Source organism: Eschscholzia californica, unplaced genomic scaffold, assembly GCF_041429995.1.
Source record: "Eschscholzia californica isolate CP2 unplaced genomic scaffold, dmEscCali1.0.p SCAF_3, whole genome shotgun sequence".
In the NCBI taxonomy this organism is placed as follows: domain Eukaryota; kingdom Viridiplantae; phylum Streptophyta; class Magnoliopsida; order Ranunculales; family Papaveraceae; genus Eschscholzia; species Eschscholzia californica.
The window spans coordinates 18,408,458-18,480,546 of record NW_028238420.1 but is presented as its reverse complement, the minus strand read 5'-3'; the positions used below and the strand labels follow the sequence as shown (position 1 = coordinate 18,480,546).

At 36.0% G+C, this 72,089-nt stretch overlaps 5 protein-coding genes and 1 long non-coding RNA gene across 7 annotated transcripts; 3 read left to right on the top strand and 3 right to left on the bottom strand.

Moving 5' to 3' along the window:
- Window positions 1-25: 25 nt before the first annotated feature.
- On the top strand, window positions 26-1,354 carry LOC147548826 (cyclin-D3-1-like). Its single transcript, XM_086668127.1, has 4 exons — window positions 26-283; window positions 389-590; window positions 683-813; window positions 1,343-1,354. The coding sequence occupies exons 1-4, from the start codon at window positions 86-88 to the stop codon at window positions 1,352-1,354; spliced, it is 543 nt and encodes a 180-aa protein (XP_086524253.1). The 5' UTR covers window positions 26-85.
- A 4,175-nt stretch (window positions 1,355-5,529) lies between these two features.
- LOC147548825 (glycosyltransferase BC10-like) lies at window positions 5,530-8,705 on the bottom strand. The gene is made up of 2 exons (XM_086670652.1): window positions 8,028-8,705; window positions 5,530-6,387 (listed from the first exon to the last, which is right to left on the bottom strand). Exons 1-2 carry the CDS (start codon window positions 8,664-8,666, stop codon window positions 5,737-5,739), a joined length of 1,290 nt encoding a protein of 429 aa, XP_086526778.1. The 5' UTR covers window positions 8,667-8,705; the 3' UTR covers window positions 5,530-5,736.
- Window positions 8,706-29,118: 20,413 nt separating this feature from the next.
- Window positions 29,119-36,425, bottom strand: LOC147548824 (uncharacterized). The gene is made up of 8 exons (XM_086672577.1): window positions 36,302-36,425; window positions 35,594-35,660; window positions 31,359-31,815; window positions 31,168-31,259; window positions 30,984-31,106; window positions 30,604-30,903; window positions 30,443-30,523; window positions 29,119-29,332 (listed from the first exon to the last, which is right to left on the bottom strand). The coding sequence occupies exons 4-7, from the start codon at window positions 31,210-31,212 to the stop codon at window positions 30,449-30,451; spliced, it is 543 nt and encodes a 180-aa protein (XP_086528703.1). The 5' UTR covers window positions 31,213-31,259; window positions 31,359-31,815; window positions 35,594-35,660; window positions 36,302-36,425; the 3' UTR covers window positions 29,119-29,332; window positions 30,443-30,448.
- A 4,413-nt stretch (window positions 36,426-40,838) lies between these two features.
- On the top strand, window positions 40,839-41,358 carry LOC147548823 (uncharacterized). The gene is made up of 2 exons (XM_086668126.1): window positions 40,839-40,919; window positions 41,026-41,358. Exons 1-2 carry the CDS (start codon window positions 40,839-40,841, stop codon window positions 41,356-41,358), a joined length of 414 nt encoding a protein of 137 aa, XP_086524252.1.
- Window positions 41,359-45,239: 3,881 nt separating this feature from the next.
- On the bottom strand, window positions 45,240-49,844 carry LOC147548822 (uncharacterized). Of its 2 annotated transcripts, XR_015237904.1 has the most exons (5): window positions 49,539-49,823; window positions 47,155-47,206; window positions 46,940-47,057; window positions 46,779-46,859; window positions 45,240-45,507 (listed from the first exon to the last, which is right to left on the bottom strand). It is a non-coding gene; the product is annotated as an uncharacterized LOC147548822 (long non-coding RNA). The 2 variants fall into 2 exon arrangements; XR_015237903.1 differs by having other exon boundaries at window positions 46,940-47,206; window positions 49,539-49,844.
- Window positions 49,845-66,221: 16,377 nt separating this feature from the next.
- On the top strand, window positions 66,222-71,837 carry TTA1 (class I heat shock protein, putative (DUF1423)). The gene is made up of 2 exons (XM_086666692.1): window positions 66,222-68,477; window positions 71,069-71,837. The coding sequence occupies exons 1-2, from the start codon at window positions 66,593-66,595 to the stop codon at window positions 71,647-71,649; spliced, it is 2,466 nt and encodes an 821-aa protein (XP_086522818.1). The 5' UTR covers window positions 66,222-66,592; the 3' UTR covers window positions 71,650-71,837.
- Window positions 71,838-72,089: the final 252 nt, after the last annotated feature.

Sequence of the window (72,089 nt, the reverse complement as noted above, 5' to 3'; positions counted from 1 at the left end):
TTTATAACCATATCAATCCCTTATTAAAAAACTTAAATCTGATGATCCAAATCTTTTAATAGCTCGTCGTGATTCTATTGAATGGATGTTAAGGGTTAATACCCATTATGGGTTTTCTTCTCTTACTTCTGTTCTTTCTGTTAATTTCTTTGATAGATTCATATCAAATGTTCATCATTTTCATAAAGATAAACCATGGATGACCCAACTTGTTTCTGTTGCTTGTGTTTCTTTAGCTGCTAAAGTTGAAGAAACCCAAGTTCCACTTCTCTTAGATTTACAAGTAGGTTATCATTTTTCTCATGATTTAATCAATAATCTGATTTTTTTGAAACATGGGTTTTTTAGTTTATCTTACTAACCGATCTGGGTTTGTTTGATTTTGTAGAATGAAGAGACAAAATATGTTTTTGAAGCAAAAACAATACAAAAGATGGAACTTTTGATTCTTTCTAGTCTTGATTGGAAAATGAATCCTGTAACTCCACTTTCATTTCTTGATCATATCATAAGAAGGCTAGGTTTAAAGAATCATCTTCATTGGGTGTTTATGCAGAGATGTGAACATCTACTTCTCTCTCTAATTGCAGGTAAGTACACCATTAATGTCTTCATAAAGTTTCAGATTTAGAAACAGAACAAGTTATTAGATTCTAAAAACTCTACCTTTTTTCAATTTCAGATTTCAGATTCCTCTGTTATCTTCCATCTATACTAGCTTCTGCAACAATGCTGTATATTATCAATCAATTTGAGCTATCTAATCCAATGAAATACCAAAATCAACTCATGGGTATTCTCAAAATCAACAAGGTTTGTTTGGATTTAATCTTTTTCTCAAAATCAATAGATCTGTTCGTGAACAGATCCTCCGGCGAAGGGAAACCCCCTTTGCCGGAGTTTTAGAGAGAGAGAGTGGAGAGATTAAAAAAAAAAAAAAATTAGAGAGAGAGAGGAGAGAGAAATTTTTTTTTTTTTTTAGGTTTGAAGGTGGCCGGCCGGAAAAATTTCCGACCGACCACCTTGCCGGAGAAGAAAGGGGTGAGTTGGAGAGAGAGAGGTGAGTTGGAGAGAGAGAGAGAGGTGAATTAGAGAGAGAGAAAGAGGGGTGAGGTGTAGGGAGAGATGAGGTGGAGAGAGAGAGGTGAGGTGGAAATAAATTTTTTTTTTAATGTTTTAAATTTAGAATTAAGAAGGGCAGTAATGACATTTACCTGAAAATAGGGGGCTATATTTGAATTTACGAAAAAAAAGGGGCCATAAAGGAAGTTGGTCACAAAGTAGGGGGCCATATAGGAATTAACTCTATTTAAAATGATTGATTCTCCTTTTTATAACTCAGAATTTCGGATAATGAACTAACCTAATTCCAGAAGATGTTATCGTTAAAATCGATAAATCATAACAATGTAATTAAATTTATTTTTCAAAATAAACGTAGTTTTCAGGAGCAATCGAGAGAATCAATCGATCAAAAATATGTTTCTAGAAGGTCAAATATGGTTTTATCGTAAAACCCTAGATGGAGAGAGTTAGCTATTCATGAAATTAAACTAATAAATATGAAGAATTAAGAGAAAAGAATTGAACTTTTCTTGCTGATTTTCTCTTGCTGATTTTCTCTGTTGCAGCCAAACGCGCCCCTAAAGAAAATAATTTTCTCGTCTTCTCAAAAGTATTTTCTCTCTGGGGAAACTATTTTCCAGCAGATTTTCCAAGCAAACAGAGTCTTCTTCTCCAATATAAAATCACTCTTTCTCACTGTTCTCTCTCTTACTCTTTCTTCCTGTTTTTCAACTCAAGAGAACTAATACAAAAATAAATGGAGAAGAAAATTATATTCGAATAAAGCATATAAACCAATCATCATTCTCTCTACTGTTTTTGTTACTCTCACTCTCTGAATTTCTGAATACAATAATCTCTCTTTCTCACTCTCTGTTTTGTTAATTTCTTATTCTCACTAAAAGAAATACAGAAGAAGGAGAAGCTAGATGATGATCTCTCTCTAATCTCTCTCTCTCTCTAATATTTCTGGTTTTTGTTGAGCTGAGAGATGGATTGATCCCCCAAACCGAGATGATCCTCAACCTCCATGTTTGCTCTTCTTTTATAAGAGAAGAAAATAAATCAATCCCTTTCTTCTCTGCTATCCTCTTCAAATCCGAATCCATCATATCCTCTAATAAAATCATTTCCATAAATCATTAATATCTCTAACTCTTTCTACTGTTAGCTTGAGAGAAGATGTCTTCACGATTCTCTCTCTCTCTAGAAATATTTCTCTGGTTTATAATATTCTACAGATAAGATATCATCTCTCTCTCTAAAAATAATAAAATCTCTCTCACCAATCAAAAATCTCTTTCTATATAATGAGGATATCTTCAATCTTCTTCCTGACTTCTAAATATCTATTACCTTCTTCAGCCGAACCCCTCCCTTCTCTGTAATATCAGTCGAAATCCCTTCTATCTTTTATCAAAAATCTTTCTCTCTTCCTCTGTTTTCTTTTAAAGAAAGAAATTCTCAAAGAAGAAGACAAGAGGGAGAAAGAATATGAAATATCCTATTTTCAAATCTGGGCGCCAGTCAAGGCAGTTAACGACCCTTACCTGAATCGCTATGGTGCATCTCGGAGTACGTTAAAATGCTGCAATGCGCTTCAGATTGGTCTACACCTGTGGAGAGCTTCAGCAGCCGTCTGATTATCTAAAGTACGGATCTGGATGTCATACGGACTCGGGAGTAAACGAGAAAGTTACGTTGCGATGCACCGAATCTTAAGCCAAAGTGCATCCCGATTTCTTTACCGCGCGGCCCCGATAAGATCCCGCGTGATTCTCTTCTGCATCACGGCTATCGGCCACGTGTCTTTGATGCTCCTGGTTGACTTCTAGTCAACTTGTTTTGACCATGACTTGACCTGCCCTAGTTTGCTCACCCGGACTCCGATTTGACTTTCGTTTTCGCCTCCAGTTTCTTCTTGAACTCTACTTTCCAATCGAGTACTAAAATTTCCGGAATACGCTTATCTATGAATGACCAAAATGCCCTCAAGTGTGTCTTTCTCCCGATTTTATCCGTTTTCCGCGCTCAATCTTGTAAAAGACATGGACAAGAGAAACAAGCAAATCATGAGAGTAACTATTTGAAATGGACTAACTAACCCAAGTTAAGTAATTAAGATGGGACATTTTCATGTCTCATCTAGCTAGGGCAAGAGCCCTGATTTGATGTCGAAACAATAGAGGGAAGTTTGGAAAGTCACCTCGACACCTTGAGCCTAGCTTTGCCTCGAGGGAAGAGGAAGGTGGATTTGAGTCAACTTTGTAGACCTGAGCCCTACCCTGGTTGGAGGCAGAAACTAGAGAGATCAGCCAGAGTAAACTCAATCTCTTCGATTACATGTCTGCCTAAAGAGAACAACAATGACTTGCATGGATATGTAGAGCCAAAGATCCACTTTACATACACCAACTGTTATGTGCAGAGGATCAATTAGTGTCAAAAGATAAGTACTCATTAGATATTATCCTCCAAACGGTCATAGACACGTGGTTACCATTAGGACATGTGCCTAACCACCGCCGACGATGCATTGCCACATCTCACCAAAACCTAAATAAGCATATCCTGTTTTCCCAAAATGGGATTGAAGGTCATCTTCTTTACCCAGATTTAAAATTAATATGCAAAAAACACTCCACTGACTTGAGCGACAGAGTGTCTTCTTTGGTTTATGCAGGTTTTATCCACCAAGATTCAATTAGACATTAGAAGGAGAATTCATTACCTAATCAGAGATCTTGATCATCAACAAGATAATCGGGAAAACCACTTCCCGACATCATCACTTTGTCCCTAGAGGACGGGGGACACTTCAGCAAGCCCCTAACATCCATTGAGCACGAATTCAACAATATTTGAAGCACTTCGTTTCCACAAACCAATTACGTTAAATCCCTTGAATTAACCATGTCTTCTAATGAAGATCTAGCAAAAGAAGTCGCACGGCTGAAAGAAGAAAAAAGGTGTGATGGCAATGTCATGCTCCCGATGCAATTCTCTCTCTTGGAACTGCAAGAAGAGATGGATCAGGTGAAAAAAAAAACCGAGGAAAGAAGGGAACATTTCCAACCTCTTGAACAAGTTTATTCGCAACAACGTTTGTTTCTTCCTCCCCATTTATCGACAGTGACAAAGAAGTGGAAGCCATAAAAAAGCTCTGACAAAAAGAGGAGGACGTAGCTAAGAAGATAAAATAAGCGGAGAAGTACAGAGATGGAATGGTTACAAAAAGAGCACAAGGAAGCTCCTTCTGCTGCAGAAAGAGACAGCAAAAGCGCTCCTTTGATCCATGACCTAGAGATCGAGCATGACGAAGATGAGCCCCCGTTCAAATCTCTGGTTATCAAACAGATCGCCGAGATGAAACCGAGGATGGTAAAGAAATAAATGCCAATGTTAGTTAAGATCACCCCACCTCCCATTAGCATGGAAATCTTGAATGCCTAGAGGCCCAAAAACTTCTAATGCCCAACTCTGAAAACGTATGATGGGTCTGCAAATCCACAAATGTTTCTGCCCAACCATATATGCAACTTGGCAACTATTGTATCATAATGTGTCAAGTCTTCCCCACAATCCTTAGGGGATAACCCAGGTCTTGGTATTCCACTATGTTGTTAGAGACCGTAAGGTCCTTTGAAGAGCTTTCGGGAACCTTTTTCACAACCTTCTATTATAGCAAAATGCTAGAACGGAGCACGGAAGACCTGTTAGGTTTAGCTCAGAATGAAGAAGAATCACAAAAGATCTAGAGATTAGATGGTGTAGATCCTCCACCAAAATGCTAACTTGGGCAAAACAACTCTGGAAAGAGGAATTTAAAACAACTTCCTGATTCATGGCATCACAAACATTGAGCCTGCTACTCTTGCAGAGATGATTAGCAGAGTATAAGTTGTAACAACATAATAAGAGAGGTTTCAAAAATTAACGAAAGACACAAACCTCAGCCAGAACAAGATCGCTCTAGAAGGGAAGAAATAGAAAAAGATCGACCCATAGTAAAAAAGATCAGTTCAAGAGAACGAGACCAGAGTACTAGTACACCTTGCTGACCAAAAGGAATAAGTGATTTTGGAAGGTTAGATAAATAACAACGTAGTACGGCTCCATTGGCAGAACCCAGACAAATGGCCGAGAGATCCTACAGTTTGGTAATAGTGGTGACGATCACAGTGTTGGCTATTTGCGGTTTGGTGGTTTTTGAACAAAAGAAGATCCATTTTATCGTAACCCTGCTTTTTTAACACAATACTTAGAGCCCACAAATACGCCTTTTGCTATTCAGAGAAGAATGACAGTCTATTGTGTTGTAGCTTTATTGTTTACGAAAGAATAGTCCGCTTGGATTTCTAATACATATCTAAAATCATTGGAGAACAATAAAAATAAGACAAATTATGGAGCTCATGTCCTAATTAAGAAATCGATGAAAAGTAGAAAAGAACCAAAATTGTAAAACGAAACAATACAATAAAATTTATAAATATAATCTGTCGATTTGAAGGGCATCGATATTCAATGATCGTGGCAACCCCAATGATCGTGGCAACCCCAATAACTTCCTCCCACTTCTCACAACAAGTAAACGATCTTCTAGTAGGGTAAAGAATAAATGTTTCGCTCAATATTGCATTTGTTATTCACAAAACAAAAACTAATCAATTAATTGAAGCCCATTAGCTTTGGAGCAATGCTTAAAAGCTTACTCAATGCACTAGAATGGAATTTTCTTGCAAACAAGAAGCAAATACCATCTATTGTCTCGTTATTGTAGAGGCAATCTCTTCCACTGCTGCTCCTCAATCTGTCTAAAAGCTCACTGGTAACATCTGTTTCCATAAAACTAGTTGGATGTGGTCCACTCTTTGACCAGTCAACCCAAGTCAAGCTTCTGTTCCAATTCATACTCCCAAACTTTATATTAACAATTGTTGGCAAGTAATGTTCATCACCATAACACCAATCTCTGCAGTATACTCCAAAGATTGGGAAATACTTACGATCTGAAATTATTTCGACAGCGAGATCTCTATTCATTTCAAACCATTGAGATCCTTTTCGCCATTGTTCAAGTTCAATATATGGCTTCATTTGATAGTTATATCGACCACGACCAACAGCAGTAGTGTCATCATACATATCTACGAATGATTTGGTTGAATTTATTAAGTATGTATATATTGTAGAGAAATTGTATAGAGGAATGCAAGCCTCGGATAAAAGAACAAAACGTTGGTTTGATATGTCAAGGAGAGCATTGGCTAAGAGGCGACGTTCAGCTTCAATCATGTTAAAATCTCCCCATTCCACCTTCTGCATCAATCACATTAAGTGGGCAACATAAGATAATGTTAAACCCAAATGCCAATTTAAACTAAAATTTACTCCGATAATAAGGCGACTATGAAAAACAATGTGGAACCCAAAATCATTCATATAGAACAAAGACTTGAGGGCAAAAAGAAGTATTTTATGAGACTAATATACGTTTTATGTAACAAATTTTATTTTATTCTAGACATTAAACGTTATAGCTCTCTCCATCACATGTCGTGTGTTGATTGATAATAATTTCTCATGATCTTATAGAAATATTTCATTTCAATATATTTTTCTTGGAGATTTGGATATCAAATTTTTTTTTTCTATTTCAGCCAATTATTTGTAAAGCTAGTAGCAACAAAAATCAGAAGATAGTCATCCAGGTAATTGTGTTGGAATCTGAGCCGATTTTGAATCGGTTCAATACGTCAAACTTAGAAAAGGGATATACCACTGTGTTCGCCTTGTCGAGCTCTTGAATTTAGAGCGAAATGTTACTCAAATTCGATTCCTGATAAATGAGATATTCAAGTTTGAAATTTAGACGAAAATCGGTTAAAATTAACCAGGTTCAACTTTAAGCGAAAGGGAGATTTTATAGGCAATGCCTAAAGTTGTTAGAGGTAATCTTGCTAAAGGCAATTCCTAATTTGGTTAAAAGCAATGTGTGTTTAGGAGGCAATGCGCCGACAACCTCAGGCCGGCGACCTAACCTGAAAAGAAAAACGCTTTCTTATAACTAATTAATTGCATCGACATTTTTAATTAACCAGTGAAGCTTAAGTTCACTTAAAAATAAGTACTAACTGGCAATCCACAAGTTTCAACAAAATGGGTTCTTCCTCGTGATAGTTCTCTCTCTAATTCCAATAGCTCTTAATCCTTTATCAAAATCTACCACTTTCTACAATCTTAATTGGGTTGTGTTCTACCACTTGCAAAACACATTGCCTTTAACAACAAAAGACATTGCCTTTAAAATTTCCCTAAGCGAAAACAGTTAGTTTTAGGGGAAAATTGTCCATAAAAAAATACAGGTGCTTTATTATGCACATGTTATTTTGTACAATTAAAATTGAGTATAGATGTGTCAATGTCTAGGTTAACATATATTTAGTTTGTGTTTCCTAGTAGCTCAAGATCAGTGAATAGTTTACTAGTAAAGATCAAGTCAACTGACTTAATGTATGAGCTTCATTTCTCTGCAAATGAATAACATTGTAAAAATCGTATTTTTGCAATTCTGTCCTCATTCTTGTGCGTTATTCTTGTTTTGCTCGTGCTAGATTGTCGGCCTATTCTAAATTCTTAGGCCGCAAACCACAAGAAAAATATTACACAAACGTGTAAATGCGTAAGAAAATGTTATTTAGTCTGACAAAAAGAAGTCCAAATAGCAAGAACAATGCAAATTGATGGTGTCTTGCTGACGTCATGTATAAAGTTTGGCCATTCAGACCACTTTTTATGGGGGCAAACTAGCATGGTTGAAATGTTTAACTTATGACACACAAATAGTTGGATTGCCAAGTCCAAACAGCATTTAGCACGCCCTCACTACTTTTTCTTCAAACCCATTGTACTTGACTAGAGTTACTCAAAAATTCAAGAGAATTTAGAAATACACTAACCTTGCTTGGGATGCTTCTATGGTAGAATATCGAGTCCTTTCGCGCCCATGAACCATAATGAAGGGACGGATTAGAGTGAACGTAAATGGAGTAGAGACGGTTATCTTGTCCATTGAAGAACTTCTCCCAGAAAGGAGCTAAACTAACTTCTCCTCTTGTTAAGAACATGAAAGCAATTTTTGGTACACGTTTATAAGGGTATTCTTTAATCGTAGGAACCACCGATGCCCTCCACAACAACTCTTCATCATTCATTTCATGCATCTCATGACTATTATCATCAACATCATCATATTGGTGGAGAGACAGAGGAGGTGGTGGGGGCGGTCGTAATGGTGGTGGTGGTGGTGAAACAGTTGGTAAAGGACGAGTAGCCGCTGAGGAGGGTGGTGGTGGTGGTGATGTGCTTGCCGAACGATGAGTAGCCAGCAAGGGTGGTGGTGTAGAGACAAGTTTAACATGTGTAAGTTGAAGATTAAAGGAGAAGTCTTTTAAATACAAGCAAAAAATGATTCCAATAGAAAAACCAGAAGCAAATATGAGAATATATGAGAGAAACTTGAAAAGATGGAATTGAGGATTATTGGAATACATAAGTAGTTTTTGTCTTTTATGAATTTGATCCTCATTTGACTTCATCTTGTTTAATGAGAGAAAACAAAGAAGTGAAATACAATAGAGGATTGATCATGAAATTTATAACATGTGTTCAATTGAAAGTAAATAGGAAAGGAATTTTCCAAGAGTCATAAGACTTGCAAGAAACATGATTCCCATATTAGAGATCCATGCTTAGAGCATTGAACATAGAAAAGTCATTGAAGATGACAGATTGGAAAAGATTTGTCTACATGGGAATTACCTAATGAAGAATCCACAAAGAATCCCATAAAAATATAGACTTTTATGATAATAGTCAACTTGGAAATTTTTCCTGATTTTTGCAAATATCTCTCCCTCCATGTGTCGTGATTTAGCAATATATCATTCAAGATTCAACAAATTTGTAATGTTTTTTGGTATATGTTTGGAATACACACCCTTCTGTCTGTCGGGTCCTACGTAAATATAAGGGCCAATATTGTGTTTGGATACCGGGAAGGGTGTGAAAAGACAAAATTGCCTCTTATACTATTTATGGCGGTAGAGTTGGTGTTAACTGTTACACGGGACTGCGCCCTAAATTTTGAATTTTTAAATTATCGTCCCAGAAAGGAAATACTACAATTCATTACACATTTTGTTGTGTAAAAAACTTGGACCCCGTACGAGTGCAGTCCTGTGTAACAGTAAACACCAACCCTATTGCCATAAATGGTAGTCTTGGCAATTATGTCTTTTCACACCCTTTCGGGATGTTAAAACACAATATTAGCCCTTGTTGGACTAATTAGTTTAATTGTCCTTCTCGAATACACAATTCGATAATGATTCCGTTCGACAAGTTATGTTACGAAATTAATAACAATATAAAATATAAGTTTTATGACCGAGTCGAGTATTGGATACTCTCTCCTTAAGACGTTATTCGTCCCGCAATGGTGCTAAGCCGGGTTGTATATACGAATCGTCTCCCAGGATAAAACAGTCTTACCTTCTTGAAGCGCAGCACTTCGTTCTTCAAGAAACTTCGAACCAAATACGTAGAGAACTCTTTTAACTTCTTAGACTTCTAATGCAAACTCTAAACTCAGAAAACTAATTGATTTTTCTATATCTAAAATGAAATCTGGATTATGTATATATAGATGATGGTGACTACATGGAGAGACATAATCCTAGAGATGTGTCTCTCCTAATTTTAATTCAACCAAGGCAATTGTTCAACCAAGACAATGGTTCAACCAAGGTAATGGTTCAAATTGCCAACAATCCCCCACATGAATTAAAATTTATTCTATATGAAGACTATGCAAACTGACAATTACAGACTAAGAGAGTTCATATGGAAGTTGTTGCATCAGGAGAGGTGGCTTTTGGCTTTGAACCTTCCTTAGTGTATGACTATCGGACTTACTAATTGATTAGTGAACATGATGTCTTGAACTATTCAATTTTCGCAGTAAGTCGATACAATAGCCAACACACAACTTCTTCCGTACATATTTGATTCTTTGGTTGTGTCCTTTTCGGCCCTGGACAACTCCTGGATTCATGAGTGCTTTAGAGAATTCCGCCTTAAGACATTCTCATAGAACCGGCATCAGTTCTACACTCACATAGGTGATGTCCTATGAAGAGTACCCTGACGTACCCCACTTGTTTACACAAGAATATAGGCATCATTAAAAGCATCGCTTATCCTATCACCTGACAGGCAACACTGATAATTAGGAATGGGTAAGAGAATGACTCTTTCAGTGTTACTGGCGAGTATTTCACATTTATGTTGTCCCTTTTGAACCTAGATCTTGGGATCTCCAATCAACTAGGTTGGGTTTCTATTGCGATCTACTCATTTACTTTAGGCTTTAAGCCCATTCCCCTTGATAACTTGTACATTTGCTCTTTCGATAACCCCTTTGTAAACGGATCCGCTAGGTTATCCTTTGATTTTATATAATCAATTGTTATAATTCCACTTGAGAGCAAATGTTTAACGGTATTATGTCTTCGACGTATGTGTCGAGATTTTCCGTTATACATTTTATTATGTGCCTTGCCAATTGCCCATTTACTATCGCAATGTATTTTAATAGCAGACACCGGTTTTGGCCAAATTGGAATATCCTCTAGAAAATTACGAAGCCATTCAGCTTCTTCTCCAGCTTTGTCTAAAGCAATAAACTCTGACTCCATGGTTGATCTTGCTATGCAAGTTTGTTTTGAGGACTTCCATGAAACTGATGCACCACCTATGGTAAAAACATAACCGCTTGTGGATTTAGAATCGTTTGTATCTGAAATCCAATTTGCATCAGTATACCCTTCAAGAACTGCAGGGTATTTGGTAAAATGTAACCCATACTCCTTAGTATATCTTAAATATCTAAGAACTCTTATCAGAGCACTCCAATGACTTGTATTTGGATTGCTCGTAAACCTACTCAATTTACTTACTGAGTATGCAATATCAGGTCGTGTACAATTCATTAGATACATCAAACTGCCAATTATCCGAGAGTATTCTAATTGGTTAGTACTATGACCCGTATTCTTAGTTAGATGTAGACTAAGGTCTACTGGAGTTTTTACAACTTGATTATCTTTTTTGTTGAATTTCTCTAAAATTGTCTCAATATAATGTGATTGAGATAAAACTATTCCATTAGAATTTCGACATATCTTGATTCCAAGAATTAAGTCTGCTTGACCTAAATCTTTCATATCAAATACTTTTGATAGCATTTTCTTCGTACATTTGATCATATCTAAATTGCTACCCATTATTAACATGTCGTCTACATACAAACATAGAATTATAACTCCGTTGGTAGTAGATTTAGTGTAGACACATTTATCACACTCGTTAATGCTAAAACCATTTGACAGCATGGCTTTGTCGAATTTTTCGTGCCACTGTTTTGGTGCTTGTTTCAGCCCATACAGTGACCTCTTTAATTTACAAACTTTCTTTTCTTGACCGGGTACTATAAACCCTTCCGGTTGTTCCATATAGATCTCTTCTTCTAATTCACCATTCAAGAAAGCAGTTTTAACATCCATTTGATGTATCTCTAAATTATATAGAGATGCTATAGCAATTAATACCCGAATTGATGTTATTCTCGTAACTGGAGAATACGTATCAAAATAGTCTAATCCTTCTTTTTGTTTAAATCCTTTTGCGACAAGTCTTGCTTTGTACTTGTCTATAGAACCATCCGTTTTTAATTTCCTCTTAAAAATCCATTTATAACCCAACGATTTACATCCTGGTGGAAGATCTACTAACTCCCATGTATGGTTCTGAAGGATAGACTCAATTTCGTTATTTACGGCCTCTTTCCAAAATTGAGATTCAGGAGAAGACATTGCTTCTTTGTATGTTTGCGGTTCTTGTTCTAACAAATATGTGAGGAAATCAGGACCGTATGTTTTGACAATTTTTTGTCTCTTGCCTCTTCGGAGTTCCTCTTTATTTTCTCCTGCTTGTGGTTCTTGAACCACATTCTCTTTATCATTTTGGTTTGTATTTTCATTGTTACTAATATTCTCAAATTTCCTCTTTTGAGAACTTTTCTCATCGTCTAATTTACATGGAAATATGTCCTCAAAAAATGTAGCATTTCTTGATTCGATTACCGTATTAACATGTAAGTCTTGAATTTCAGATTTATGTATGAGAAATCTGTATGCACTACTATTATGTGCATATCCTATGAAAATACAATCGATAGTTTTTGGTCCAATTTTGACCTTCTTTGGTGTAGGAATCGCCACTTTTGCTAAACACCCCCACACTTTGAGGTATTTATAAGAAGGTTGTTTTCCTTTCCATAACTCATAAGGAGTTTTATCCTTTTTCTTATGAGGCAATTTGTTCAAAATATAGTTTGCTGAAAGCAAAGCTTCCCCCCACAAATTTTGAGGTAATCCGGAACTTATAAGTAATGCATTCATCATTTCTTTTAAAGTTCGGTTTTTCCTTTCAGCGACTCCATTTTGCTGAGGCGAATAAGGAGCCGTTGTTTGATGGATAATACCACTTTCAGCACAAATATCAGCAAATGGCGATTCATATTCACCACCTCTATCACTTCGTAAAGTTTTGATCTTTTTATTGAGTTGATTCTCAACTTCACTCTTATATATTTTAAATTTTTCTACGGCTTCATCTTTACTTCTTAATAAGTAAACATGACAATATCTGGTACTATCATCTATAAACGTGATGAAGTATTTTTTCCCACCTCTTGTCTGAACCGTTTTTAAGTCACATATATCACTATGTATTAGTTCTAACGGTTCTGTGTCTCTTTCAACTGAACGGAAAGACGACTTAGTCATTTTTGATTCGACACAAACTTCACATTTATGATTGGGATTTAAATCAAATTTAGGTATAAGGTCCATGTTAATTAATCTTCTTAAAGAATCATTATTAACATGTCCTAACCTCTCATGCCACTTCATACACGAATCAACAATATAAGCAGAATCATTAATTTTATTAATCTTAGGAATAATGGTCATTACATTCATCTTGAACAGTCCTTCACTTAAATACCCCTTTCCCACGTACATCCCATTCTTAGTAAGAATAAAATTATCAGATTCAAATACAAGTTTAAAACCATTCTTACTTAATAAAGAACCAGAAACTAAATTCTTTCGGATGTCGGGTACATGAAGCACATTTTTCAGAGTTACTTCCTTTCCAGATGTGAATTTAAGTATGACTGTCCCGGTGCCTTCAACTTTGGATGTTGCCGAATTTCCCATAAATAAAGGTTCAGCGTTTTCTACCTTTTTATAAGATGAGAATACTCCTTTCTCTGAACAAATATGACGAGTAGCACCAGTGTCTACCCACCATTCTCTTGGATTATTTACCAAGTTGACTTCAGAAATAACGGCACATAAATTAATCTCTTTGACACCATCAGACAAGTTATCTATCACTTTGTCTTCCATCTTTCTTTTCTTGAAATTTTTCTTCCAAGTTTTGGAGCGACAATCTTTGGCAAGATGTCCTTTCTTGTTGCAATTGTAACAAGTACCCTTGAACTTCTTAGAGTTCCCATGATATTTTTCTTTACCGGAAAATTTCCTTTTCTTTTTCAGCCCCCCTTCAACCACATTCACTTTTGAGATTTCAGAAGGCTTCTCATTCTTTTTCTCCGCAAGACGACTATCTTCTTCAACTCTCAATTTTAAAATCAAGTCCTCCAAGTTCATTTCCTTGCGTTTATGCTTAAGGTAATTTTTAAAATCTTTCCAAGATGGTGGCAATTTTTCAATGATTGCTCCCACTTGAAATGATTCACTAATCACCAATTTTTCTGCCTTTAATTCTTGTAAAATTAATTGGAATTCTTGAACTTGGCTAATGACAGTTTTAAGGTCTGTCATCTTGAAATCCAAGAACCTTCCTATGATGAATTTTTTCACTCCGGCAGTTTCAGACTTATACTTATTCTCTAATGATTCCCATAATTCTTTTGCCGTTTTAATCGGACTATAAACGTTGTATAAGGAATTATCGAGACCATTGAGAATGTAATTTTTGCAAAGGAAATCGGAATGTTTCCAAGCGTCTTCTGCAGCCACATTCTCAAAATCAGACCCATCTTCTTTGAGTGAGGGTGCTTCTTCGTACAAGAGCCTAGCAAGGTTGAGAGTGGTCAAATAGAATAACATCTTTTGTTGCCATCTCTTAAAATCAACTCCAGTAAACTTCTCAGGTTTTTCTCCGTGAGAAACATGAGTTGGAGGGACAGGAACATTGTTTCCAGTATTGCTTGCCATTTGTCTGTTGAATACACAATTCATAGACTAATAAGCATATGGTAATAAATTGTATACCTTTCTTGATTGTATATCGTTTCGATGATAAATAATAGATTCAAAACAGAAGGCAGTCACAAACATTAGCAGAAACCAAATCAATGTAATACGTATACCAAGGACAATACTTAGATGATTCGAAAAACAACAAGATGTTTTATGTTCCAGGATAGATTATGAGTTTAACATAAGCAAGATAATGTTTCTATTCAATCTATCCTATATAATTTAATATAGGAATATAACTTAATCTAACAATTCACAATAGATTATAGCCACAAGATTAAGAAGATTTAAAACCTTTATTCAAGTTTCCAGAAGGTCAGTTAGTCATGCTTTCTGTTATCCCAGTCTTATAAGAGTCAAACATATATTAGTTCCAACAAAGACAAATAGAATAAGAGAATCAAATTAACCAGACCGTCACAACTCAGAGATATCTATATTAAAACTGGCCACTCTATTCTCTAAAGTATCATAAATCTTCCAATGGCCAACAAATTTCTACTGACTGATAAATAAATAAACTAACCCAGACACATTAATTCTCATGCAAAGAAGGTGCATAATTAATTCCAATGCAAAGGCAAAAATGGACAGAGTGTTTATAAAGGTTTGCTCTCGTTTTAACAGAGACCCATAAAGAGAGATAATTGATAAGGTCTGACTCTGTTATTGAACACTAACTAAAAGAAAACAAGAACTTGGATTAAATAAACTACTTGACGAGCGAAATCCGACACACAGAATAACGTCTTAAGATTGTTGGACTAATTAGTTTAATTGTCCTTCTCGAATACACAATTCGATAATGATTCCGTTCGACAAGTTATGTTACGAAATTAATAACAATATAAAATATAAGTTTTATGACCGAGTCGAGTATTGGATACTCTCTCCTTAAGACGTTATTCGTCCCGCAATGGTGCTAAGCCGGGTTGTATATACGAATCGTCTCCCAGGATAAAACAGTCTTACCTTCTTGAAGCGCAGCACTTCGTTCTTCAAGAAACTTCGAACCAAATACGTAGAGAACTCTTTTAACTTCTTAGACTTCTAATGCAAACTCTAAACTCAGAAAACTAATTGATTTTTCTATATCTAAAATGAAATCTGGATTATGTATATATAGATGATGGTGACTACATGGAGAGACATAATCCTAGAGATGTGTCTCTCCTAATTTTAATTCAACCAAGGCAATTGTTCAACCAAGACAATGGTTCAACCAAGGTAATGGTTCAAATTGCCAACAGCCCTTATATTTATTTATGTAGGGCGAAACCAACATTGACTAATTTTATCATCTAAAAAGTAACGACGTCAAATAACAATTAAAGTTAGTTAATTATATCGCAAGTTAAAAAAAGTGAGTTGTCCCAAACACTAGTTTTATTGAACTTTTTATGTCCCAAACATTAATTTTTCAAGTTCAAGGGTCATTAACACTATTGTTGCAATTTTTTTTGAGAATTGTTCAAAATAAAAATCTAATAAGATCTATAAAATATATTCAAATAGACCTACATATTTGGTCATTTCTCTCTGCTGCTGACTGCCACCTCTCTCACTCACTATTTCAGCGAAGAGAGAATTTTCTTTGTCGGAACCCTCATTCGTTTAGTGAAGAGAAAATTTTCTTGGTCGGAACCCTCCTTCGTCTTAGACGAAGGGAAAGGGTGTCATGTGAAACCCTAAAACTCTCAATGTTACTCCGTAATACTCTCAGTTTCTTTCTTCTAATTGTTGCGACAGAGGAGAAGAGGTTCATTTGAAATCTTAAAATTCTCCATGTGGTTTACCAATAAGGGCACCATTCCTTATTTTGTTGGAACAATGGAAAGATGGAGTGAGACAGTGGTAGGGTTTATCTAAGTTTTTCCTCTCAAAACTTGGATTATCCTGATACAGAATGTTATTCTCCAAGTCATTTTCGTAAATTTAACGTTCTTTTTTAGCAATACTAAGCTACTTAGAATATTGATAGAGATTATTTTTTAACATTAAGATATTTTGATATTTATGAACACATGAATATTTATTGATTTATTAATTTTTGTGTTAATGAGTGGATGAATGCATGTACAATTAAATTTTGTGGTCACACTTTTTGTGATATATTGGTTCGTACACGAGGTTTATGAATTTATTTGAGTGTGGAGGTTTATGTGAATTTGGTCAATGGATCTAAATAGGTTATTTTGTTTTTAATTTGATTTTTTTCTCAAAAATTACAAAACTTGTGCTAGAAACATTTGAACTTACAAAATTAAAATCCACGTTTTTAACTAACGCAAGAACCAACTAACTTTAAGGTTATTAGATGGTGTTACTTTTTGGATGATAAAGTTAGTCCTTGCTCCAAACTCAAAAAACAACATACTCGTGCCCTAAACTCATCACACGGTACTTATGTTTACCCCTTTCACAAAATAACCCTTTTAAATTATCCTCCTAAAGGAGAGATACTACAATTCTTTACGCATTTTGTAGTGTAAAAAATTTCGACCCCATACTGCTGATGTCAAAAAGTGGCTATCTCGGTTATCAATTAGGAAAAAAAACTTCGATGTTGGATCGTCTGTTTGATTGAATGATATTCCGTCTAGATGAACGATACTGCTTCTTTAACTGCCATTCCTCCTTTGAGACTCTTGATGCCCAAGTTATTTAAACACTTAGGATCATGGCCGACTGAGATCTTTAAGAAGATTCAGGATTAAGTTGGTAAGCGTGTGGCGTGCTTCTGCCTCCCCATGTTCAGGGCGTAAGGCATCGATCTTGCTTACGTGGAACCCCTGTACTTCTTGAGAATACCAGGTAAGACCTGGTTGTGTTTTAGGCGAAACAGCGCTGGAGCTCCTTAGATAATCTTGCCGACCTCCCGTTCTATGCTTAGGTGGCAGACCTCTTCGGGTCTAGCTGTCTTGTTGCCTCTAGACGGATTGACCTGTTAGACTTCTAGTCTTTTCTTGACTTCTTGATGAAGGAGATGTCATTCGATCAAAGATGCAATGCGAGCAATTTGTCGCATAGGACAATTGATGAAGAAGATCATCAAGTCCGGATGATGTAGGGATCGTAGTGTTTAGCTAGAAACCAACACCGATCGTCGAATCATGAGGCAATTTGCGACTAACTTCGTCCAGATCCTACCTCAAGTTACACCGATCGACGAATCATGAGACATATAAACATGGGTTAGACCCATAAATATGTCCCAAATAGCCTAAAGAAAGCTTATGCAAAGATAGTTAAAAGGGCCAAAACAAAAGGGTTTTGGGTCAGACACTTAAAGAGGGTTTAAGGCCCATTAGTTGGGTCGACCACACTAATAGGTTCGGCCAGATCTTCCCTTTTAGGGCTTAGTCTGATCGGGTAGAGTAGAGAAAGAAATGAAATAAAAACTAGTTTCTATTTCTGACAAAATCCTTATTCTACTTATATTTTGGCTTTTCGGAAAGGGTTATTTCCCTAATAGCCCCTAACTTTGTGACCAGCTTCTTGCCTAGCCCCTAACTTTAGCAATAATTCCCCTATGGCCACCTTTTTCTGTTATCTTTAACTTTCCGTTACTCTCTCTCCTCCATCTCATTTTCTCTCTCTGCCACATCATCGTCTTCACCAGTCGGCCAAAATTTCCAGCCGGCGACCTTCAAAATTTTTTTTCTCTCTCTAAAAAATTTTTTTTTTTTTTAGAGAGAGAGAAAAAAAAAAGTTTGAAGGTCGCCGGCTAGAAATTTGGCCGGCCGGCGACCCTTGCCGGTGAAGACGGTGATGTGGCAGAGAGAGAAAATGAAATGGAGGAGAGAGAGTAACGAAAAGTTAAAGATAACGGAAAAAGGTGGTCATACGGGAATTATTGCTAAAGTTAGGGGCTAGGCAGGAAGTTGGTCACAAAGTTAGGGGCTATTAGGGAAATAACCCTTTAAGAAACTTGATTAGGGTTGGACTCTAACTTAGCGATTCTATATAAGGCCCTAAGGTCTGAAGAATTCTCAAAGAGATCTCTAACTCTACAACATCAAGTAGAGAAAGAAAGAGAGAATTAGTCCCAATTATCTATTTAGTCTAAAGAAGAAGGTGTTATTCGTCTAACCACTATTGGAGTTCTAGCTGTAGGGTTTTGTATGTATCTAATACACATAATCATCTAACTAATGTTGTAAGCGTAATCTCAATCATCATATGATTAACACTAGTTATTCAGGATCGCATGCAAGAACTAATAATGAACTAGAAACATAAAGAGGATACCTGGATTCGCTTTCCTTGAATTAGATTCCAACTCCTTTATCCCGAAGATGAGAGCTTCATATGTAGCTCCTCTACTTGAGACACCCGAGTAAGCGACTTGATCTCCCTTCTTTGTAGTCCTCTAGTACTCCATTGAAGGTTGAGAAGAAGAACCATTCTTCCTTTGACTCCATAGATAAATTGGGAGTTTTTTCTCTAAAACCTTTCTCTCTCCACTTGGATGTATATTGTGAGAGAGAAGTTGTTTCTCTTGAAAAAAATTCAACCCTTTTTATGTTCTCTAATGACCCTTATATAGAGAAACCCTAATAGGAGTCTCACTCAAATTAGGTTTCAATAAGAGTCTCAGAAAAAGTAAACATCCGAATTTCCCTTAAAACCCTTTTAAGGGAAATTAGGGTTTCCCCTTTAATTTGTGGTGTAGCCGGCCACTTAAGCCCATTAATGGGCTTGGCCTGGCCGGCCCACTCCCACACTATGGCCGGTTTAGATCAACCCATTAATGGGCTATAACTGGACACCCCATAATTGGGGTTTCCATTTTTTCGGGCTTCTCTTTCGAGCCCGATTCTTTCAATCTTTTGGCACTATCAGACTGGATCATATCCATCTATAGGGAAGCTCCCATGAGTCAACTCTCTCCGATCAAGCTACCACTCTTTGGTGTAACCCGTAGTAGGATCCGGTCTATGTTAGCCGCGGATTACCGAAGTAACCCGAAGATCGTAAGCTGCTTCTAGCTAAGCATTGCGGCTCCTAATTGGACCGGACTGGATGATCTTTCGGATAAAGTCATCGTTATCCTAACTGAAAAATTGTACGCATTGCCATCTTGGTAGAAGGGCACTCCTTCGGAAGGACATCTCCTTCAGACCGAAGGACTATATCCTTCACTAGCTAACTTAAAGGCGAGAGATCAAGTTGATTAGAGTGTGTGTCTCAAGTAGAGGAGCAACAATTGGAGCTCTTGGTCTTCTTATTCAACCGGAATAGTTCGTTGTATATTTAGCAATTAAGGTAATCTCTAAACTAACTTGTTTCATTATTAGCTTTTGCATGCGATCCTGAGAATACTAGTGTTAGACATTAGATGTCTGAGATTCTGCTTAGAACACTAGGAGACACCCAAATCTTTTACATTCATCGTTAAAATCTTAAGTCCATAAAATCAAACTAACATGTGAAAGTCAAAAACCATCTTCCCCAATAAACTTATAGAAGAAGGTTGTACAGAGCACATTCTAAAAGGTTATCTACTTTAAAAGTTAGTAAAATAGTTATGCTTCGGAAATCCATCGGTGGATTGGAGCAGGCAAGTAAGATTTGGAATCTTCAATTCAACGAGGTAACCAAAAGATGTTTGATTCTTAAAGAACTAAGAAAATTTTGAACCTCGGGAATTTCAAGAAGGTAAGTGGGAGTGACACGTTTTCTAGGGTCGGCATGCAGAAGACATACTAAGATTGAGAACAACATTGGGATGTTGAAAACAGTTAAGAACTAACTCAATAAGGACCACAGACAAAATGATAAAATGCTTTGGCCATCAAAGGTCTTTGGGATAGATCGAAAGGATGATAGGACTAAGTCAAGAAACTTATTATGATAAGATCTTTTAAAAGTCCAATGCGAAAGACTCTAGAAGAGAAATTCGACCCAAGTCTCATGGCATAGATCTCAGCAAGACTCATAGTCAGTAGGCCCTGATGAGCAAGGACACATGAGAAAGATGTTTATGCTTTGAGCATAAGATTGGTCATGTGGGACATGATTAGCATTCTCCTAAGACATCTCAAATATTTGAACTATAAAGAGATGTTACCATTCAAATCCGGATAAGGAATTCTGGACCACAACTAAAGAACATCCAGAAGAACTATTGGGAAGTATTTAGGATGAATTCTTGTTAAAAAAGTGGAAAAGAAAAGTTGAAAATTTCATACATTGCAAACTTCTAGACATGGAAGGAAAGTAGGTTAGAAAGTGTTCCGAGCTGGGAAATGTTGAAAACTCTACAAATGAAAGAATAAAATTAAAGCTTTAGAAGCCTTAAAAACTAGTAAAGGAATACTAGAAATTATCAAAGAAAATTGAAGCAACTTTCGATTAATTGATAATAAACAAAGGTCGACTCGGATAAGATCCGTTTTTAACTATACTGTCACCTAAGACAAAGTATGAATGGAATCATACAAGGTCTAAGGCATAAGGTGCACTATGGGAATAACCTTGACTAATAAATTGAGTAAGTAAAGGAGTTTACGGAGGAGACTCAAATTTACAAACTCTTGTTATCAGAAATAAATAGTTATTTATTTCGTCGTCTAAATTTGGTTTAGTATTTAAACAATTAACCCGTCGATAATAAAACATTCCAAATAGGTTTGTCAGATACGCAATCTGATGAATGAAACCCTATTAAGTAAACTTGGAATTATTTCATTATCATCTCCCTAGTCCAAAGTCATTGCATAGACGACAATGACTTACGAAGACTAGCACGTGAGGTCGACATAATACCGTTGTTTTATGGGCTATGTGAATAGGGTATTCACGTCGACTACGTGGGTGTATTATTGGGAATATACACTGGATAATCCACAATGAGAGTACATCAAGAGTTGATGAACGTCAAATACCTCTCAATGAAAAGATTAGAGAGATTCCTCAAAATATGAGTGCTTCACTATCTTATGTAAGGAATGTCTGACTTTCGTTTCGTTAAATGTCGCGCCGATAAAAGGAGGTTATAAAGGTGGACACTAGGTCAGGCATGATAGACATGAAGCTGAGTGGGAGTACAAGAATGGAGTGTCCTATTAAATTAGGAAAAATATCTCAGGGCCACTTGATGAGTACCAAGTGAAAATGTGTGGCCATGCTCAAATAGATTAAGTTATTAATCATTTGGGTTGACAGTTGTGCTTGCGATCAAGAAAGACTGGAGGATGTGACGTATCAGATGGGATTCAAATTGACATGGGAATCGAGCATTGCACTTGTTCTAAGTACAAGAGGGGGACTGAAGGAGATGTCCTTCGACCAAAGATGTAATGCGAGCAATTTGTCGGATAGGATAACTTGTTAAGAAGATCATCAAGTCCGAATGATTTATCGATCATAGTGTTTAGCTAAAAACCTACTACAATCGTCGAATCACGAAGCGATTCGCGGTTAACTTTGTCCGAATCCTACATCGGGTTACACCAACGAGTGTCGATTTGATCAAAAGATATGACTAGAGGCATTATACATATAAACATGGTTAGACCCATAAATATGCCCCAAAAGGACTAAAAAAAAGCTTCGGCAAAGATAGTTAAAAGGGCTCAAACAATGGGTTTTTGGCCAGGCACTTAAAGAGGGTTTAAGGCCCATTGGTGGGGCCGGCCAGACATGTCCCTTTAGAGCTTAGTCTAGTCGGTCAGAGTAGAGAAAGAAAAGAAATATAAACTAGTTTCTATTTCTGACAAAATTCTTATTCTACTTCTATTTTGGCTTTTAAGAAACCTGATTAAAGTTTGACAATATACTTAGGAATTCTGTATAAGGCCCTCATTAGAGTTGAATAAGGTGTGGAAAAATCTCAAAGAGGTTTCTAACTCTATAACATCAAGTAGAGAATTAGTCCCAACTATCTATCTAGTCTAAGAAGAAGGTGTTTTTTGTCTAACCACCATTGGAGTTCCAGCTAACTTAAAGGTGGGAGAGCAAGTTGATTACTCGGGTGTCTCAAGTAGAGGAGCAACAGTTGGAGCTCTTGAGATTCTTATTCAACCGGAATAGTTCGTGGGATATTTAGCGATTAAGGTAATCTCTTAACTAACTTATTTCATTATTAGCTTATGCATGAGATCCTGGGAATACTAGTGTTAGATATTAGATGTCTGAGATTCCATTTAGAACACTAGGAGACACCATAACCCTACACTTGACGCTAGTCAACGGTGGACCATGTTATGTGTCAACACGTACAAGCGCAGTCCCGTGTAACATTGAACACCAACCCTACCGCCATAAATGGTATAAGAGGCAATTTTGTCTTTTCTCACCCTTCCCGGGTGTTAAAACACAATATTGGCCTTATATTTATGTAAGGAGGATACTTTAAAAACCAAAAATTTGGGGATAATAGTAAACCAGGTCGGATTTAAAATATTATTTGAAAAAAAACTCATTTTGTAAAACTACAACTTTACCCACGAAATCAACGTGCAAAACATCTTTTAAAATTTCTGAAAAAAATTAGTTTGCTCTCAACAATTTTGTAAATTTCTGAACAAATTCGTTTTTACTCAAAAATTATTTTGCAAAAATACTTTGTATTTTGTCTTTATTTGCATTTGACAAATCCAAACTGACACTAACATTTTGGCTAAAGCATTTTTCGATTTGTCTTGTGAAGAATGAAGTGGTTTCCGCGTTTGTTTTGTTTTGTTTTGTTTTCGACAGCATTTAGACTAATGCATTTTTTAGTTTGTCTTTTGTACAAATTAAAATGTTATGCATATTATCCTTTATATTTGACAATTGCATTAACCGACAAATAATATTTTGGCTAATACATTATATATGTTTTTAACAACATAATTATATATGTTGTCAACATTGTATAACAAGTCAGGGCAATTATGTATGTTATCGACATTTTATAACAAGTCAAGACGTTATTACCTATGTTGTCAACACTTCGTAACAACACATTTATATATGTTGTCCACAGTTTATAACATTATATATATGTTGTCAACATCGAAGAGTAAAAAAGACATTATGATAAAAATATGACTGTCTTGTTAACAACACTATTATATATGTTGTCGACCGTTTTAAAAGTGTTAAAAAATAGGTTTTTTTATTTTATTTTTTCGAGTAAGTTTTTTTTTTCTCTATTTGGGACCAAATTTCGGTCTTTTCATGCATTCTTTCATCCCTAAAATGCCACTCTAAGGCTGTGTTTGTTTTTGGGTACGTCTGAATCTGAAATTGGTTGAATCTGAATTGACTAAACTGAAATGGCTTGATCTAAATTGACTGAATTTTATTACAACTTAGATGTTTGTTTTTTAAATCTGAAGTATTAGGTCTGAATTTGAATTTTGATATTTATGCCCCTATTTTGGTATTTTTGACAAACAAACCCTATTTTGGTATTTTAGACAAACAATCCCTAATCCCAATTTCTATCACTCCTTCTCCCATATCTAAATGAAAACAAACCCTAATCTACCTCTTCTATCTCTCCCCATATCTCTCACAGTCTCTTTAACAAGATCCGGCGAGGTTCAATCTCTCTCTCTGCGTCATTCTCTTTTTCTCTCTCTAACTGATCGGCTAAAACCCTCACCAGATCTCTCTCTCACAGTCGCTCTCTTTGTCCCTCTTTTAGTTCCTCTTTCTCTCTATAACGGATCGTCAAAAATCATCGCCAGATCGTTGTCTCTCAGTCTCTCTCTCTCTAATATATCGACATAAATCCTTGCAAAATCTCTCCCTCTCTAACATATTAGCAGAAACCCACACCAGATCTCTATTTTTCTCAGTTCCTTTCTCTCTTCTAACAGATCCATAAAACCCTCGCCGGATCCAGCGAGGGTACCGCCTTTCTTTCTTTGTTGTTTTAGAGGTGGAAACAGCCAGTTTCTGGTAGTGGTGGCCGCCTGGTTCGTGGTGGTGGTAAAATATTTGGATGTAAAAATAGTTCTAATTCTTAATTCAACAAACAATTCAGATTTTTCTGAATAAGGAAAACAAACATCTGAAAAAAGTTAAAAAACAAACAGCACCTAAGAACATCTCCAATGCAAAACTTAAAAAAAATCTCCATTCATCATATGTGTCAAGTTCCAATTGAGATTCTCACTCCTACGTGGCGTTAATAGAGATCTTCAAATTTTTTTTGTCTCCAATGCGAAACTCTAAAGTTATCTTATTTACTTATGTGACAAAGTTATTTTTGTAAATAAATAATTAGTTATTTAGAAAATATAGGAGACTTGATTTCTATTGGTTGGAAATCAAATATTGATGAGTTGGACAATTAGAGATATCTCAAAGGGACACTCTAGAAATAGATTGTCCTCTTGAGATATCTCTATTCCACTCTCGACACGTCATTTTAGAGATCCAAATAGAATGTTGCATTGGAGATGATTTTTAAGAAAAAACTCTAAAAATTCTACGTGGCACTCGGAATTTCTAAGATTGAGTGTTGCATTGGAGATGCTTTAAGTGCATCCTGCAACACTCAATCTTAGAAACTCTAAGTGCTACATAGGCTTAAAAAAAAATTTTCCTTAAAAACTCTCTCCAATGCAAAACTTAATTTTGATCTCTAAAATGATGTGGCAGTAGTTAAACAAAAATTTCTCAAGAGACACTCTAATTTTCGATTATCCTCTTGAGATATATCTAATTGTCAAACTAATCAATATTTGAATTTAAATCAATAGAAATTCATGCCACATAAATAAAATAAAACAATTTAAGCAATTTGCACGGGAGACACAAAAGTTAAAAAATCTTTATTTTGCCACCTAGAGAATTTTTTGGTTTTGCATTGGAGTTGTTTTAAGAGTTAAAAGGAAAAGGGTTTTATTTCCCAATAACCCCTAACTTTATGACCAGCTTCATGCCTAGCCCCCTATTTTATCGAAAATACCCAGATGGGTCCCTTTTTCAGTTACCGTTATAAGTTTGTTAACTAGTCATCACCTCTCTCTCCTCCATGTCATCGCCTCTCTCTGCCACCTCATCGTCTTCACCGACGAAGGTTGCCGGCAACCAATTTTCCGGTCGACGACCTTAAAAAAATCTCTCTAATGTTCTCTCTCTCTTCCTCCCTGACCACCACCACCAGTCTCCGATGATAACAACTTTCTTTTTCCCCTCATTATTATAACCTCTCCTTTTCATAATTAGGACTTAAACAACTTTTGGTTTTTAGGCACACTCATAAACTCCATAAAACCCTAGACTCAATATGAGACAACTCCATACAACCCTAGACTTAATATGAGACAACTCTATAAAACCCTAGACTCAAACCATGGATACATAACTCCATAAAACCCTAGACTCAAACCAATACAAACTTAATTAGAAAACTATACTGTAACAGAAGTTCAAAGAACAAAAATTTCTCTTCAAATATATACGATCAAACATAATATAACTTGTAATCCACCCATCCAACTTCCTCATTTCCTTTCTTCATCTTCTTTGCTATTAAGAAATCAAAACTCATAGTATTTCAAGGTTGAATTGCAGAAACAACAGGAAGATTGACCTTCTCTTCATCATAAGGCAAGCTCACATAATCTCTATAAATATCCTCTCCAATTTCTTCTCCATGAAAAGCTTTGCAGTGTATGTATAAAACAGCAATTGCGGCTAAATTTTGAAGCATTGAAGCCATTAAAGTAATGGAAACCCCAAAAATTGCAAAAAATGCCAAATCCGAATGAATAGAGAGTCTTCCAACTTCTCAATTACTTTCTCTCTCTACTGACTCATCAAAATCCTTCTCAATTTCCTCTTCCCCGTATGTTATTTAATGTTCCAAAATTAGGGTTTCTACAAACAGATTCATTTACCCTTTTCTCGGACTAACTGGTATTTCATAACTTAGATACTCTTTTTGTAATAATTATTGTAGTTACCCAATTTCGTTATCTTTTGGATTTGGTTGAATTTTTTCCATTTTATTCGGACTTTAAATCATTCCGTATCCTTCGTGATATCTTTCTAGTGAGTTAAGGAGTGGTAATTGGTTGTTGGGTGCTTCTAAAGGCACCGAGCCAAAAAGCTGTTAGCATCCAACTCTATTAGCACCAGGCCCAACTGCTCGTTTCTCTGTTAGCACCGTCCAACTATGTAGGCACCGGTCAAAGTGGAGTTAACCCTAACCCCTCCATCCATTATTTCTCACAAAATCTGAAAATTGGAAATTCCAAACTTTCTCTCTCTAAGCTTTCTCACAAAATCTCACTGTCCATTTTTAATGTTTTTCTTATTTTCTTCTTCCCTTCCCCATCTTTCCTTTCCACCACCGTCAACTTCATTGACACCTCCCACACGAATTCCGGCTGTCATTTGTCTCTCTTCTTTCCCTCTCTTTTTACTCTCTTCTATGTTCCTCCCTTTAATTAGAAGATTGTTTTGTTTGACTCATCTTTAGTGATCCATTCGGGCTGATTTTTAGTCCCTTGAGTCAGAAATAATATAGGTTTGGTTGATTTTATAGTTAGTGAGTTGTGGGATGTAATTGCTGCAGAAAAATGCAAAAGTTGTTACGATTGATGGGTATGAAGATCCTCCAGTCATTGATGAGAATGCTTTGAAAAAAGCAGTTCCTAATCATTAATCAACCAATTGTTGTTGCTATTGAAGGTGGTGGTTGAGCTTTCCAACTATACCAATCTATTCGGCTCTCTCTCTAGCTAAACATATACCAACACACAAGCAATATTGGTAATTTAAACCTAAATCTGTAAGTGTATGTTATCTTAGTACTGATTACCTACGGAGAAGAAAGGCTACGAATTTCTTTAGTAAACACTTTTCCAGGGTATATTCACAGGAAAATGTATTTGGGAACTAAACATAAAAGATTGGCTAAACCTAAAAGTGATAGGTATGCTTTCAGATTAGGAGATAAGTTGATGGAATCTGTACAAAAGAATGGTCGCCGGTAGGTATCGGTGCCGTTGCTGGAGAATGTTTACTCTTTTCTAGGGTTTTGTTTTGGAAGAAAAATTAATTGGGATTCCTTTTGTTTTGGAAGAAGAAGCAAACGAAGGTGAACGTCACCCGCATTAAAAACTGGTGCTTATAGAGAACTCGGGTCAATGACCATTAACCCGAGTCAATAACAATTCCGGATGCTAACAACCGTTTAGCCTGGTGCCTTTAGAAGCACCCTTGGTTGTTTGGTGTGCTCACACTATTTTGTTGTGGATGGATTTTGTGATGGTGGGTTACTTTTTTTTTTTTGTTGAAAGTGATGGTGGGTTACTTTAAAAGCTAGGGTTTTGTGCGATGATGATACTGTAAGCTTGTTTGCTCTGATACCAACTGATGCAGCACGTAGTAGGCAAGAGACAAAAAAGTATAGAGATCGCTCTTGTATGATTGATTAAATTAAACAAAACTTTATTTAATAAACTAAGCTCCCTTAACAATGAACATAAAAGACCTATTTATGGGCTTCAAACCCTAAAATAATAGAAGTCTAAAGTTACTAAAACTCTAAAATACCTAGAATCTAGAAACTTCTAAAAACTAAGAAAATAACCAAACTAGGAAAATGCTAAAAACTAAAATCTTCTCTGAAACAACTAATATTCTGAAACTACTAAAACTAAGAAAATATAGAATTCGAAAACTACTACAAATAAAAAATATTCCTCTAGGTCATCCAATCCCTGACTTGTCACGACCCCACTTAGCATAAAATTCTAATGTTATTTTGTCTGCTGCATTATCCTCCTCGAGTTGGTCAGAATTCGACCTCGAATTTGAATCGTCCTCGTCTGAATAATCACCAGAATATGGTAATAAGTCTTTGACATTAAAAACATCTGAGGAGTGCACATGACTTAGCAACTTCAGCTGATAAGCATTCGGATTAAGTTTTTCAAGTATCTCTAGTGGTCTGATTTTCCTTGTTGATAACTTGTTAGTTTCGCCCACTAGGAATTTGTCTTTGGTTAAACCAACCCAAACATATACTCGCCCTCCTCATACTCCACGTGTTCCTCTAGGCTCGTCCTATAATGAACAATATTCGGTAAGGTCACACTAAGAAATTGATTTATTTGATGTTGAACATCCTTTAGCGGTGGTAAACCGTCAAATAGATCTGTAGTGACACTACAAAAAAAGGTCCAATAGGGACGGACGAAAACCGTCCCAAAATAGGAAAACCGTTCTTAATTGAGTATTGGGGACGATTTTAATATGTCCCTGAAAGTGGCATCCCAAATAATAATTGGGACGGATAGCATCTGTCCCAAAGTTATTTTTGGGACGGTTTAAAACTGTCCCTATATCAATGATTATTATGGACAACATATATCTGTCCCTAGATAATTTGACGGGAATTTCCTCTTAGTAGCATTTGGGACAATTAATATTTGTCCCTAAAAATTTGGCGGGAATTTCGCCTCATTAGTATTTGGGAAAATTAATATCTGTCCCTAAAAATTTGGCGGGGATTTCCTCCCGTTAGCATTTGGGACAGATAATTGTTGTCCCTATCAAAACGACGGTGATTTTTTATTGCGTGTACCTGATGCAGTTAATATTTGTCCTTACAAATTTGGTTAGGAATTTTCCACACAATAATTAGTGTATACAGAATAGAAAATTTTCCTACAAACAATTTAAAAAGCACACATTTATATTAACATGTTTTGAGAAGTCCCTCGAAGAAATTCACAAGCCTAGACGAAAAAAAGGTCAAACCAAAATAAAATAGACTAATAACTATTCCACAGGAAGATAAAAATTATATGAACAATAAAAAATGTAGAAAAAATGTAGAAACACCGTTAGCATATCATCATCTCAACAAAGCTCCATCATTTTCCTATGTCCTGGACACAAAAAACAAAAGGCAACGAAAGCTATTAGTTTATTACCTTTTTCAAAATTAGGACAGGACAAATATACAAACATGTTAAAACTTCTATAAAATTGTTAAAAAAACAAACATACACACACAGACAATCTTCTTCAAAGCGGTAGCTTCATAATAAGTTTGTGTTTATTGTTCTAGTAATCTAACAAGCATACCCTCACGGGTCTTTGCGTTGCATTTAGAAAGAGAGTTCTTTTACATAATAATGTTTCATATTAAGTGTCCAGGTCACTAAAATACCACATTAGTTTTAGAACAATGGTCTAATTCAGTAAAAAAATAACATCAAAACATATTGCGACGCAGCAACAGCTGCAGCCCCTCGGCTGAAGCGACGGAGCAGCAGCTGCAGCCCATTGGTTGTTGCGACGCAGCAGCTGCTGCCACCCCTTCGCCTGTTGCGATGCAGCCACATCCCTTTGCCCTGCTGCATAAGATTTAAGTTGTTGCGATTATAAAGTTGTCTAACCAGATATATAATAGAACCTCACGCTTAAATCACATGGTGAGGTTAAGTTTCATGCGCCCATATGGTTTGGCCTCTCGACATAATCATATTTTTATGATTATATTGATAGATATCAAACATAACAACATATACGAAATGAAAGTTTTGTTTCAGTACAAGTACACAAATTGTTTTCTGAAAAAGTAGTTATATGAACTATACCAAATACCTAATTGAGAAATGTTCAATCATATGCCAATTTTAATTAGTTCTCACTTTATAATCATCAAAGATGAAGTTAGTTCACCAGTTGTAGCTAACATCAACCTAATTTTATGAAGTAAAAATGTACAAGGAAATAGAATAAGGATCAAGATACCATCATCTAATCTACCTATTTGTATGTGAGTGCAGTGTCTTTGTTTTTCAGAGAGAGATTTGTTCAGATGTCCTTTAATTCATTCAAGACTTACAAAATGAAAACTAAAGAAGAAGATAGTCATTGAGTTTTAATATGGTATTAACTATTCATCAGTATTACATACAACAAAGATGACAAAGTACTAATATTCGACTATTTGTGTGATAGATATTATACTACTAAGGAGAGAAGGTTACCTCATGCTAAGCAGAATGTGATGATGACTTTGGGTCGTTACGAGAACTTTCAAAGGAGAAGCTAGGCGTAGAGACGTGTAGCTGTAAAACGAACACATAGGTCTTTAATATCAGTTGTAATGATAACTATATACTAAATCATAATTCTATTAAGAATCTACCTCCCCATCGCGAAGCCGTCTAAAATAAGCCCTCATCTCATCTAATTCCGCATTTGTACTATTAAGTTTATTTTTCATTTCTTCAATTTCTTTTTTCATGTCTGAAGTCTCTTTATTGCTGTTACGAGATTCAACCTGGGAAGATTTTCCCCAAACAGATTTTGCTATACCTTTTCCATAGCACCGGATAAAACCTCTACGTGCAGGTCCCATAACCTTAGCAAATATGATATTTGATCCGTTCTCATATACAGGCAAGCCTTCTTGAGTAACTCTGATCACCAGGTCTCTCATTTTTTCCTTCAAATATTGAAATAACTCTAAGGGTTATAGATTAGTTCGAATATAAAAGAGATAACATAAGTCAATTTTATCATTACCATATTTTCCATTGCTTCTTCTATGATTGGTGTACTTTCCTTCTTTGTGTAAGTTTTCATAAACACTTCCAGTTGAGATGCTGGAGTACCTGCTGGTGCCTCTCTTTGCGGATCTTCGTCTATCTATAAAATTCATCATGTTAGTATGAAAATATATTAGAGAAGAATAAATAGTGATTCTCACCTCAATGGTGTGTTTTCGAAGTTCTTCGATCCACCAGTATGACATGTTTTTAGTTTCTTCTTCTTTTCTTTATTTGTTTTTTCTGCCATAGCCTGTCATAAAAACAACAACAATGACGAAAACAATCCATTATCAACATTAACAATAGTGAAAAAAATAATAAATCATTACAGTTGTATCTCAAAACTTACTACAACTTTTTCATCTGCCCATGTTTTATCGCTTTCCTCCATGATTTCAAGGGAATTTCCTCCGGACAGTTCCTAAACCGTTCTCTGAATGTGGAGAATGGAGTAAAATATTTCCGCTTCATTTCATATTTTTCATCCCTCCAAGCTTCATTTAACCTCTCTTTCACCCAATTAATTCCATCGCCTGGAATGATAAAGTGTTTTTTGATGTTGCGAATTGCTTCTTATTTGTTTTCTTTAGGCATCACTTTCCAACTAATCATGTGAATGGGTAAAATAATGAAATCTCTACCAATTTTTCCAACAAACGATGATAATTTCTTTGAGTTTTTCTTATCCAGTTTCCCGCGATACCAAGTAACTGATAGTGGATCAGTTATTTTCCCCACCCAATCGAATGTTGTTGGCCCTCTTCCTTTCATGTAAGTAGTTTGTTGTTCATGTTCGACCATCTACACTGAAAAAGATACAAATAAAAATTAGAAAAAGATAAAGTTACGTATCTAATGAGCATCAATACAACATTATAAAATAAAATAGAACTATTATTATCAATCAATAAGTAACTTCATGATAAGGAAAGACTTAACTATTAAATATCACAAAATTAATTATTATTCCACGACTTAATAATAAAATAAATATGAAGTGCATTCGATAATAAAAGTCATCATGATCATTAGTATCTTCTTCATCTAAATCTCCATTTTCATCTTCATCTTCTTCCTGTTCAAGTTCGCCTTCAATGTCATATTTTTGCTGAAATAAAAGGGCCTTTAGCAAGTCCATTATGACCTTCTGCTACGGGAAGATTTGCCTCTAAATAGCTCCAAATTTCGATCCCAAATGAAATTAGTATAACTATACAGTATACGAAATAGCTATCACAAAACTACCAAATTCGGACGAAATTCAAAATTCTAAACGGATAGATATGTAGAACAAGTCGAATGGGATTACCTGAAACAAATTTCACTGAATTTCGAATACCGGTCGCGAAAAAATCGACGAAACAAAATTGAGGCATCAAACCGCCCAATTTTCTCTCATCTCGGCTCTATCTTTTTTTTTTTTTTGGCAAAATGAAATGAGATAAGTGAGACCTGTTAGATGAGGTTGGGACGTGGCCTATTAAGAATTTAAGAAGCACCTTGCATGCGTGACAACAAATGGGGGAGTTTTCTTTTCTTTTAAACCAAACAGAAATGGTTTTGGGGAGCCACATGTCATTTTTGTAAATGCCCATGTGAATTTATTTACTTCAAGTCCTTCATTTACATCCATGTTATACACAGGTCCCTCGATAATTATTTTCGATTAATTGAATCTCTAGTGATTGCCATTTAACCCCCAATTTAATTCTTTTCTAAATGCTAAATGGTCCCTCAACTAACCTTAGTCTTCTACATATTTGACCGAAAAACATGGGATGTTACAATCCACCCCCTTAAAAGAAATTTCGTCCCCGAAATTTGGATCAACTCCCTTCTTTTTGCCCTGTTCTTTCGACCAACTCTGAATTTTAGAGAACCTGTCCCATTTCGAAAATCACAAATTCGCTGTATCTAACAAAAATCAATCTGGCTAAACTCTATAAACAAACTAGATCCAATCCTTCATATCCCGAAATTTTCTACATAACCACACGACTCAAGAATATTCAATAACAATAACTATCCTTCATAGGAAGAGATAAAGAAAAATGAAGACCTTTATAGTCTATATATAAGAATAAGTTCTCGTTGATCCCATATCCTCAAAGAAAATTCCATTCTCGATAATATAAGAAAATATTGTTGTCTGTAATATGATAAAATAAAGAATGAAGACCTCCATAATCTGTCTATAAATATAAGTTGTCGTTGATCCCACATCCTCAAAAATATCGTTCTCCATAATATAAGAAAATACCGTTGACTCGATAAAATAAGAAAATATAGAATGAAGACATCTATAATAAATTCAAGTCAACATTGGCGGTGACACTATAATCTCAAGAAAAATATAGTTGTTGTCGATAAGATGATAAAATGAAAATAGAAGACCGCTATAATATTTATATAAGTCGTAGATAAACCAACCGTCGAAAAACATTCTACAACAACTTAAGAACCCCCGATACTTCTAATACCCAACACCAACTCAATCCATATAACCTCTAATATCGAAACATTCCGTCAACCCACTAATCCAGACCCATACTTATTGAAACAATACACGCTCGAAATAACCTGATCAAAGTCAATCTTAACTATCTCTGACGAATCTGATCGAAGTTCATAAATGAAGTAATGTGTATAACTACCATGAGGTCCACAATACCAAGTCTAACTCATCTCCTCATCTACTATTGCCTTAGATACGTCCACAACATCGATATGTCGACTTGTCCAAAATTTACCTCTGAAACCTCTTAACCCTTGACTTTCCTCCCATAACATCTTGTACAACATTGCAAGAAATCTACAACAATCTTAAACCATCCGTCGAGTCTTTCTTTAGCGAGTCAAATGAATCAAGAAACGAAAATCAAAAGAAACAAATACATATATAGCATCTTTTATTCTTGGTCGATTTTAATCTTGAAGCTTTTAGACACCTAATCTTGTCCAATTTTATCTTTCCCTAAAGTCTAGAGCAGTCAATGCTCTAAACTATACACGATTTATCGGTTACCAGAACTAACTGCTCTGATATAGGTCACCAGAACTAACTGCTCTGATACCAACTGTGACGCCCCGTGTCCCAAAATAGACACGACCACGCCCCGGCAATTCACAGACGAGACTAAAATCCGACAGAGTCTCCTCTGTAAATCGAACCGGTCGCACCTACGAAACCTGTCATGCAAACCATACATTCGCATAAACAAGAATAAACTATTAAGCGGAAGCTAAACAAACTCAACTCGGTTTCAGGTCGAAACCCGAACTGAAAAAAATACAAACGCCTCATAAAACGCTGATACCACTTATAAACAACTCTAAGTTTTATGTATATACATATTAGAGTTTGGTTTCGGCAATAAATACATAACTTTAAAATAACGAAAAGTCAATAAACGAAAACCAAGGAAAAAGACGCAACACCTCTAGCCTCGTCAAACAAGATCACCAGCTGGAATACAACTCCGCCTCGAGGCTACGACAGAGCACCTGCACACTAACAGCTAGTAGGGGGTCAGAATACTCACCGACACGAGTTATTCTGGTAGAAGACCAATCCAAAACCCATCACGTTTTCAAAGGTTCATTTAATAAGTTGTAAACATCATGACAAAACGAGTTATCAAACCAGTTACTGTATATACTATATACAAAACGTTTTCCTTAATCTAGCAAGCAATAGCAGTGATTAGCTGCCCACCCATGGTGCGCTCCCAATAAGAGGAGAGTTCCTCAGGAGAACCTAGAGTGCGTTAGATAGTACCAGCCCATTTATGGCACTAGCTAATGCACTACGTCTCCTCGAGAAAGAAACTTACCCCTAGCCGGTAAGCCTCTCTCCCATTAAGGGACTCCGCAATCATTGAAGAGTTTACCTCATGATACATATATACCTTAAGTATCTAAATACGTTTTTCTGATCACCGAGTTCGAATAAGAGAGCCGTCCCCCAATTACCATGGAAGGACCTGAACCTCATTCTCTTCGGTACCCTGTCATGCATCTAATGCGATCTTTCAAAATCAGTTTCATTCATATATCAAAACCAATATTCTCATTCGATTCATTATCTTATCAAACACAGAAGTGGAACAACCAAGAGTCATATTGCCACAAAGCAGAGGGATTCCCAATCAATGTCACCTCCCAGACGAGCGGTCAGGTGTACGTCCCTGAGCCTCGAACTGGAGGCACGAGCACCAATGGCCAGCAAGTGAAGCACTCTACTCCCATAGGTCTCATGACTAGTGTCGCCCACCTCACCGGTCTCACACGGGTCACACCCGTGTCCACATGTCATCCTACCCTCAATGGCTACGTGCCCGTAGGTTGACATAATCCGCAGTCGGGTACATACAAGAAAATCCTAAGTAGTTCACAATCATTGTAAAATCAGTTCGAAAACATTTCTCATATCGCATCAAAACATTTCAAGCATATTTCAGTTCATCACATAAATAGAGTTTCATGTTACCTAAACTCTAGTTATAATGGCGCATATATAACTGTATAATCTAGCATATTCATTATCTATAAAACCATGCTGGATAAAGGATTCAGAACCCCTACCTCAGTCCTTGCATCACCAAAGACCTCCCGCCTACCAGACGACCAAATTCCTCCTCATTCGCATACTCTGGGATAAGGAAGAATAACCAAAACCGAACAGAAACATTGGGTTCTTATACTAAGAACCTTCGTAAATAAAAAGAATCATTAAAACAAAACCATGAAAACTTAAAAGCAAATTCGCTAAATTCGGAAGATTTCAAGTATCTGTCGAATCGATCTCTAACTTCGTACATATGTCTCCTGAATATCAAAAATGCCTACGAACCAATTAACCAACTTCCCATAATTTCTATTTCTCATTTTAGAGTCTCCATAAGCTGACAAATCATATAATGAATTCCATACTATAAATCTATAGCTGAAACTGTTCATTTATATGAAATATGATAAAATTCGGGTAACTATCTCTATTCCAATTTATTTCCAAACTATTCCAAATATGAAATTCGAGCCGTAAAACAATTCGGCAGCACCCCGTCTATATATGGTCACCCCAAAATAGTCCATAACAATCTAAACATGATCCTGAACATAAACCATTAGAAGAAATCGAATAATAATCGTCTAAATAGATCCAAATTTCGATCCCAAATGAAATTAGTATAACTATACAGTATACGAAATAGCTATCACAAAACTACCAAATTCGGACGAAATTCAAAATTCTAAATGGATAGATATGTAGAACAAGTCGAATGGGATTACCTGAAACAAGTTTCACTGAATTTCGACTACCGGTCGCGAAGAAATCGACGAAACAAAATCGAGGCATCAAACCACCCAATTTTCTCTCATCTCGGCTCTATCTTTTTTTTTTTTTTTTGGCAAAATGAAATGAGATAAGTGAGACCTGTTAAATGAGGTTGGGACGTGGCCTATTGAGAATTTAAGAAGCACCTTGCATGCGTGACAACAAATGGGGGAGTTTTCTTTTCTTTTAAACCAAACTGAAATGGTTTTGGGGAGCCACATGTCATTTTTGTAAATGCCCATGTGAATTTATTTACTTCAAGTCCTTCATTTACATCCATGTTATACACAGGTCCCTCGATAATTATTTTCGATTAATTGAATCTCTAGTGATTGCCATTTAACCCCCAATTTAATTCTTTTCTAAATGCTAAATAGTCCCTCAATTAACCTTAGTCTTCTACATATTTGACCGAAAAACATGGGATGTTACATAGATGGTATGGTTAGTCGTGTCTCAACATCCTCCAAGTACCTTGTTACAAATGTCAAACAATCTTCTATCATGTATCCTGCTACAATGCACCCTTCAGGCCGAGCCTTATTACGCCCATACTTCTTTAATGTACTTAAGTATCTACATTTATAACAAGAAATTTTTTATAACATAACCATTGACATTATTTAGTTTATAAAAAGAATAACATATTTAGTCTAAAAAAATACCTTTCCATCGGATACATCCAACGACAATTAACAGGACCACCTAAATTTGCCTCGGATGCCAAATGGATTGGTAGGTGCATCATAATGTCAAAAAATGTTGGCGGACTCCAGTTTGCAGATAATGAGACTAATGCGCGCCTCCAATCTCGTAAAATCTTCTGGTCTACTTACCTTTGTGCATAACTCGGGTAAGAAGGCACTTAGTTCTATAATGACAGAGGAAACTTTATCCAGCAAGATATTTCGAGTAACTAAAGGCAAAAATTGTTGCATAATTACATGACAGTCATGACTTTTTAAACCAATTATTTCCTTCCTTAACTTTTATGCATTCCGAAAAGTTTAAAATGAAGGACATATTCCCTCGGTTCGAAGGAATGGTATCCTTCTAAGGAAATGTCCTTTGACCAAGATGGCAATGCGTACGGTTTGGCGAATAGGATCATAATGACCTTATACGGAAGATCATTAGTCCGGTCGAATTAGGGGTCGTAATGCTAAGCTAGAAGTCAACTACGATCTTCGGAGCGGCTAACATAGACCGGATCCTACAAGGGTTACACATAAGAGTGATGGTTTGAACGGAGAGAGATTGACTAGATATAAAGTGGCAAATAAGTGGATTGGATCCATTATTTAGTGTTCGGAAGAGTCCGGACAAGTATACATAAACCCGGGCTAAAAGGGAGGCCCGAGAGTGCCCATAAAGGGGTCGGTCATGTGATGGCCGACCTTAGAAAGGGGCCAGCCAGCACATGGCCGACTAGACCCTTAAGTGGGCCGACCACAAAGCCCATAATGGGCTATAGTGGCCGGCCACACCATATGCCCTAATTTGGTTTTATGTGGGACTTCTAAGGATATGTCTTAAGTGAGATATTTTAGGAATCCTAGTTTGGGACGAATTCCTACAATATGTTCCCTATAAATAGACCTCATTAGACATAATTATGTATGCAATCAAGAGCAAAGTTAAGAGAGCTTTTCAATAGAGAAAAAGCAAGAAAGAGAAAAAGGAGTTTTCTCGGTTATCTAGTCAAGAAGAAAGTGTTCTTCATCTCAACCTCCAAGAAGGTCCTAGCTGACTCGAAGGAGGGAGTTCAAGTCATACACTCGGTGTCTCAAGTAGAGGAACTACAGTTGGAGTCCTTGATCTTCCGAATTTAGTCGAAATTTTGTTCGTGGGAAAGCGATTAAGGTATACTTCTTTCCATTCCAGTTCATTGATTAGTCATGTAAATATCGATCCTGGCTAGTGTTAACATATAGATGTTTGAGATTCCGCAATAAACACAAGATAGTGTATTAGATACATACGTAACCCTACAGTGGCATCACGAGCCAATTACATGTACTATCTTTGACTAGTTGTACTAGGTTCGAACTTGATAAATTAGATAACAAAGTGTTTTAATGGAGATTTAAACACAAACTTGATTAGATCAAATAGGGTTTTTGAAGTAGATTCAATAGCCTAAAACACTAAAACTTTAGATTTTTGAAAAAGGTTTTCGAAAACTAGTTTTAGGGTTTTGAAATTTATCCAAAAAGGGGCAAAACCCACTGTTTAGATGATGAAAATCATCAAGAACAGTGAGTGACAGCAGCTGGACAGGAAATCCAGTGAAGAAGATGAGTTTGGACCGAGAGATTTCCTAGAAAATCTAGGAAATCTCCTGGCCGTCCAGCACGTCTCGGACAGACTGTCCGAGACCGGGTGGGATACGGACTAAGATTCCGTGTCGGTCGGGATTCCTAGTCCTATCAGGACTAGGAGTCCGAGATCCTAGGATCTCGAACAACCCAGCGCGTCCAGGACGCGATTGGGATATCCCAGTCCGAGTCGGACTTGCGTCTAGGACGCGTCTGGGATTCCTAGTCCGAGACGGACTAGGAATAGGTCTCGGTCTAGAACCGAGACCTGGACGCCATGTCCAGATGCATCTAGGATGCGTCTTGAGCAAAGTGTCACATCCAGATGCGTCTGGAGCAACCGATCGCATCCAGATGCGTCTAGAGCAACCGCTCGCATCCAGATGCGACTGGAAGCTTCCAGACGCACCTAGGATGCGACTGACGCGTCCGGATGCGTCTGGGACGCGTCCAAAGGGCATCCAAAGATGGATGCCCATGTCGTCCCACCCGGGACGCGTCTAGGACGCGTCTTATGCACCAAACTCCACTAGGATGCGTCCTGACGCATCCTAGGGTCTGTCCTAGGGCTAGATGCGTCTAGGACGCATCTGACCCGGCTAGGACGCGTCTGGCCAAGGGACAAAGCACGATGGAACGTTTTGTCCCTTGGTCCGGCCTATGACTAGTCCGAGTCAAGGGTTGACCCGAGACTAGTCAAGGGACTTTGACCAGAACTTTGACCAGGGTTTGACCAGGGTCAACTTGGGTCATTTTGAGTTTGACTCGAGGACTTTTGGGCCTTGACCCGAGTGAGAGTTTTTCAAACCTTTTTCTCCGAATTTCAAACTTGTTTTTTCGAAATTGGCCCAGGCCGTCAGAGGGCCCAAACGGAGTTTTTCCTTAAAGGGATTTTGGAAATCATTATGGAAAAACATGACGTGCTATTGGTCCGTATTTTATGAAAATAGACTTACAACTCACGTTAGACATAGGAATGTTACAATTTCTCACATTTAGCTATACGAGACATAGCGAACCTAGAAACGTATATAGGATACATACTTTACTATGACTGTCATATTTTTGAATGTATGTATATTTTATGTGATTGTGTAGTTTAGTATACCTTCAGATAGGGTAACATTTCTTGTTCCTAAACACAAGCGATTGTGCCCGAAATAATACTTAGAGTATAGGGTCTAGGAATGCATTGATGAACCGAACGATGAGATCATGGTTCAAGTGGGAGTAATCAATGGAGGTTCAAGGATGAGAATCCATACGAACCATAGGCGAACAAGAAATTAACCTAAAAGATGAGATCTTTTAGGGATATACTAAAGATTTGAATAAATCATTACGCAAACCCACATAAACTTTTACGCAATAAATCATAATTGGTTATGCTAGAGTTCATAGTAACGCAACTTGATAAATTACGTAAAAAGTCCCAAAAAGAATTTTGAGTAAAGCCTACCCAGATTAAGACACCTGTTGATCCCTTGTTCATCGATGGTGGGTCAGCCTTCACAGAGTGCCATCTTTTACCTCGGGACGATACGGGTAGATCTATAGCAGAGGTCTACATGTCTAAATGGTTATTCTCAACGAGTCAGCAAAAGGGTTTTGGATTTTGAGGCAAAAGGACAATTTGACACTAAAGTGTGAAATTTGTCAACCAGGAGTCATAAGAGTATGATCAGTAAGATGTTACTCACCCAGGACGACGGATTGAGGGCAGTGCCCTAGTACGCTTAATTCCGAAGAAATTATTATTCTTATGGCACAATAAATAAAGAATAATATAGGCATACACGAATATTATGCCAGGATAACAAGTTTAAATCACTTTCGCGTTTCTTACATGTAGTTTAATTATGACGTCGAAAGAAAACTTCAACATCTGTTGGCTACTAGAGAAAGAAAAGCTGAATGGAGACAACTTCATTGTATGGGAAAGGAATCTGGAACTCGTTCTCAGATCCGAAAATAAGGCAAGCATCCTAGACACACCACTTCCGGAAATCACAGAAGATTCGACTGATCAGGAGAAGGATTCAGAAAGAAGTCTGAACCCGTAACATGCCTTATGTTAGAAACCATGGAAACTAATCTTCAGGATAAGTTCATTCACATGGATGCTTAAACCATGATACGACAACTTAGGAATCTGTTCCAAAAGAAGTCGAGAATGGAAAGGTATGAAACCTCAAAGGCGATGTTGGATATGCGCCTTGAAAGAGGAAAGCCTGTAGGGCCACATGTTTTCAAAGTGATTAATTAGCCATTTTGGGAAACTAGCTCGACTCGGAGTCGACCATGGCCGGGATTTTGCCACTGATATTATCCTGCATTCTCTTCATGATGGGTTCACTCAGTTTAGAATGCACTACCACATGAATGGATGGAATAAATCTCTGGAAGAACTACATGCTATGCTCCAAACAGCCGAAGAGAACATCAGAGTGGTGGAACCTAAGAAAGAAGTTCTGATGGTTCAAAAGGAAAAGGGATTTAAGAAAGAAGGAAGGCAGGAATTCAAGAGGAAGCAAATGGGCAAGTGGAAAGGCAAACAAGTTTCCAAAAACAAATGTGCCCAATCTGATTCCAAGTATTGCAATGACACAGGCCATTGGAAGAGAAGCTGTCCCAAATTCCTGGAAGACAAAAAGAATGGAAATATAGTTTCCGCTCAAGGTAATAAGAATTAAAAGTTGATTCAATTAAATACAATTCCTAAAAGGTATTGGATACCTAAAACTGTTCTCTTCATTATGAAAGACAGGAACAAATGGAAGCTGAGTATTTATTGAATAGGAGACGAACCTGTCAAAAGCTGAAGGAAGCAAAAGTTGCTACATAAAGCTGGAGAAGGATCATGGGCTCCATAGGCATAACTTTAAATTAGTTTTTAGTTTTATTTTTCTTTTTAAGAACATCGACTCTGTAATAAGATTATGGAGATAATTAAAATAATCAGTATTTTATAAATGTTCTCAAGAAAAATGTCTATTCAACTTTTAACATTTATACCGAACGATCCAATTTAGTTATTCTAATCTAGTCAAATAAATTTGAAAGAACATGGATGAAGCTAAAGTTGATTGATCTCGTATCTATCAACGATAGTTAATTATGGTTCAAACAAAAGAAATTTGACGAGATCCCAAAGGTCAAACTACTCACTAGAATTTATGTTAGACATAAGAAAGTGACTAATATGACTAGAATAGAATAAACATCAGATTAAAGAAAAGTCTTAGAGACTAAACCTAAATCAAGTAAGGATCAAATCTGACCAAAGATTCTGACGAGATCATAAGTATAAAAGTCATAGAATCTTCCAAAAGTAAAAGTCTAAATGCACATCTGCCATCCCACTAAAAACCTAAAAAGCTATAGGAAATAAAAGATCCATACAAGTATGGATTTTAGAAAGAGTTCTAAAATGATCTTTTATTAAAAGTCTAAAAGACCGTTAGACATAGATTCTTCGAACGAAGAATAACAGGGTTTTCTCACAAATCATCGGAACAACTTTTGTTGCTCTCGATGTTGTCCTATTTAAAAGAAGGCATATTTTAAAATGGACAAGTGGGAGGAAATAAATATTCGAAACAAGTTCGAATAAGAGCAACAAATAAGAGTAAGGAGTTACTCACCAAGAGACCTCTTAAAAGAAGTTAAGGAAATACCTTGATATGTGCTCAAAACCCCCAGTGAGTCTTAGAAAGAAGATTCACAGAAACTATAGAAAAACCACTCCAAGTTTAGTTTTATTTTTCTTTTTAAGAACATCGACTCTGTAATAAGATTATGGAGATAATTAAAATAATCAGTATTTTATAAATGTTCTCAAGAAAAATGTCTATTCAACTTTTAACATTTATACCGAACGATCCAATTTAGTTATTCTAATCTAGTCAAATAAATTTGAAAGAACATGGATGAAGCTAAAGTTGATTGATCTCGTATCTCTCAACGATAGTTAATCATGGTTCAAACAAAAGAAATTTGACGAGATCACAAAGGTCAAATTACTCACTAGAACTTATGTTAAACATAAGAAAGTGACTAATATGACTAGAATAGACTAAACACTAGATTAAAGGAAAGTCTTAGAGACTAAACCTAAATCAAGTAGGGATCAAATCTGACCAAAGATTATGATGAGGTCATAAGTCTAAAAGTCATAGAATCTTCCGAAAGTAAAAGTCTAAATGCACATCTGCCATCCCACTAAAAACCTAAAATGCTATAGCAAATAAAAGATTCCATACAAGTATGGATTTTAGAAAGAGTTCTAAAATGAACTTTTATTAAAAGTCTAAAAGACCGTTAGACATAGATTCTTCGAATGAATAATAACAGGGTTTTCTCACAAATCATCGGAACAACTTTTGTTGTTCTCGATGGTGTCCTATTTAAAAGAAGGCATCTTTTAAAATGGACAAGTGGGAGGAAATAAATATTTGAAACAAGTTCGAATAAGAGCAACAAATAGGAGTAAGGAGTTACTCACCACGAGACCTCTTAAAAGAAGTTAAGGAAATATCTCGATATGTGCTCAAAACCCCGAGTGAGTCTTAGAAAGAAGATTCACAGAAACTATAGCAAAACCACTCCGAGTTTAGACTGAGAGTCTAAAGAGATAAGATCTAAAGAAGTGAGTTTCTAAACATTCGTAAAGAAATTATCTGGATTCAATTTCTTAGAATGATTAGTCTTGTTCGACAAGAATGTTTCAAAGTCCTGTATGTAGAGACATACTGGGATTGAGAAAAAACATCAGGAATGTTAAAAATAGTTGGAGAACTGACTGAATAGGAGAAAGACGAGGGTAAACTAATTAGGGCATCAAAATCTATATCAATAGATTAAAGTGATGAGAACTCGTTCAAAAGGAATTTTGAAAGAGATTCTACCCATCTCACATGAGAACTGCCAAGCAAACTCAGAATTTAAAAAATTCTGACAAGCGAAAGCAAAAACATGAGAGAAATACTTATGTCTGGACAACATAAGATCGATCATGAAGATGATTGAGATTTCCCCGCACATCTAAAAGAAGTACTTGGAGTACAAAAGATGTCGTCACCCATAAAAATCAGAGAAAGACCTAGAATGGTGGAAGCATCTGAGATCACATCTCTGAACACAAAGGTTGAAGAAAGTCATAAAAGCAATCTTCTGAAAATAAAGATAAGAATCTTTTAGGAAGGGCGAAAAGATGAAAAGGAGTTTTCATGCTGGGAGTCGTTGCTAACTCTACTAGATAAGAAATTAAAATTAGAACTTAGGAAGTACTAATTTCAGATTGAGAAACTGATATTATCGTAATAGCTTATAAAGACGTTCATAAGCAAGATAATAATAAGCAAAGTGAAAACAAAAACTAAACTGTCACCTTAGAACGAACATGGAAGATGAACGGATCTAAGGAATTAGGATCAAGGTAGAAAATCCTAAAAAGACTTGTAAAGTTGAGAAATGTAAAGGAGTTTACGCGGTGCTCAATATTTACAAACTCTTGTTATCTGAAATAAACTCAATTTATTTCGTCATCTAAATTGTGGTTTAGAATTTAGAAGACAGTCCAAAATAATGGAGTGTTTCAGGTAGGTTTATTAGATGCGTGATCTAATGAAAGAAATCCTACTAAGTGAACATGGAAGCACACCATTATAATAATCCTAGTTCAGGTCATTGGTTGGACAACAATGACTTAAGAAGACTAGCATGAGTGATTGACGAGATAACGGTGTTTCTTGGGCTATAGGAATAGGAGTATTCAAAGTCAACTTCATGGGTGTATAAGCTGATACACTGGAAACCCGCCAAGTGAGAGTACTTCAGGAAAAGAAGTCGTAAGATGTCATAACTCTCATTTAACAAATTGGAGAGGTTCCTCAAAACATGAGTACTCGCTCAGTTTATGTAAGGAATGTCGAACTTTGGTACCGTTAAACGTCGCGCCGTAAAAGGAGGTTATAAAGGCGGATTACTGGGGGAGACAGGATAGACATTTAATTGAGTGGGAGTAAAAGAATGGAATATGTCTTCCTGAGTAAAATTAGGATAAATTATCCACTACGAAAAAAAGGTCCATTAGGGACGGACAAAAATCGTCCCAAAAATGGAAAAACCGTCCCTAATGGAGTATTAGGGACGGTTTTAATCTGTCCCCAAAAGAGGCGTCCCAAATAATATTTTGGACGGTTATAGGGACAGATAGCATCTGTCCCAAAGTTATTTTTGGGACGGTTTCAAACTGTCCCTATTATCAACGATTACTAGGGACAACATATATCTGTCCCTAAATAATTTGGTGGGAATTTCCACTTTTTAGCATTTGGGACAGTTAATATCTGTCCCTAAAAATTTTGCGGGAATTTCGGCTCGCAAGCATTTGGGACAATCAATATCTGCCCCTAACAATTTGGCGGGAATTTCCTCTCATTAACATTTCGGACAAATTATATTTGTCCCTCTCAGATCAACGATGATTTTTTATTGCCTGTACCTGATGTAATTAATATTCGTCCCTGCAAATTTGGTTAGGAATTTTTCACATAATAATTAGTGTATACTGAATAGAAAATTTTCCTTCAATTTAAAAACACGTATTTACATTAACATGTTTTGAGAAATCCCCCGAAAAAATTCACAAGCCAGGGCGAAAAAAAAAATCAAACCAAAATAAAAGAATAATAGGCTAATAACTCTTCCATAGGAAGATAAAAATTCTATGAACATTAAACTACTCTAACTTCATCCTCCCATCTTGTTCCTCATGTTGTCGAGAAAAACGTAGAAACACCATTAACATATCATCATCTCAGCAGAGCTCCATCCTATCCCTGTATCATGGACACAAAAAACAATAGACAACGAAAGCTATTAGTTTATTACCTTGTTCGAAATTAGGACAAGACAAATATACAAACATGTTAAAACTTCTATAAAATTGTTAAAAGAACAAACTTTCGCAAACACAAAATCTTCTTAAAAGCGATAGCTTCATAATAAGTTTATACTGTTCTAGGTACTAACAAGCATACCCTCACGGGTCTTTGCGTTGCATTTAGACAGAGTTCTTTAACATAATAATGTTTCATATTAAGTGTCCAGGTCACTATAATACTGCATTAGTTCTAGAACAATGGTCTAATTCGGTAAAAAATAACACCAAAACATACTGCGATGCAGCAACAACTGCAGCCCCTTGGTTGTTGCGACGCAACAACAGTTGCAGCCCATTGGCTACCTGCGACGCAGCAGCTGCTGCCACACCTTCGCGTATTGCGATGTAAGGTAGTGTGACTATTTGTGTCCCACTGTTATGCACGACAAGAGCATAATCTCGAGAAGGAATCCCTGAAGAAAGTAAACCTTTTCCTTCACATAATCACACTGCACATTCCTTTCTAGCTTTTAGGTACTTTTGAAGTCCCTACTTCCAAGAACAAAAACTTAGAGTAATATTAGTCTAGCTTATCGTATATTCTCTACGTTTTTTTGAATTATCTCGACTCCCAACAATATAGAAGTTAGCTGATAATGTTAACAACAATAGATTGGACCTTCTCGAATTTTATAATGCTCTCATATAACAATTTTCTTGATTCTCTTTGGTGTTTACAGGCTTCTAGAGTATCTTAAACTCAAGTAAAATTGAAGAAATCAATGAACGATCTGGGTAACTATATCTATCGATGATATTAGCGAAGGCAATATACTTAACTAGGAATCACTCTCCATGATTCTCCGTTTTCTTCTCATCTTATTTGCTCTTCTTCTTAAACTCTATGTGATAACTTCCATATTAAACTGGAGCTAGGAGGTTTCCTATGTGATTTAACACTTCAATCTGATGAATCATGAACCAACAAATAATCTACTTCCCTATAAATAATCTATTTTCCTTCGCCTGATTCGATATTACCTGATGAACCAACAAATCGAATTATTGACTTACTTTACTTATACTTAGAGATTTAGACATTGCCCCCACTGTTATATTAATATTAAGATCACACCTCCGTAATAATACATTAAGATTACCATATGTTAGTAAGGTAGTGTGACTATTTGTGTGATAGATATTATACTACTAAGGAGAAAAGGTTACCTCATGCTAATCAGAATGTGAAGATGACCTTAGGTCGTTACGAGAACTTTCAAAGGAGAAGCTAGGCATAGAGACATGTAGCTGTAAAACGAACACATAGGTCTTTAATATCAGTTGTAATGATAACTACATACTAAATCATAGATCTATTAAAAATCTACCTCCCCATCGTGAAGCCGTCTAAAATAGGCCCTCATCTCGTCTAATTCCGCTTTGGTACTATTAAGTTCTTTTTTCATTTCTTCCATTTCTTTTTTCATGTTTGAAGTCTCTTCATTGCTGTTACGATATCCAACGTGGGAAGATTTTCCCCAAAGCATAAAGTTTGGATTTCTTAATTTAACAAATAAGAAGAACAGTGAGAAGAACAATGAACCTGGATGTGAAGACTCGCACCAGGAGATCTGGCAGAGCTTTTGGTGGCTTGCCTGTTCACAAACAAGATTAGTTAGTCATTTACTCATCAAATGATATATATCCATAAACTGATGTCATGTTTTAGAAGCGTATATAGTTAAATATGTGACGGCGACGGGTCATAGGATTATCACAAGATAGGGCACACGTATAGATTTTCTATATACTTCATAAATTGGGCAATAACATGGATATTGGTATTGGTATTGGTATCATACAAGAGTATCGATTCGACTATTCATAAAAGCACAACCTTCCTGTGTAATATTGAAGTCGGGAAGTCTATCAATAAAGTAAATGGTTCGAACACACGGTTAATATTTTTGTGAACCCAACAACAAAAATGTATAAAAGCTAAGCAGTTGGGGGCGCGATCGGTCCCCAATCCCAATCCTCGATAATAGGATCAGCTAGGCCAGGGTCTCCCTAGGATTGATCACCTTTCAAGGTACATATATAACTAATAACTATATACATTTATATATATATTATACATATAATTGTGTAGGAGGATTGGCATGGGACTATGGGTGTAGTCCATGGGACTTGTCCCAAAGTGGTCTCTAACTCTCTGGATGATGTCACCCCAAAAGCTAGCTCAAGAGGTGAGGTTTTCCCTCAGACTCACAAAGTGACCACCGCCCCCTCCCACAACCAGTGTGGGACTAACACCAACAGGGACCAACTCGGTCTACCCACGATCCATGTCCAATCCACGAGTTACTCGGGTGGATTGGGTGTTCCCAACAACTGGTAGTATAAAAGTAAAACAAAAAGCAGATTCAGGAGACCTTATCCTATGCATTCTGAGATATGTTAACTAGACAACACTAGTTTAGCAAGTTTCAATAAGAAAGCATTATTGGATGAAAGTAAATAAGGGTAGCCTCCCATTCTAGTTTCATACATGCAAAGAGGACAAGAAGAACAAAGTTAAGAATTTGTTCTTGGAGTTGGAAAAACCAACTGAAACAAGAAAGCATAGACTCTCTTTTCGGCTTGTATATAATATATATATATATATATATATATATATATATGCTACATAAGATTATCTTGAAGTACAGACAATAAGAACACCGATTAAAAATACATGAATGGTTAAGTTATAGAACGTGACAAATACAATCGCTTATAATATTGTAGACTAATCCCACTCCGTCGTATCATATTAAAATCTACGACTATTAGCTATAACTCATTTGAACCTAATCTCAACAAAACATTTTTCTTTGCCACAATCGAGCTTTTTCTTTCATTATCTAAGGTTGTTTTTTCATTTATGTTCTCTGACTCCAACATTAATTTGGCTTCTTACATTTTCACTAACCCTCATGTTTCAACTCTAGAATGAGTTTACTTTGGTGTTTGTTTCATAAAAATGAATCGAAACATTTTCCTAAATCCCTAAGATCTCAAAAACTAAATCAAGCACATGCTCAAATCATTCTTAACAATCTTCATAACGACCTCATAACAATTACTAGAGCAAGTAAAAAAAAAACTTGCTGATTTCGGCACTGTTTCTCAGGAATTAGGATACAATGATATATGGTTATTAGAGCTACCCACTTCACAAAATGGGTTGGTTATTAGTTGTTCTATTGAATCAATTGGAGTTTCCGAAGAATCAATTGAAATTTTCTTTAATCTAGCTGAATTTCAAACTTTAATGGGAGATTAATCGAATACGAAAGGAAGCAATCATGAAGAAACACCAGCGATTCTCATTAACTATAACAACCTTTTTACAAAGTAAGGAAGTTCAATTCTATATGATTTTTCAATAAGGGAAGAACTTCCTATAATGGTTCGAATTAGGGTTTAGACTATGTATTCAGATTTGACATGTATCTCTAAATGGGGGGAATCCCATAATGAGTAAGTAAAAAAAAAGTAAGAAACCCAACCAAGAGAACTCAATTACTAATCAAAAGCAATTCACTATCTTCAATTTTCTATGTCAGTACCATGAAATTAGAGCTACCCACTTCACAAAATGGGTTTGTTATTAGTTGTTCTATCGAATCAATTGGAGTTTTCGAAGATATGGTTTTGGGTGGAGTTCAATTTGATTCGACTACTACAATTGTTGCTCTACAGCAAAAGCTGAACTACAAGAATTGAATGTTGGGATGAACATACATTGTTTACCACTAGATACTTGAATTGATTTTACTGTTCCATTCAAATACTCAAGAATTGGATATTAGGATTTTAATTTTGTTCTAATGTTCTTACTAGAAAGTAGTAAACTAACACAAAATAAGTTGAATCACCCATGCATAAACTTTGGATTTCTTAATTTAACACATAAAAAGAACAAGGATAAGAACAATGAACCTGGATGTGAAGACCTGCACCAGAAACCCTAGAAATCTCGATCAACCTGCTTCACAAACCCGAGAAGAAGCCCAAAAAACCCTAAGTCTGTCGCACAAAAGAAGAAGATGCAACAGAAACCCTAGAACGATTAACTCTATAAGTAGAAGAAGATCAATAGTGTTGAACAGGAAAGAAGAAAATCATGAGGAGAAGAAAATCACGGGGAGAAGAAAATCGTGGTGATGAAGTCGTGATGGAAGGGGAGGGAAGCGTGAGGAGGAGAGAGAAAGAAAAGAGGGAAAACAGAACCGAAAAAATAAGGAGGGAAGAAGGGTAAAGTTTTGCGCCTTTTTTTTGGGTAAAAAATTTGTGATTTCTTTATATTTCTAAATTGTATTCGGAAAGTCCGTCCGTATGATAATTTGGTCCCAATTGTTATCCTATCGGGGACAAATAGCACAAAATTGTCCCTATTATTGCTTTATTAGTGACATACGTAAAATCGTTTGTCCCTATTGGACGTTTTTTTTTGTGGTGATCTCCGGGCCACTTGACGAGAAACAATTGAAAATTGCATGGCCATGTTCAAATGGGTTAAGAGTTAATCATTTGATTGATAGTTTGTTCTCGGGATCAAGAAAGTCTGATAAGTATGACATATCAGATGAGATATGAAAAGACATGGGAATCGAGCATTGCACTTGTTCTAAGTACAAGTGGGAGACTGAAGGGTATATTCCCTCGGTCCGAAGGAATGGTATCCTTCTAAAGGGATGTCCTTTGACCAAGATGGCAATGCGTACGATTTGGCGAATAGGATCATAATGACCTTATACGGAAGATCATTAGTCCGGTCGAATTAGGGGTCGTGATGCTTAGCTAGAAGTCAACTACAATCGTCGGATGACTTTGATAATCCGCGGCTAACATAGACCGGATCCTACAAGGGTTACACATAAGAGTGATGGGATGAACGGAGAGAGATTGACTAGATATAAAGTGGCAAATAAGTGGATTGGATCCATTATTTAGTGTTCGGAAGAGTCCGGACAAGTATACATAAACCCGGGATAAAATGGAGGCCCGGGAGTGCCCATAAAGGGGCCGGCCATGTGATGGCCGACCTTAGAAAGGGGTTGGCCAGCACATGGCCGGCTAGACCCTTAAGTGGGCCGGCCACAAAGCCCATAATGGGCTATAGTGGCCGGCCACACCATAAGCCCTAATTTGGTTTTATGTGGGACTTTTAGGGATATGTCTTAAGTGAGACATTTTAAGAATCTTAGTTTGAGACAAACTCCTACACTATGTTTCCTATAAATAGACCTCATTAGACATAATTATGTATGCAATCAAGAGCAAAGTTAAGAGAGATTTTCAAGAGAGAAAAAACAAGAAAGAGAAAAAGGATTTTTCTCGGTTATCTAGTCAAGAAGAAAGTGTTCTTCATCTCAACCTTCAAGAAGGTCCTAGCTGACTCGAAGGAGGGAGTTCAAGTCATACACTCGGTGTCTCAAGTAGAGGAACTACAGTTGGAGTTCTTGATCTTCCGAATCTAGTCGGAATAATGTTCGTGGGAAAGCGATTAAGGTAATCTTCTTTCCATTCTAGTTCATTGATTAGTCATGTAAATATCGATCCTGGATGTCTAGTGTTAACATATAGATGTTTGAGATTCCGTAATAAACACTAGATAGTGTATTAGATACATACGTAACCCTACAGAACAGAACCCGTCGGGCACTTTCAAACTTTTCAATACCTTGCAAAATGTTTGTTTTCACTTTTTGTCATTGTATAACAAGCAAGGGGTATATACCATTTTTTCTTATCCTCGAGCCATTTTGCGTGAAGCTCAGGTTTGATCATCGTTTGTTCCAAGTCGTGTCTCACTTTCAAATTATCTTGATAACGTTTTTTTTTGCCCAAAATAGTGCCTAAAATGCTAGCACATCTTCTCTATATGCATGACATCCAGATTGTGTCTAAGAAGAATAAATGGAAAGTACGGTAACTCATTAAGTATAGGTAACTTCTTCCAATTATCTGGAAACCTGGATACTACTCGAGCTTTTTTGTCTTTTAGGTCCACTACCTTGCTCATCTACATTATTTTCAGAAGGAATTTTTCCAAATTGATGCGGAATTCCTTTTAGTAGCTGTGCTATTTCTATTCCTGTCAAAGGGACCGAAGCTTCTCTCATTTCGGTATTTCCATCAAAATCATTTTTCAGTTGCCGAAAGTTATGATCCATAGGCAAAAATCTACGATGGCCCATGTAACATATTTTACCCCCATTTGTTAGATATTTACTGATTGTATCTTTACCACATGTTATGCATGCTAAGTATCCTTTTGTACTCTAACAGGAAAGCATTGCCAAGCCTGGATAATCACTAATTGTGCAGACCACTACAACACGCATTTTAAACATTTCCTTCCTTGCTGCGTCATAAGTATCAACCCCATCTTCCCACAATTTTTTCAATTCATCAATGAGATGTCTCATGAAAACATCAATACCATTTCCAGGACTCCTAGGACCAGGTATTAGCAAGGACAAGATCAAATGAGGTTGTTTCATGCACAACCACGGTGGTAAATTATAGGGCAGTAATACCACTGGCCATGTGCTATGTACAGAACTCATATTTCCGAACGGATTAAAGCCGTTTGTTGCCAATGCTAGTCTAACATTCCTGGGATCAGCAGCGAAACTCGAAAATACTTGGTCAAAGTGTTTCCATGCCTCCCCATCTACAGGATGTCTGAGCACCCCATCATATGTGCAGCCTTCCTCATGCCATCTCATGTCTACTGCAACTTTAGATGTCATATACAGGCGTTTCAACTTAGGTTTTAACGGAAAGTAAGGCAGAATCTTTGCATGAGTTTTTTTATGTGTAATACCGTTTTCTTTTACATATCAAGAGGCATTACACACGGTGCAATTTTCTAAATCTTAATTTTCTTTCCAAAATAACATGCAGTCATTTGGACATGCATCAATCTTCTTATAATCTAAAGCTATATCCGTAACAAGTTTCTTGGCTTGATTGAAAGTCTCTGGCAATGTACACCCTTCGGGAAATGCCTTCTTTAGCAAAACAAGTATGTTTGTGAAAATTTTATTGCTAATTCCTCCAAGACACTTGAGTTACCATAAGCTAAAAAGAAATTACAGCTTTGTGTAGTTTTTACAACCCGGATACAACTCAATTTTAGTTTCCTCTAGCAAACCATAAAACTGGCCAGCATCACCGTCAATATGTATATTATCAGTTTCTTCTGCATCACCATCAATATCATTGCCCACATTCTGAAACCCAAATGCATCATGCAACATACCTTCTATGTCGTCACCTCCCTCCCCATTGTTGTCATTATTATTAGACGACACTTCAGCTTATAAAGTAGGTGTCTGATCAGAGTTCTCACCATGAAAATCCCACACTTTATAATTGCTCATAATTCCACGACAAATTAGATGCTCGTAGAGTAAATTTCTATCAACATACTCTACATTAGCACAATCTATGCATGGACATTTTACAACTCTTCCATTAAAAACTCTTCCATGTGTAAAGCATATTCGATGAATGCCTTTACACCATCACGATATTCCTTACTCGTCCTATGTTTTTGCATCAAACTCTTATCCATTTCAGGAAAAAAAAAGTAACGGCTGAAAACAACTACTGCTTTATCAAACAAAGAGAAATGTTGGTGCACAAATATGAAGAAGGAATCCCTATAAACAAACAAATTTATTATTTAATAATATATATATATATAGGAAATTTGTGAGATGGTAGGAACACCTCATAATTAGAACTTTATACAGCAATAAAACTATATATGATTGTTTGAAATAACTCCTGCTTTTCACAAACAACATACAAATACGATTAAATCTAGGTAGTCCAACTCGGCGGATTCATCCGAGTTACTTGGTACTGCATTCGGACTTGGACATACACCCATCTGAGCCTCACCAAGTTTTTGAGTCTAGGGTTAGCTCGAGTGACTCGTTGAGTCAATGTCTGTCCTGACTCGGGTATGCTTGTTTTTTACTTTTATTTGTCAAATATGAATGTTGTTTTTGAAAATATTCTATTTATTACCTAATAAGTAATAATGAACATAAGCATAAACCTGCTAAAGAGGATGATGTGGTATTTTACCTAATTAATTCCAGAAAACAAGATTAAAACTCCTTCGGCGAAACACTAAAGCTCTTAGGTCCGCTAAAAGTTCTGCATTTGAAATCATATGTAACTATTCAATTAATTTTTAATCAAAAAAATAAACCACTCAATACTAACAGTCTAAAATTGGATGAGAATACAATAAAGCATTGATTCGTCTCCAAAATAACCCTAGTGAGAAAAACAGTTAGCAAGTTTACATGAGTTATGAAATATTATTTCTGACTTAAACAATTGTGCGCAGTTCATCATTGAAATATTGAATGATGGATTTTATCATAGGTAGGACCAAATGTCCAGCCAGCCTTCAATATTATCAACCCTAGACTGCGAAAGTAACTAGTTTGTTGTGACTAAGAAAGGTTATTCTTAATTATTCTCTGTTGTAAAATCACTACAAACCAGATAAATGAGCAATACTTTTGCTTTCTACGAAAATTATTGACGAAATATTATGCAAATCCACATGAAGAAATAAGAATAATAGTATAAATGTGTTTGCTTCTTAACCGCAGTCATCACTACGCCTCTCCTCGTCTTTCAATACTCATATTCCTCATTCTTCAATTCTATACAATTTCATATCGGTGTATAGGTGTGACACTAGTGTTCTTAAAGTACTGGAGAATATGACTACAACAATAAAAAAATCCAAATAAATATTCAAATGCAAAAATTTGGAGTTTCAAAAATGTCTAGAGCATAAATTTCCCACAAAAATGTTACATTCGGTATTTGTCCAAGGATTATCATCACTGTTATAACTGAAAAAGAGTTTTGAGACGGGAATACAAATACTATTTTTGCCTCTTCTACTATAATGTTCTCCGATAAATGTTACCTTGAGGAAGAATCGTTTTATAAACCTTCTCAGTAGCCAATAAAAAAGTAACAACGCTTCCGGTGTTCAGTGCCACATGTTCGTGACCTCGCCTTCTCATTTAAGGCTACATTCTGGTTTCACTAACTCTCGTGTTTCAACTCTAGAATGAGTTTAATTTGGTGATTGTTTCATAAAAATGAATCGAAACATTTTCCTAAATACCTAAGACCTCAACAACTAAATCAAACACATGCTCAAATCATTCTTAACAATCTCCATAACGACCTCATAACAATTACTAAACCAAGTAAAAGAAAAACTTTCTGATTTCGTTACTGTTTCTTGGGATACACTTATATATAGGTTGGTTATGAATAGTTGTTCTATTGAATCAATTGGAGTTTCTGAAGATATGATTTTGGGTGGAGTTCAATTTGATTCGACTACTCCAATTGTTGTTCTAACAATAGCAACTGAACTACAAAAATTGAATGTTGGGATGAACATACATTGTTTACCACAAGATACTTGAGTTGATTTTATTGTTCAAATCAAATACCCAATAATTGGATATTAAGATTTTAATTTTGTTCTAATGTTCTTACTAGATAGTAGTAAACTATCACAAAATAAGTTGAGTCACCCAAGCATAAACTTTGGATTTCTTAATTTAACAAATAAGAAGAACAGGGAGAAGAACAATGAACCTGGATGTGAAGACTCGCACCAAAAACCTTAGAAATCTCGATCACCCTGCTTCACAAAACCGAGAAGAATCCCAATAAAACCCTAAGTCTGTCGCACAAAAGAAGAAGATGCAACAGAAAGATTAACCCTATAACGAAAAGAAGATCAATAGTGTTGAAGAGGAGAAAAGAAAATCATGGTGACGAAGTCGTGATGGAAGAGGAGGAAAGCGTGGTAAAGAGGAGAGAGAAAGAAAAGAGGGAAACAGAACGAAAAAATAGGGAAGGAAGAAGGGTAAAGTTTTGCGCCTTTTTTTGGGTCCAAAATTTCTGATTTTTTTTTTTTTAAATTGCTCTCCGAGAATCCGTCCCTATGATAAATTAGTCCCAATTGTTATTCTATCGGGGACAAGTAGCATAAAATTGTCCCTATTACTGCTTTATTAGGGACATACGTAAAAATGTTTGTCCCTATTAGACGTTTTTTGTAGTGGGAAAACATTCGTGATTTCTTCCAATGTTGGGTAAACAGAATATGGAATCACCTCATCCACAATATTACTCTCCTTACCAATCATCATATATTCAACATCAATTTGTTCAACCTCCTCAATGAACAACCATGAGATAACAAATTTGAATGTCACCTTTGTTAGTTGTAGGAGGAATCTCTCTACTAGGTAGCAACACAATTTTCTTCTTGTCGAATTGAAAACTATAAGTGTTCTTTCTTTGCTTCACTTGTTATGATTTTTGATACATTAACTTGGTGTAGTTATGTGGAAAAATTTACACGCATATATTTCTTCATCTTCTCCTATGAAGTTGCCTTTGATTTCCCTTTTTTTGGACCGCACCAACTTATGTTGCTGCCACCGAGCAGCAGCTCTATCACGAAGTCTAGTAGCCACAAGAGGAACCTGTCTATCTTGAGATATCCCCTTAAACTCTAGAATATCGTCAACCGGAGTTAGCCAGTCGAGGAATTCTTCACGTTGACCACGCCCTCTGAATTCCGGGATATCAATCCTCAATCCCACTTCCCATCTCCGAAAACCGTGATCGGTTTGGTTCCTTCTTCCCCGAACGTCCCTAGCAAAAGGATTATAAAAATCATCTTCAGTACATTTATCATCCCTTACCGAGTGACGATTTGGTGAAGTCAGTTCCCTTTGATGAACAATGAAGGCATCTAACCGATGCGTAACTTCTTTCATCATTCGAGTCATTTGTTGCCGCCATTCGTCAACGCCGTCTAATCGTTGATTTATTGCTTCAACTCTTTCATTAACAATATCCATGGGATTCTCCCTACCTTTAGTAGGTTGTTGTCTTCTCGGTGACATTGTTAAAGATCGACGCAAGCTCTGATACCAACTGATGCAGTGCGTAGTAGGCAAGAGCTAAGAAGTATAAAGATCGCTCCTTTATGATTGATTAAATCAAATAAAACTTTATTCAATAAACCAGGCTTCCTTAACAATGAACATAAAGACCTATTTATAGGATTCAAACCCTAAAATTACTAAAACTCTTAAATATCTAAAATATAGAAACTGCTAAAAACTAAGAAAATAACCAAAACTAGGAAATCTTCTCTAAAACAACTAATGTTCTGAAACTACTAAAACTAAGAAAATATAGATATCGAAAACTACTAAAAATAAAAAATCGTCCTCTAGGTCATCTAATCCCTGACTTGTCACAACCCCACTTAGCCTAAAATTTTAATGTTATTTTGTCAGCTGCATCAAGTTGGTATCAAGTATTTGCAATTCAATTTCTCTCAACAAGATCTTCTAGATCTGGTGAGGTGGCAGAGAGAGGTGATGAGATGGAGGATAGAGAGGTGATGACTAGTTAACAGACTTATAACGGTAACTGAAAAAAGGGGTCTTCTGGGTATTTTCGTTAAAGTAGGGGGCTAGGCAGGAAGCTGATCATAAAGTTGGGGGCTCTTTGGGAAATAATCCAAAAGAAAAAGAGTTATTTCCCAAATGGCCCCTACTTTATGACGAGCTTCCCGCGTAGCCCCTTAGTTTATAAAAAATATCGAGATGCCCCCCTTTTTACCATTATAGTGAAAAATCTGTTAACTTTTTATTTCTCTCCAAAATTACCCATGTGTGTTGTCAGTGCGTGCATTTTCAATGCACGTCACACAATGAGCATTTAATTTTGAAACGTCATCAAGTCACTTATCTCTCTCTAAAAACTTTTTTTCTCTCTCATCATTTCTTTTAATTTGCTTTATAAAAACTTTCTCTCTCTAAAAAATTTTCTTAGAGGATGAAAGAGAAAATTATATCAAGAAGACAACTACTTGGATGATGATGATCTTGTTGTTGTTGATGAAATGAGTTAACCTAATAAAATGTGGAGAGAAAGTTGCAAGAAGCCATGAATATGATGATGATGAAAACGTTGATGACGATGATGATGAAAATGTTGATGGTGATGATGACGAAGATGAAGACGTTGTTGATGATGACGGTGATGATGATGACGGTGATGATGATGATGGTGATGATGATGGTGTTGTTAAGCTTCGTTATTTGTGAGGATTTTGATTTTATGTTTGAGCTTGAACTGTAAATTTATTAAAATTTATGTTCAGTTTGCTTTTGGATTTGGTAATATCCATTGACTCGAGATCGTCTTGAGTCTAATTCTGATCTTGAGTGTCTAAAGTTCTTCTCAACGAAGACACAATTTTTTCTTTCTTTCGATCACCATTTTTAGAGAGAGAAATAAGAAAATTTTAGATAGAGAAAATGGAGAAAGTTATTGACAAACATAAGTTCTTCTCGAACATCTTCGTCCATTATCATTCCAGATTGTCTTGAGTCGAATTGGTGATCTTTAATGGTTAAAGTTAAGTGAAGCTTTGCAGTTTGATCAAGTGATTTTGTTGATCTGATGAGGGGAAGAAAAGTTAATCGTGGGAAGATGAAGAAGAAAAGTAAATGGAGGAGAGAGGTTTAAATTTTGTTTTGGAAATGACATAAAGAAGATTGGAAATGATTTTCAAAGATTTGACATTACAACTTGAAAAGGTATGCATTGACAGCACATAAGGGTAATTTTGGAGAGAAAATAAAAAGTTAGCGGTTTTTTCACGATAGCAGTAAAAAGGGGGTCATCTCGGTATTTATTATATTAAAACAGATCAGTCGGTTATCAAGGGGATAAGTCTGCTCGTCCATTTTATTTTAGAGATTTAGTTGGGAACACATCCGACGGATAATATAAAATCTTTTCATGTAAATACACTAAAAAAAAAGATGGGTATCAATGTAAATCAGTCAAAATTGATTAGAATAACTACCCATATATTTCTCACCCTTTTTTTTTCTCCCACGGATTACATCTTAGAAACTACCAACTTTAGAGTAGAAAATCGTGGGAGAGATCTAAATAACTAACCCACTCTCCCATATCTTAAATACCCCAATTTTTTTTTTTATCAAATCTTTTCTGATATTTCTTCCATAAATACAGTTTTCCCTCTCTCCTCTTTAAACACACGGTTATTTCTCCTCTATTGATTTTGGAATACGATTTACAAATTAAGGAAAGTTAATGTAATTTATGTTGTAATTTAAATTTATTTTTCTCTTCCTCAAAGGCGTTAGCCAAGAGGGATCTTCCCCGTCCGTAGGACGGGGAGGAAACCTAGTTTTTTATTATGAGGCTACGCGGGAAGCTGGTCATAAATTAGGGGGCCATTTGGGAAATAACTCAAAAGAAAATGACTAAACCTTTTGTGTTTCCAAGAGGTCTCCAATATAACTCCATTAGATACACATGTCAATCCTAAATTTAATAGGAAAAATAGTCATAAAATGAAATTTCTTATTGGTTTAACATTTTAAGTTAGACGAGTCTCTTACACAAATATAACACTCTAAAATAACTACCTCCTCATCATCACGAGTCTATGATAGAGTGTCCCAGGTTGATAGGGTTGACATAAACTCCAAAACCCTAGAAGTCGCAAGTTCGATTCCTAGAGGAGGTTGAATTCATGGTTATTGAATTTGGGTTATTAAAGTTATAAATAATGTAATAAGTTTGTCGAGCTTTAGGCTTCTTTTACGTTGTTGGCTTTTAGGCATCAGATCTTCGTAATGTATGGATACCTTGTAACGACTAACATAAATCGTAGTCAATTTTTTTAAAAAAATAGTGTGTCCCGTTTGAGATGATTTTGTAACAATTTTTTGTAACACTCTACATTTTTATAATTTGAGTGTCCCATCTATATAACAAATGACATAAGTTTTTTGCCATGTCATAACTTGCATCTATAAGTCTTGGACGTTCAACTCTCATATGTGAATCTTAACCATTGCCTTACAAAGAACTAATTTATCTCACCGTATGTATAGGAAAAAATCGTGGGTGGGAGAGAGAATGATGAAGAGAAAAGTTCGGAGAGATCGACTTCTTTCACCTCCTCAAACTGACTTTTAATTTTTTTACCCTTGTTTTTATCAAAAATTAACAAACATGTTGAGTTAGAAAAGGATTTTATTGACATTTGTGAAGTCTAAGCAACTACCCACTTCCTTAAATCTATATAATAAAACAGAAGGGAAAACGATGACTGGGACAAACACCCTTTTTTAATAAAGGATATTGTCTAGAGACGCTTTGATATTTACAATAAAATCCCTTCCTATAAATTTGGACAAATCAAAGATCTAAATCAAATTTATTATACAAAACGATATAGTATATATCTCGGCCAACCGATGGAAACCAATTTGGAAATAATATATATCTTGGCCAACCAATGAAAACCAATTTGAAAATAATATATATCTCGGTTGGAAACCAACATAAATCAATTTAAATTAATAGACTCTACCCATATATTGTGAACTATAAGCTTGGTTGTGAGATATCTCGAACATAGTATATATCTCCTTGAATTTTTTTTGAAAGCGAATACATTAACTTAAGAGTCCATTACAATATCCAAATTAAAAAAAACAAACATAATGTTAAACAAAGTATAACAACAAAATAACAGAATTGAGAAAATGCGCAATATAGCTTCGCTTAGTGGAGCTTCCTTTATTCTATAGCTTATAAGCCTGACAGCTCTTCAAGATGATGATATGAAAATTGGTCTTGAGTGTCCTTCCGATTGATTGAAAGATAAAACTAGTACCTGTCTTCCTGTAACATTGAAGATGGATTAAACAGACATCCGAAGTTTCAAAACGAAACGAGGGTGTCTGTAAGGTGGAACCAAATGAAAATTCTGAGTTATCCCGCCAATATTCTCCATATGCATAGACCGTATCCGCTCGAGTTCCACAAAGTAGAATCTAATCAGACACCTGGTAAATGGGATCGCCGTCATAGCACAAGTATAAATACTCAGCTAATCCGACAAAAGATCGCAAATGAATTGCGAAAAGGGGTGGAAGTGAGCATGTTAAGGAACTTGGATTAGTAGTTAAATCTATTTGAAAATCAAACACGAAAATACACGACAAAGATTGAGCTGATGAGTGAGAAACAAAAAGTGCGCTACAAATATGGATATAACTATGTGAATCGTAGTGTCTGCCTGGGTCGAATGATAATTTAATACTAATATTAAATCTCTTATAAGATAGTCGATATGAGCTCATGAACCATGAGGTTAATCGATGGATCCAAATAAACATGAATTGATCCCAAACTTTGAAACCTTTCTTGGTGATGTAATGTGAGATGGTAGAAGAAGGTCCAAGGTTAAAGTAATGTTCATATAAGATAGTAGAGAAATTTGAACCTAAGGTTTGGTTATCGGTAACCGGAGGGGGATGAAAACCACCAACGAATGTTGAGCGCTAAGCTTGACCTCTAAAGATGCACATATAAAAACCAAGAGATGCAGAAAAATAGCCATGTATTTGGAAGTCCTGTTACCGACTGCTCTAACGATCACAAAGATCAACAAAAAATGCAGAAAAGAAACAATTGGTCTCTAATTGTGCTATGAAACTTCTTGGATGATAACCTCTGAAACGATATTCATATGGTTAACCTAGTAGGTAGCTCTATGAATAAGCAGCTAGTTCTAAGAGAAGTTAAACTAAAAATCAAGGGAAGAGTAGATCAGCTTATTTTCTTAAGTGATCAGATGGGTACAAGAATAGAATAAAAGTAAGGTTACATGCAACACCACAAATGAAGTCTCTTGAGACTAATCAAGACATCATGAAAGTAGCAAGAAAACTCCTAGCTCTAAGATCAACTGGAAGAGGTTATGATGCAAATTAAACTCAAAGTCCTAACATGGCAAACAGATCTGAGATCAATTTTACTTATAATATCTACCATGGACCAAGAGTAGGTAACAGTAGATATTAAAGAACCAAAAGCCCTATACTACAACCTAAAGTAAAAGGACTTCCCTGATTATGTTGATCATTTTTATTGGCTGCCTTCTCCTAGCATATGAGGTGTATTTTGATTGATTAGTGAAACCAAACCTTCGCATACTCGGGAGAGATTCTTCTTCAAGATTCGAAATATTATATGAGTGGACTCAGATTATACACCACTATATGATGAGTTTCTAGATCTAGGGTTAAGAGATTGAAATGGATAGTCAATGGATGAAGATTCGTGATGTGATTATCGGGATACTAGAGAGGATCCGAAGTGTACAGATTTGTTATTCTAGTATGGAGATTCTTGTTTGTGAAGTGGATTGAGTAAGGATTTCGTTGGAAGCTAGGGTTTTCGTGAGATGAGTGTGGTTTGTGATCTAGGGAATTAATTGGTAGGTATTGTGATGATTAGGGTTCTTTATTTACTAAAAAGTAATTGCAGGTGTGATAAGGTGGTTAGTTTGGTGGGTGATGATGAAGGTTTTTTGGTGTTTTAGGGTTGCAGTTTGGGGAAAAAAGAGAGGGAAGGGAAGATCGTCTGCTGACGTCAGACGGGACTCTCTCTCTCCTAAAAAAATCCTCCATATCTCCTTCATTTGAAACTAGGTAATTAATAATTTTCAATACACACAATATTACATCCTTATAGGAAATAGTGTATGTCTCGGTTTGTCCTTTTTTATGGTGATATATACCAATTTTCAGTTAATTTGGAAACCAATTTGGAAATGTCGTGACTGAAACCAAATAGGAAATATCTACACTAGCTAATAAATAAGGGCTGATTCAGCGAGCTCAAGTCATATTTCAGAATATGAGCTTGAGCTCCTATTGGTTGATTTCTCTTAGATTATCTCCCACCCCTATTAACAAGCCCTAATTTAAGTAGTTATTAGTATGAAATAACAACCCATATTATATCCAAAGAATTACAAAACTGTCATGTTCTAATAACAACTCATATGAGGGCTACTTCTTTTGCCATTTTTTCGCGCATGATGTTTGTTCTCCTCCCTACTTCAATCTCTTTTATGGTGTTTATTCGAACGCACTATATCTACATATTTCGAATAATTTTTTTAAAAGTTTAAGCGACAATTTGTTTTAGTCCACAGATAAGAATCTAATTAGAAAGTCTGGTTTTTAAATATATATTAATTATTTAATTTATATTAAAATCACTAAAAGCCAGCGCTATGGGAAAATAAGAAAAAAAATTCAGACTAGAAATTTTAAAGAGAAAATGTGAATTTTAACTAATTTTTCGAGTGCAAAATTTTAGAAAATAAAACACTTTTTCCTCTCCCTCATCTCCTGCCGCCACCACCACCCCTTTTTTCTTCTTCTTTCCGTGCAACAACACTTCCATGTATCGTTCTCTCCCTATTCCTCATTCTCCTAATCAGCCTTCTCTCTCTTTATCTCATAAGAATAAAAAAGGCTTTTAATTAGAATCTATGATAGTTTGATAATTAAATAGGTCATACAAACAGAAAAAAAAAAGTTAAATAGGAAATTTAAAGAGTTATTATTTGTTGATTATAAATCCATGTATCAAGGAGAAACAAAAAAATCATGGTTGAAAAAATGGACAAAAGGAAATAATTTGAGTTACTAATATGGGGTGTTATTCCTTCAACAAAAAAATAAATATGGGGTGTTATTGAAAAATGGCAGTCTTGTAATTCTGTAAAGATAACATGCGTTGTTATTTGCATACATATAGTAATTCCTTAAATCATGATTGATTGTTTGACCTGAGAGATATTCTCAAAAGGATCAGCCAATAGGAGCTCAAGCTCATATTCTCATTTATGAGCTTGAGCTCATTGAATCGGCGCCCTTAACAAGATTGTATGATTACTTTCCTCTGAATATTGTTGTTTTTGGATTTGTAGGCTTATGGCTATTGATCTTTTCTCAATCTCACGGACAAGATCCAAGAAAGAATAAGATTAGTTGTTCGAGCGGGGAGTAGATCTGAACATAAGATATTTATTCTTTCTAACTCGATCCAGCATCAGGCTTATAGTTCATAGATGGATTGTGTTATCATTTGATTGCTTGCTTACTTGATGGTATTAGTTTTTTTTTTGTTAGTCACTCTAATTTGTTAATATTTTGTCTATAATAATACTATTTATATGTTCATATTATTGGGGATGATCAATGGTTTGAGTATTTTCTCTATAATTACCTTAATATAATGGATGAATTGAGTTTATATTTTATTTTTCTAGATCTTGCCTCTTTCTCCTCCTTCAATTTCAATCAGTGGGTTATCTGTGTTCAATTTTGATTTGTTTTTGCCTCTCTCTAACTTTCATGTTGATTATTGTGGTCATTATATTTTACTCTTCAAGTAATAGTTGGAGTATCTTCAGGATGGATTACAAGGTACTTTCTACTTTAACTTACCTGACTAATGTATTGAACCTAAAAGAAATCAACTAAGAAAAATCCTCCTAAATTTTTGTAGATTCAGTTTTACTGACTTTTTAAATTTATTTATTTAGATTGTTTTCACGGATTTTTGTAATGACTACTAATTTCTTTTTGTGCTTAACGAAATATATTAGAACATAATTCATTTCCTTTTAAAATTCAGATTTACTTTTTATTTCTGTAGATTTGGCTGGTTTGATTGATAAGGTGGATTCTTACTAATTTGGCTTTGATTTCTTCCGTACTTTGTGAAATAATCGGAGAAAGTTCAGTCAAACGTTCACAAAAGAAAAAACTAATAATAAATCAGTCGGTGACGTAAGATTCTGACTTCATACAGAAATTTAGTCCTTAAATCTCTCTTTATGATCTTCATTGGTGATAATAGAACACGCTTCGAGTTAAAATAATAATAATTAATCTTTGTTTTTTCTTCCAACGCTTTCTTTACTCATTTTTGGAGTTTTTCAACTGATTTACGAGTATCAAAGGCTGACCGTGAAAATGGAACTTGATGTCTTAATCTGTAAGATAACTTCTTGACTGTCATTTTATTCAATCCACATCTATAACTTCTTGCCTGGTTTTCTATTATCCTAAAGTGTGGATTTTTAACTTACGAACCCTTTGTAGAGAAGGAGTTGATTTTAATGAACCTTTTAAGAAAGTTATTAAGCAATAGTGTGATTTGCACTTAATCTGATGCTTAATTATCTCAGGTGGACAATATATGGACAAACAAATTTTTTATGTGGACAATTATATTGGGCTGAAATATACTTAATTACTATTTTTAAAGGGGACATTTTGTTTCTTGTAAATTTCTTTGCCGATGCTTTCTCCGCTCAACAACCACCACCTTGATGGTATTTCTCTTGATGAATCAACATTGCCAAACAACAGAAACTCTAGTTATCTTATTATTTGTTCCTATAATTTGATAAATAAAAAAAATACTAAAACCCTAACAAGAATAATATTTTTCATTAGTTCATCTTATTGGTTTGCTGCTTCTATAATTTTCTCCTTAATAAACCAGTAGAGGAATAGTTGATGATATATTCTAGAGAGAGAAACTACCCTTACACAAATTAATCTGTTTTTCTAACATAAGTAAGTAAATATGTTTGATTTGATTTCCAAACCCTAGATACCAAGTAAATAGGAAGAAGACCTGCCAAAATATGTTTGATTTGATTTCACATAAACAGAAAAGATAAGAAATAGGTAAAATCTAAAATAGGTAATCTAATAAGATGTTATCTCTCAGAAAAAAAAAGATGGATTGGTGGTTCTGCAGAGGATTTTTATTCCCCACTCTCATGGATGGCTGTAAAGAGTAGGAACTATAGAGAGAGAAAGAGATTTGGTTGTCCACTTAAAACTAATATATTATTTTTACACTCAAGGAACATTTTGTCCACATAACAAATTTGGTTGTCCACCAATTGGCAACCCCATCTCACTACTACATGTTTTTTTTTTGTTGAAAAATCTCACTACTACATGTTGGAAATATGAAATGAGAAATGCTTGAGTTGTTCAACATTTTATATCTTTCGTTAGTTATTATTATTCATGTCAATGCCTCTCCACAAATTGTGATTTTCTTGTAAGTTCTATTATAAGTTTGTGATGCAATATATCAAAATCAATTTTGTGAATTTAAGGTGTTCACCAACTTCATTTTATTTAATTCAAAATCAATTAATACAACGACACCAACTTCAACAAAAAAAAAAAAAAACTTCATTTGGATTCCAAACTATTTTAATTTCAGATCCCCAAAATTTTAATCCATAGCCAATACCTTCTGTAACAAATGGAATTTTTCGCGTCCTATGAGCACGGGTTATACCTAGTTTCTACACTAAACGAAATCTTCTTTTGCATCTAATAAAGATCGTATCCTTCTCTAAATTTTATACATATTTTTATTTCAATCTTTGATTTAATTATGATTATCATTTCACCTGCATATCATGCTTATAGAAAAATCTAATGTCCTATGAGTACGGACTATACCCTAATACTAATAAATCAGAACGATTTTTTTCGTTGAAAGAATTAGAACGACTTCACCAATGAAGAAAATAGTATTAAACACAAAAATCCATTTAAAAGAAACGAAAACACAAAAGTCATAAGCATGTCGTCGTGAGAGTGGACCACTAATAAATTATTCCAAGTGGCGAAGGTGGTAGGAATCACACAACACCCAAAGGTCCAACACCAGGAACCTTCGTATACAAAAATGGAGTACCTCCTCCAATTAAAATACTTCCTCTCTTTATTATTTCCCCTGATGACTAAATTACTGCCGTTGGAGCCGTGAAAAAGGTCAAGCTGAACCAGAGCTCTGAACCTAGAGAGAGAAAGAGGAAGAGAAAGCGGGGGAGATTACTGAAGAATCAGAAGTCGTCGGGGGTATTTTGGTTTCATTGTTCTCGATTTTCTGGTACTCTTCTCAATTTTCTCTCTCTAGATATATTTTCCTTTCTATATATTTTCGTCATGTTTTCAGATAAAGATCTATCAAATAGTTTGGTTCATGGTACAGAAAACTCAGTAACCAAATCTAATCGCCCTCTACCCATGAAAAATCATGAGAATCCAGAAGCAAAACTGGTTTTAAATGATGAACAAGAGATGGGTCGTGATGGGTTTCGCTCAAACGAGTTGAGAATTGGGAATTTAGGGTCTCAAGAACTAACATTAAGTTATCTATGTCAGAATTCTAAAACGGGTTTTCAAGATATGGATATTTCTGGGAAAAATTTATTGAGTTCATTAGAGAAAGGTAGGTATAAGGGTAAAGAAGTGGTTAATGAAGAAGAAGAGGAAGATAGATTGGTAGAGAGGGATTTCTTACAATTGAATGGAAGTAGTGAAAGAACTGCTAAAAGAGAGAGTAATAATGATGGAGAAGAAATGGAGAGAGATAAAAGAGACAAGAAGCAAAAATTAGAAACCCTAAATCTCTCTCTATCTCCTCCTGATGTTTCATTATCCCTCACCTCGGCAAACCCATTGCCGAAAACTGATCAGCCACCTCTGATCCCTAGGCCTACTAGAAGCACCCATTCTTACGCTCCTTCGAACAATAATACCCGAACTGGTAGCTCTGATGATTTTACTGCAGCATCGCTTTCTTATTCATACTCGCACCAATTCTCGCATAACCCTAGCTGCTCTCTCACTCGAAATTCGACAGAGAACTATGAGTACTCAGGGAGCCATAGGAGAGAGAATGATCAGATATGGTATGGAGGAGAGGGGACTAATGGGTCTGTTCACAGCCGGTTCAAACCAGTCGGAGATGGGGTTAGTTTGTCCAATCATGCTGGTTTTAGCTACCCCTCATTGCAGGGAAACCCTAATCCACTGGCGAATAAGGAATCTTCTAGCAGTCTATACAGACCAGCAGGGTCTGAAAACAATTCCTTCTTCCCATCCGAATTGCCGGCTAGGCCAAGAAATGTCACTCACTCAGGTGATTCAAGGGGAAGAGCTTCTGAACAAAAGAAAGCATATGAGAATTCAGATGTAGGGAGGGCACGAAAACTTACAAGGCCAGAGAGGATTCTACGAGAAATTGTTTCAGAGTCTGTACCTGTCATGTCTCATATATTTGAGGAGCTTCCTGAGGAGACAATTGAGTCCACTAAGGAGTATTTGAAGAATCTTATTGGGATGCCTGAGAAGAGAGAGGAGTTGGTAGGTCTCCAGAACCGGCTTGGGAGAAGGTCAGATCTCACATTTGAAACCCTCTTGAAATCCCACAAGGCTCAACTCGACATCTTGGTGGCACTGAAAACAGGTCTAGCAAATTACGTAAATGGGGAGAGTAGTTTGCCTATGTCTGAGTTAGTTGAGATATTCTTGCTCTCGAGGTGTGGAAATGTGAGTTGCAAGAGTTTACTACCCGTTGAGGATTGTGATTGCAAGATATGTTCTTCGAAGAAGGGCTTTTGCAGTGCTTGTATGTGCCCGGTCTGTATGAACTTTGATTGTGCTAGCAACACGTGTAGTTGGGTTGGTTGTGATGTTTGTTCGCACTGGTGTCATGCTGCTTGTGGGATCCAATTGAATCTCATCAAGCCAGGCCCCAGCTTAAGAGGGCCCAAAGGGACTACAGAGATGGAATTTCATTGCCTTGGTTGTGGACATGCTTCTGAGATGTATGGATTTGTTAAGGATGTTTTCACATGTTGTGCAAAAGACTGGGGTCTTGAAACTCTGAAGAAGGAGCTTGATTGTGTCAGACAAATCTTCAGGGGCAGTGAGGACTCCAAGGGGAAGCAACTCCATAATAAATCAGATGAGATGCTCTCTAAACTTGAAAATAACCTCATTTCTTCAGTGGATGCTTGTAATCTCATCCTTCAATTTTTCAGATGTAAGTCTTTTGAACTCTTAACCCTGCTATTTTTACCGTCCATAGTGATGAGTTTATCTCTTTTTCAGCTGAGTGCTGACATCAACTATTTGTTCAGAAAAATAATTTTTTTTAGTTAGTATCTGACATGGTGTTGAATTGGATGACTAAGACGGGTTCCCGGATAGTGTATTCAATCACATTTTCTGTTTTTTGTTGCATTTGCGTAAACTTTTGTGCGTATTCCTTGGGTAATGTTATAGTAACTGGATAATTGCATGGATTTAATTATGTTACGTCGGTGGATGTGTTGATAAGCACTTACTGCGTCTGCATTAATTAAGTAGTTAATGCCATGGAGAGAGAAGTGACAAATTTCCTCTTTTCTATTCCAACCATGAACTTTGCCGGCAGTTCTTTCTCTCATAGAACTCCGGTAAGGACACTATAAACCTTGACAAGTTCTTTTAAACTTGATGCTTGTCGGTGCCTTAATTTTGGAGTAGGGGTGCCAATATGTCTTATATGGACTTTATTGATAGTTCAGAGGCTATGTTCACAAATATGTAAATTCATACTTCTTTCATGTTCTCTTAGCTCTCCCGTATCTATGGTTACGTATTGATGTGTTCTCATTTTAGAATCCGACATCCTCTCGATATCTCCGAACATGTTGTCTTCTTGTACTTTTTGTTTCTTCTTTTGTTTTTGCTTGTTTTGGCAAGGTCCACCGTGGCAGCAACTCATTGTGTCTCTTCAGTAGCTAGATTTCGTAAAGTTTCTTGATTAACTCAACTACTTCCATGTAAATTATTGCTGCTATCTCCTCTAGGTGGCAACTGGTACAGCCATAACTTAAAACATCTCTCTACAATAAAGGCTGATTAAGTGTTTATTCGGAAATGAGCTTCCACGTTCTTTCCTATCCTTTTGTTTGGATCTTCAGATAGTGATGAAAAGAAAGTGATAATACTACAAAAACTTGGCCGGGTATTGGATTAACTGCGCACATAGGAAAATTCCAAGATGAATTCTTACTTTACTTGTGCTTCGCTGTGATCTGTCACGGAAACGAATATTGACAATAGCTAGGAAGATATACCCATTAACTGGTTACTATTTTATACTATCAAAATATTGACAAACTATATAAGGAGAGACATTTTCCAACTCAAGTACCACATTGTTTAGGAAATTTTTCTGTGTCCCAAGTACAAGTCCAGCTGATCTTTCTTAAGAACTTTATGAACTAGATACTGCTTGCTCAGGCTATATGGGCTCTCTTATAAATGTCAGGTAGACTTTTGTATTGGTTAACAAGAACTCATATCATGTGCATATATTCATGTATAGGGTAAAGTTATAAGCACATGGTAATAAGCATAAAATTTATTGTTAAATCAAGTTGTAGTATGAAGGTACCATTTACATGATGAACTTCAAATGTTCCATGTTCTTATTACTCGCCCCGAGTCAGTGTAGATTTCATCCATGGTAATTGACTAGATCTATCTGGACTTGACTGACTGGTCATAAGCATAAAATCTATGCTGGAAGTGCATAATGGTCTGAGGTTGGCTCAACCGCTCAACCCTACGCTTGTCTCATTTAGAAAACTGGTCGAGTTATGGTCAACCTGTGGACCAGTGACCCATTTTACAGGGCCAACTGAAACGTATCCGGTTAGATGATAAAACTTAAAAGCATGTCTGTTTCGTTTTTAGAGATGCAGCATTCATCACAGCATCTGATGCTTGCCTGGACATTGTAACATACATATATATATATATATATATATATATATATATATGTTTGTGTGTGTTGTGTCCATATTTATACTTCTGTGTGTGTATTTGTGTGTGTGTGTGCTCTGTGTTCATATATATGTATGCTTTATGAAATATCTCTCTGCTGGGTATGCCGTGTATTTTGTAAAGATTCACTGGTTTGATGTTCTATATTTAGTTGCATCCTGAGGAGACAATTGTAGTTAGTTGGCATAAATTTGGTAAAAGAGGTCGGTGTATTCGTGGTTTTAGAATGGGTAGAGTGCAATTTACACCAGTCTTTTCCCGACTAAAGAGGTGCAAAGCTTACAGAAAACTGGTTACATCTTACTTGGACCAAGATAGACAATATAAGCATACCTCAGACCGTGAGTGGGTAGATATTCACATCTTACCAAGTGGAACATGAACGTTTGTTCATAGTGAAAATAACTCTTCTTTTCATGGCAATGGTTGATTGTTAGAGTAAGTAGTGCTGAAATTTGTGTGGTCTGGATTCTGGACACTCTGCTGAGTACTGAGACTCATTGGACAAGTTCGCTTGAACACATTTTTGAAATATGTTTTAGATACTTTCTCCTTTCTTGTGATGTAGATGACTCAAATCTCAACGAAGTTTATTTATTTGTTCGTTTACTGGACTTGCATATTTTCCTTACAACTTGTTTGTGAAATTTGAGCTTGATCATTTTTGTGTGGAACTGTTGATATATATATATATTTGTCGATTGTTTTCTTATTAGTTTATTCTTTCCTTTTTAATCGAGAAAATGAAAGAAAACCCTACTTCTAAAACTGACTATTGCTCTATTATATGAAATACAGATGCAGGCGAATTCGACTTTTCTGGTTCTGGTAGTACTTCCTCGAAAAATATACAAGCAGCAGCTCAAATAAGCCAAAGGGCAGAATCAATATCTCTTCCTCCGCCCAATTCTCTCAATTCGAAATCTATTCCTTACAACATAAGTTCTTCTAGTATACGGCAGGATTCACCGTCTCACAGAGACAATGCTAGACAAAATGACCTAAAAGCTCTGATGAGTGATAGATCAGTTGAAAAAGACATTTTCTTACAAGATGGTTTTGAAAGCCTGGAAAGTGTTATCAGGATAAAGGAAGCAGAAGCAAGAATGTTTCAGAGTAAAGCTGATGATGCAAGAAGAGAAGCAGAGGGATATCAACGGATGGCACGTGCTAAAAGTGAAAAACTAGAAGAAGAATATGAAGGGAAACTTTCAAAATTGTGTTTACAGGATGTGGAGGAAAGGCGAAGAAAGAAACTTGAGGAATTGAAGGCCTTTGAAAACTCTCATTGTGATTATTATAACATGAAGATCAGAATGCAAGCTGAGATTGCAAGCTTGCTTGAGAGGATGGAAGCAACGAAACAGCAATGGGGTTAGAAGTCAAATCTCTCTCACTCTCTCTATATATACATATGGTGATACCCAAAGATTGACGTATCCCTGGATGAGAGGGACTAAACTATACTCTAGTATGTCTATGTTGCTATTTTTGTTCGTGTTCTCTATTTTTCTATTTCGGATACGTATTTTGCATGGAGGATTAAATTGGAAGTTTCACTTGCTTATTTGGAGAGTCCTCCAATCTTACTGTCTTACAGGCCCGAGCTAAAAGAAATGAAATTTGAAATGGGGCGTGTATCGGGATGCCACTTTCTTGCTGTTAAACCCCCAAGCATCCCTTTGACAGGCACGCTATAGGCGGATCGCCCTCTCTGGACAGATCGAGTGGGTAAGCATACTCCTGCCTACCCAGTCTGAAAGATCCCGAGCCCGAAACGGGGACAGTTCGTGACCTTGCTTACCTTCTTGGACTGTGC

Excerpts from the sequence above, each read along its gene's own strand:
- LOC147548826 (XM_086668127.1), top strand. The coding sequence starts at position 86 with ATGTTAAGGGTTAATACCCATTATGGGTTTTCTTCTCTTACTTCTGTT. Across the intron at positions 284-388 it reads CACTTCTCTTAGATTTACAA|AATGAAGAGACAAAATATGT; the intron begins GTAGGTTATCAT and ends TTGATTTTGTAG. Across the intron at positions 591-682 it reads ACTTCTCTCTCTAATTGCAG|ATTTCAGATTCCTCTGTTAT; the intron begins GTAAGTACACCA and ends TTTCAATTTCAG.
- LOC147548825 (XM_086670652.1), bottom strand. The coding sequence starts at position 8,666 with ATGAAGTCAAATGAGGATCAAATTCATAAAAGACAAAAACTACTTATG. Across the intron at positions 6,388-8,027 it reads ATAGAAGCATCCCAAGCAAG|AAGGTGGAATGGGGAGATTT; the intron begins GTTAGTGTATTT and ends TGATTGATGCAG.
- LOC147548824 (XM_086672577.1), bottom strand. The coding sequence starts at position 31,212 with ATGTCATACTGGTGGATCGAAGAACTTCGAAAACACACCATTGAG. Across the intron at positions 30,904-30,983 it reads AAGAAGCAATGGAAAATATG|GAAAAAATGAGAGACCTGGT; the intron begins GTAATGATAAAA and ends CAATATTTGAAG. Across the intron at positions 30,524-30,603 it reads GACGGCTTCGCGATGGGGAG|CTACACGTCTCTACGCCTAG; the intron begins GTAGATTCTTAA and ends TTCGTTTTACAG.
- LOC147548823 (XM_086668126.1), top strand. The coding sequence starts at position 40,839 with ATGGAAAGGTATGAAACCTCAAAGGCGATGTTGGATATGCGCCTTGAA. Across the intron at positions 40,920-41,025 it reads TAGGGCCACATGTTTTCAAA|TTTAGAATGCACTACCACAT; the intron begins GTGATTAATTAG and ends GGGTTCACTCAG.
- TTA1 (XM_086666692.1), top strand. The coding sequence starts at position 66,593 with ATGTTTTCAGATAAAGATCTATCAAATAGTTTGGTTCATGGTACAGAA. Across the intron at positions 68,478-71,068 it reads CATCCTTCAATTTTTCAGAT|ATGCAGGCGAATTCGACTTT; the intron begins GTAAGTCTTTTG and ends TATGAAATACAG.